Source organism: Miniopterus natalensis, chromosome 1, assembly GCF_054644295.1.
Source record: "Miniopterus natalensis isolate mMinNat1 chromosome 1, mMinNat1.hap1, whole genome shotgun sequence".
Lineage (NCBI taxonomy): Eukaryota > Metazoa > Chordata > Mammalia > Chiroptera > Miniopteridae > Miniopterus > Miniopterus natalensis.
The window spans coordinates 69,697,845-69,769,431 of record NC_142081.1 but is presented as its reverse complement, the minus strand read 5'-3'; the positions used below and the strand labels follow the sequence as shown (position 1 = coordinate 69,769,431).

At 43.9% G+C, this 71,587-nt stretch overlaps 3 protein-coding genes and 1 non-coding gene across 4 annotated transcripts; all 4 read left to right on the top strand.

Moving 5' to 3' along the window:
* Window positions 1–32,216: 32,216 nt before the first annotated feature.
* On the top strand, window positions 32,217–35,492 carry LOC107544835 (granzyme B-like). The gene is made up of 5 exons (XM_016222759.2): window positions 32,217–32,406; window positions 33,433–33,577; window positions 34,102–34,237; window positions 34,421–34,681; window positions 35,316–35,492. Exons 1-5 carry the CDS (start codon window positions 32,346–32,348, stop codon window positions 35,490–35,492), a joined length of 780 nt encoding a protein of 259 aa, XP_016078245.2. The 5' UTR covers window positions 32,217–32,345.
* Window positions 35,493–43,531: 8,039 nt separating this feature from the next.
* On the top strand, window positions 43,532–46,242 carry LOC107544836 (granzyme H-like). Its single transcript, XM_016222760.2, is given in 6 exon segments — window positions 43,532–43,586; window positions 44,523–44,670; window positions 45,140–45,269; window positions 45,444–45,701; window positions 46,065–46,205; window positions 46,207–46,242. Coding segments are annotated over 6 exon segments (768 nt in total).
* A 14,893-nt stretch (window positions 46,243–61,135) lies between these two features.
* Window positions 61,136–63,951, top strand: LOC107544834 (cathepsin G-like). Its single transcript, XM_087816673.1, has 5 exons — window positions 61,136–61,261; window positions 62,013–62,160; window positions 62,812–62,947; window positions 63,115–63,369; window positions 63,772–63,951. Exons 1-5 carry the CDS (start codon window positions 61,207–61,209, stop codon window positions 63,949–63,951), a joined length of 774 nt encoding a protein of 257 aa, XP_087672799.1. The 5' UTR covers window positions 61,136–61,206.
* Window positions 63,952–68,932: 4,981 nt separating this feature from the next.
* Window positions 68,933–69,096, top strand: LOC148094199 (U1 spliceosomal RNA). Its single transcript, XR_015716442.1, has one exon. It is a non-coding gene; the product is annotated as a U1 spliceosomal RNA (small nuclear RNA).
* The last annotated feature ends 2,491 nt before the right edge of the window (window positions 69,097–71,587 follow it).

Genomic DNA, 71,587 nt, shown 5'->3' with positions numbered 1-71,587 from the left:
GAGAGAGAATCTGTTTGAAGAAATAATGGCAGAAAACTTCCCTAACCTGATCAAGGAAAATGTCACAAAAGTTCAGCAGCCACAGAGAGTCCCAAGCAAGAAGAACCCAAAGAGGCCCACATCCAGACACATCATAATTAAAATGCCAAAAATTCAAGACAAAGAGAGAATCTTAAAGGCAGCAAGAGAAAAGCAAGCTGTTCCCTACAAAGGAGCTCCCATAAGGCTGTCAGCTGACTTCTCATCAGGAACTCTACAGGCCAGAAGGGAATGGCATGAAGTACTTAAGGTAATGCAGAACAAGGATCTGAAACCAAGACTACTCTATCCAGCAAGGCTATCATTCAAAATAGATGGTGAGCCTGGCCAGGCGTGGCCCAGAGGTTAAGCGTTGACCTAGAATCCAGGGGATCAGGGTTCGATGCCCGGGTTGCAGGCTCAATCAATGATTCTTTCATCATTGATGTTTCTCTTTCTCTCTCTCTCCCTCTCCTTTCCTCTCTCTGAAATCAATAAAGATATATTTAAAAAAAAAAAATGGTGAAATAAAGAGCTTCCCACATAAAAAAAAACAAAAAACAAAAGGCTAAAGGAATTTATCACCACCAAACCAGTATTGCAGGAAATGTTAAAGAGACTGCTGTAATAAGAAATTGAAATAGAGAGAATGAGAAACATATGCATAAAGAAATAAAATGGCAGTAGAGAAGTACCTATTAATAATAACCTTAAATATAGATGGATTAAACACACCAATCAAAGGGCATACAGTAGCTGAATGGATAAGAAAACAAGACCCAAATAAATGCTGTCTACAAGAGGCTCACCTCAGAACCAAAGACTCACACAGGCTGAAGGGAAAAGAACCAAACAACTTCTGAAGGACTTTAAAGGAAAGATTAACTTTACAGTTACAGTAAGGGACTTTAACACCTCACTGACTTTACTGGATAGATCTTCCAGACAAAAAAATGACAAGGAAACAGTGACTCTAAGTGACACTAGATCAGATAGATTTAATTGACATTTAGAGAACAATTCACCCAAAGCTGCAGAATATGCATTCTCTTCAAGTGCACATGGGACATTCTCAAAGATAAACCACATGTTAGGACACAAAACAAGTCTTTACAAGTTCAAGAAGATTGAAATCATATCAAGCATCTTCTCAGATGTTTACACTATGGAATACTATGCAGCTGTAAAAACAAAGGATTTGTTTGAGACAACATGGTAGGACTAGAGAGTATTATGTTAAGTGAAATAAGCCAGTCAGAGAAAGACAAGCATCACATGATATTACTCATATGTGTAATCTAATGAAAAAATAAACCAATGAACAAAATCTAGAAGCATAGAAGCATGGAACAGACTGATGAATCTCAGAGGGAAGGTAGGGGTGGGGGTTGGAGGTGGGGAGACATTAACCTAAGAACTTATATGTGTATATGCATAACTCCTGGACACAGACAATAGTGTGGTGAAGACCTAGGGAAAGGAGTGCAAGATGGAGGGGATCAATGGGGGGAAAAGCAGACATTTGTATTACCTTCAACAATAAAGATAAATTTTTTAAAAAGAATATATGCACCCCTATGTTCATTGCAGTGCTATTTACAGTAGCCAAGATTTGGAAGCAGCTCAAGTGCCCATAAATGGATGAGTGGATAAAAAAGCTGTGGTACATTTACACAATAGAATACCACTCAGCCATAAGAAAAAGGAAATCTTACCTTTGGGGACAACATAGATGGACCTAGAGGGTATTATGCTAAGTGAAATAAGCCAGTCAGAGAAAGACAAATGTCATATAATTTCATTTATAAGTGGCATCTAATAAACAAAATAGAAACAGACTCAGATACAGAGAACAGAGTGACAAAGGTCAGAGGGGAGGGGATGAAATATGTTCAGGGATTAAGGAAAAAAAAACATAGACACAGACAAGAGTACAGTGATTACCAGAGGGAATCGTGGGTAGGGTAGGTAGAAGAGGGTAAATGGGGGATAAATGGTGATAGAAAGAGACTAGACTTTGGATGATGAACACACAATACGTTATACAGATGATGCATTACTGATTTGTATACTTGAAACCTGTATAATTTTATTAACCAATGTAACCGCAATAAATTCAATTTTAAAAATATAAATAAACCAGGGTAAGCTAATAGAAAATGTGGAGGTGGCTATAGTTGACCAAGTGGTTGGGAGAATCTCCTTTGAAGAGGTGACATTTAAATAGAATCTTGAAGTAAGTAAGTAAAGGAAGGAAAAAGGTCTGAACATAGACCATTCTAGACAGAGCAGAGAGCAGGGCTAAGGCTCAAGGAACAGCAAGGAGGCCAGTATAGCTAGAAAGGACTGAGAGATGGGGAAAATGCTGGAAGGTAAGGTCAAAGAGTAGGCCATGGGTAGGACTTTTGTGTTTAATTCTTAATGACATGAGAAGTCATTAGAGAGTTTTGAACAGAGTCGTGATATGATCTGACCTGGATTTTTACAAGATGGCTCTGATGGTTTGAGAAGAAGATGGTGGGGTGTCAGTGGAGGAGGCAGGGTACAAGAGTAGAAGAAGGAAGAAAACCACTTAAGAAGTTACTGCTGTCACCAGCAGGGAGATAATGATGGTTCAGACTCAGTTAGCAGCCATGTCCATGATAAGAGGTGGTTATGTTTGAAACATATTTTGAAGGTGGGCCTGACAGGAATTAGCAGCGAATTGGAAATAAGATGTGGAAAAGAAAAAGGTCAAAACCTTCCTAGGCTTTGAGACTGTGCAAGAAAAAGAATGATTGTGCCAAAGAGGGAAGAGTGGAGGGAAGAAAATGTTGGGGAGGGAAAGGATGAATCTAAAGTTCTGTAATGTTCACTGGACATACATGGAGAATTTGGGCAGGCCATTTGGAGCATCAGGAAAGGTCAGGAATGAGATAAAGCACATGCATAGGTGTGGGGCTCTTTCAAGGGTTATGTAAGCATAAGAAATAAATGACTAGATACTTCCTCTCAATTTCTATATCATGCACTTGTTGATATTTTAGTAACTAAAACTCTCCTCCCATATTCTAATTGATCTATCAATGAATTGGACAGTCTAAGTTTTAAGAATGTACAGTTCTCTTGAAACTCAGTACAACTACTATTTCTTTAAAGTTAAAAAAAAATGTCTTGGGGCAGGGGTTAGAGGGAGAAGAATGCTCTGGCCAGCCTGGAGTAGGCAGCAAAACTCAGTTTGGACACGAGAGGGCGCCATGCAGACAGTCAGTGAGCTCAGGAACTAACAAGGTGGAGGTTTAGTTCCCAGATCCTTTGCCTTTCTTCCCTCCCTTGATTCATAAATCAGGGCTCCTGGGATAGTGAATCAAGGAGGGCTGCCCTCAGATGGCCAGCATGGGACCATTTTGGTCAGGATGTGAAAGATTCAGAGTTTTTCCACAGGGAGCCTCTGGCAGAAATAATGCATATTAGACAAGAAAAGGAAAATAGGAGAGTGGATGCATACAGGAGAAAAAGAGGAAAACAGGGAAGCAAGCAAAAACGAAGGAAACCAAGAATGCCTATTATGGGGAATGGGAGACTTCCAGAAAGTCAAGGCCAGCACGGACCTCAGAGACTGTCTTGTTGAACTTTCTGTCTCCCAGATAAAGGGGCTGGGGTGGCTTTCCTCTTTCTTTTCCCTCATAGGTATCAGATGTCATGCCTGGAGTAGCTGCAGCTATCTTGTGACATGGAAGCAATAAGCATAAGGATGAAAATTCAACATATACAAATAGATGTCAAAGACACGTATGAGTAATATTGTGCAGTCACGGCTGCAGCCCTGGACTGCTCACCTCCACACTGCTTGTCATATGGGAAACACAAACCCTTATTGTCTGCATTACTGTAAATCAGGTTTCTCTTACTTGAATCCCAAATATTGCTAAATGTTGCAGCTTGGAGCATTCAACATTTTAAAGATGACAATTAATTCTCCCAAACTAATTCATAAATTTAAGCAAACAGCGGCGGCAATCTTGATCTGGCTGATAAACATTGCTGCTCTGTGTGGAGCTGTGTGAAATGTGAAATAAGAAGCTACCACATCCGGTTGTGAGCTATCTGAGGTTTTCCCAGGACAACCCAGGCGCCTAGAGGCCGTTTGCTTTACTCGCTGCATCTGTCTCCCTCCTCCCACTCCAGTCACTCTATAAATTCCTACAAGCTCCTCATACCACAGGGACACCCCTCCTGAGCAGCCGCCTCTGCCCCAGGTTCCCCTCCCACCTGCTTCCGCACCCTGATTGGGCGTGTTGTGGGATGCTGAGCGCACTTCATTAGAGCCGATTCAAAATCAAGGGCAAGTATCCACCCTCCGTGCCAGCAGTGGGAATGGGGGTGGAGGGGAAAACTGGCTTCCCTTGCTCACCTCAAAATGAGAAAAGAGGCTGAGTTTTCTTAGAAATAATTTCTAGATTCCGGCTACTAGGGGGTACTTCTGTGATTCAGCCCACCCCACTGCTGTGATCACACACACCACACAGAGGTGAGCAATCCTTTCCAGGCACACTCCGGCCCACAGCCTTGTAGTTGAGCCTTGCCCTATAGCTCTGGTCTATGAGTTACCTGTATTTTACTTCTAACATAGAACTCTCAGGTTCCAAGTACCTCATTTACTTCCTTACTCTTCCCCTCCTACCACATAATTCCCTGAAAGTCTCCAAAAGAAAGTGCCTCGCACATGCTCACAAACAAATCCTTTGCCGGTCCATGGAGCTCTGATTGCCCTCCCTGGCCTCGCTTCCTCTTCTCTGCCCAGTCTGACGCAGACTTTGAAGCTATATTGAAGCACCACCATACTATCTGTTGTGTCACCACTGAGCCATCACCTTCTCTGATGTCCCATGAACAAATGGGCCACAGAGACCAAAAGGACACTGTGTTTTCTTTAAGGGTCTAAAGCCCACAAACTGCACTGCATCACATGCCACAGTGAAGTCAACACCTCTTTTTCCCTTCCCTTGGTAAAGGACATCGGCATTCTAGCAGCAAAGCAATTCTGCTTGTGCCTTCCTCAGAAAGTCTTAGGGGGGAAAAATGCTTTCATTTTTTGCTCATGCCCTCTCTGGCCCTCAGCGGAACTCCCTGTCCTTCTTTCTCTCTCTTTGCAATACCCCTTCTCCTTTGACAGGGGCTGACACTCCACTTTGAAGTTCTCAATAACAGGAGTGGCTTTAGAATCCCAACAAGGTGGCAGTGCCCAGGGCAGTTCCAGGGGGAGGAGTGGTTGAGGTCAAGTGGGTGTGGCCACTCCTCTGGAGTTGAATTTCCAGGCGGTACCTGTAGAGGCTGTGGATGCCAGTGACTGTGCCATCTACTAAGAAGACCTGGACAATCTCTGAACCTCCTCAGGCAGGACACCTCAGATCTCGCTGCCGTGTCCAACCCGGGCCCCACTTGGATCTTGGCAGAGATGCTACCCAACTGAGAGTTTCTGGGGGCTGAGTGGACCCAGAGCCTGAAGTCGGGGCTGGAGGAACAATATTAGGACACAGCCAGCCCCATCCCTGCCTAGTCATGGCCCCTCCTTATCCAGCTGGATCTCAGCGAGGCTGTGTTGAGAGTCTGACAGTTTTCCCTACTTCTGGCTTCCAGTTGGGCTCACTCATCTTGGGAGTTGGGATGGGGAGGTGGCACTAGAAGGTCAGAGGGACAGATTGCAGGTGGTCCCCACCTCAGGGGTGCCCTGGCTGGCTGCACCCTGGGCTGAAGGTCACAGCTTCTGTCATCCTGTGGGACAGCCCTCCCACACGCTCCTCTCCTTCCACTTCCTGCCTCTTCAGGCCTGGGGCAGGTAAGGGCTCTGGCTGCAAGGAGCCCCAGGGAGCCGCACCCTTCCTTGTGGCCTCCCCACCTGGCCCACTACAGTGTCAGGCTCTTCTCAAGCTGTCCTCCCTTAGGCGTGCTGCCGTTTCCTGACAACAGGGGGTGCTACTGGCATTCCAATAGGGATGGTTATTCCCCATGCAGGACTAGTCAGCCCTGGCCCACACTCACTAAATGCCAGTGGCACCCCAGGTGCTATGGTGTCCCGCTTATCAATTTGACTCAGGTCCACATTCAGCTTTCTTGTGAGCAATGTGAAAAGGAATCTGGGCCTTTGAAATATTTTTTCCTTTGCTAACTGGCATAAGCTTTGTCAGTGGAGGGCACTCGAGAGACCTTGCAGGAGGCAAGCCTTTTGCTTCCTGGCTGTTGTTCAGGTGGGCTTGCTCTGTGGGCTCCTGCAGCGGGTGCGGCTTCCCCAGCGCCTGGTGGTCTGCGCCCCCCACCCCTGCACCCCACCCCACTCACCCCACCCCACTGCACTCACCCCACCCCTGCGGTTTCCTTGAGGAGCGCCTCCACCGCGCCCCTCCCTGTGAGTGACTCCCCACCACACCCAGAAGCTGGATTTCTAGTGTTCACTATTGAAGTCAATAATTCTTTACATTAAACTTTCCCTGTTCAAAAAAAAAAAAAAAAGCTCCTGGAGAAGTTAAGACACCTCGCTGGCCAGGCCAAAGGATATAACTTCCCTTGGCCTCTAGCCTCCATTCTGTGGAATTTAAATCTCGCTGCCTCACACAGTCAGCTGCTTCCACTTTCATTTCTCCTCTGCGCCCCGGTCTTCCAACCCACACGTACAGGAGCAGTTATCCCGCACCGTCACTGTCACAGAGTGAGCCATGTGGGCACAAGCAGGAAAACATCGGTCATGCACGAGGGCAAATGTAGGACTGAGGATGTGTATAGCACATGTGTTAATAAAACAGTGAAAAGTGCAAATAATTTAACTGTCCCAGAATAAGAAGTTGGCTGAATAAATAATGGTATATCTATCTACACAATGGGAAATTAGGCAAAAGTTACAATTATTGGTGTAAAAAGGTGAGTCTCAAATTGTCAAAGAACAGCCTGCATTAGAATCAGCCAAGGCCTCCTTACAGGTTTCTGAACATGGGCGCAGATGACTGGATCTGGATCTCTGGGAGCAGGACTTGGAATGTTTATTTTAACAGGCTACTCCAGGGATATTTAATGCACATTATAGTTTAAAAACTTACAACCATGGAAATCTAGTTAATCATGAGGGGAAATAGGCATGATATATTGTTAAATGAAAATTGTGAGTTATTGAAAAGAATTGACAATATAACCCATTTTATTTTTTTAAAATAGTGTAGGTAGATAGAAAGATAGATTTTTATTTCACTTTCTTTATTTGCTGATTGTGTGCAATTTCTAAATTTCCAAAATATTTAAGTATTCATGAATAGTTAGCAAAACAATAAAAGTTGTTTTGTTTTTACAGAATTATATAGGAGTTAAACTCTCTAAGTCTTCTTTTTTACTTTTTTCTTTTGAGGTGATGAAATTGTCTTGGAACTAAATAGAAGTGCTGGTTGCACAACATGGTGCATTCACTAAATGCCACTGAATTGTACACTTTAAAATGATTAGTGGTTAATTTTATGTTATGTGAATTTTGCCTCAATAAAATAAGTCAGGGACTTTCAGGGTCACTTTGTGAAAGTTAAATTGAAGAATACTGGGGTTTTAAGAAGACTCTCTTTGGAGAGGAAGTGGAAATAATTAGTTCAGTTTTGGACACTTGAGTTTGACGGTCCATGGGACATCCAGGTGAAAGTGCTAGAAGTCAATTGAAACAGAGCTACCACACCAGGCTAGATCAGAGGAGAGAAGTCTGTACTGGAGCACTAGATTTGAGGTTTATCAGCCTGAAGGTAGAAATTTAATCTATACGTGTGGGTTCTCCCCAGAGCCCCCAGCACAAATGGAATGGAATATAGGCCCCAGGGTGTGGAGGGGAACCCTCATTGGCCCTGGATGGTTCTTCTTAAAAAGTTTCCTCATCAGTGCGGGCTTTAGATTCATTCAACATTTTTAATGAAGGTAAGCATTTGCCTTGCAGAAAATCCTTTGCTCTGATGTGGTTGGGTTTCTCTGGCATCCCTGAATAGTAACCTCTGGCATCCCAGAATAGTAAAATATCTGACCTATGTTTGTCACATTACTGAAAAAACTAACCACAGCCACCTCCTTCTCTGTACCCGATGACGTGTTAAGGAGGCCCCTCTTGCCTTTCCCAGAATCGGATCCCAGGTGTTTGTGGTGGGCTGATTGGAGAGCCCGCTGATGTGTCACAGAAGAGATGTGATGCTATGGCTGACAAAGCCAGGCCACACTTTTTTCCAAGTATTTTCTGATGGTCAAATTGGAACAAATTTCAGGACACTAATAATATTTAAGAGAAAAGATGGTAAACTTGATAACTGCTTAATCTGGATGAGGGGTATATGGGTATGCATTGCATTATTTTCTCCATGTTTTATATGTTGAAAATATTTATATAATTTCTTTTTTTATTTAATGATTCTCTTGTTTTATTATTTTTCTTTTAAATTTTATTTTTGTTTAAAATATTACAGATGTCCCTTTTTCTCCCCAATGACCCATTCCACCCTGTCCCCTCCCCCTCCCCAGTCCCTCTCCCACCATTGTCTGTGTCCTTGGGTTGTGCGTATATGCATATAAATTCTTTGGTTACTCTCTCGCCCTCTACCCACCCACCCTCCTCCATGCCTCTGACATTCGTCAGTCTCATCTATGTTTCCATGTCATTTATATAATTTCTTAATACTCTTGAACATTATAGTGACTTAGATCTCACACAAATGTATTAAGCATAAGTTTTGTTCTAGCCGCTAAGCTAAGAAGTTTCACACAGGACTATTGCCTGCATGACGGACCAGTCTGGTGACATTTCTTATTACTAAGCCTTAGATTACAATAAATAATGAGGTGGAGTAGGAAAGTGGGTCAGTATGAGGTGAAAATGAGTGACATGGATAACATTTGAAATAGAAGTCACTCCCTACCACAAATGGATAAACTTAACTTATCTATGTAACCCAGAATAACATGTTGAGGGATTCAATTACACAGCTACATTTTCATGTTGAGAAGAGTTGGTTTGCCCACCTACCAGTAGAACTTCCCAGAGCAAGCTGCTCTCTCTGCTTGTCCACTCTCAGCCTTGTGTCCCCAGGGCAGCCCCATCTGTTGGAGGCAGGTTCTGAGGCAGATCCTGCCTTTAGCATGTTGCACGTGGACTTCCTGACATTGCCTTTGACTTGGCAGGTGAAAGCTACATACCGTGGGCCATAGTGGCCATAAACCTGAGCAGGCGTCCTCCTTATGGTCTCTTTGGTGTGCAGATTTTTTTTTCACTTAAGCAAACATATTAGCTTTTTTTTTTATGGTATATGCTTTTTTTTCTTGTTAAAGAAACTTCTCTAAAGTCATACATATATTTTATATTTTATTTTAAACTTTGTAAAAAAAATTTTCTTACATTCAGGGTTCTAACAATCTTTGATTTCTTTTTGGTGATGGTGTGAATTAGGGTTGTAATTTAATTTTCTCCTCATGAATAACCATTTGTCCAGCACCACTGATCAGAGCCCATCTTTTCTCCACTCACTTTTCATGCCTTTGTCATCTCTGGAGTCTAAATGGGAGGATGTCTGTTATTGAACTTTCTACTCTCTTCCACTGGTCTTTTTTTCAAAATCCTGGTGTAAATACTGCATTGCCTTAATAACTACAGCCATGTAACAAATACTGATATTTGGTAAGATAAACCCCCATTTCATTCTTCTCTAATTTTTTCTTGGGTATTCTAGGCCTTTTGCTTTTCTATTTAAATTTTAAAAACAACTTATTAAGTCCCTTGAAAATTTCTATTGGGCTTTTGGTGAGAATGGTACTGCATCTGTGAGTTAATTTGGGGAAGAATTGACATCTTTAGAAATATTAAATCTTACCCAAGGACAAAGAATGTTTCACCATTTATTTTTCTTCCCTTTTTAAAAAAGAATTTTATTCTTAAAAGCTGCACACACACCTATTATTTATTCCTAGATACCTTAGAGACTTTATTCCTATTGTGAATAAAATTCTTTCTAAAAATTATATTTTAGAATTGTATGTTGTAGGTGTCTATCACCCAACTGATTTTTCTATATTCACCTTGTACCCAGCAACGTTGCTAAAGTCTATTGGTTTTGGATATTATAAGATTGTCCAATGACTTGTTTTCACTAATAAGAATTGCATTGATATAAAGCAAGCCTAAGCACTTGGAATTATTGATGTATAAGTATAAAGTTTAAAAACTCTAGAATTTGAAATACATCACATTTCATATTTTCTATAAATGGATGTAATTTTTACTTGAGCCTGCCATGCATTTGAGCTAGCAGGGAATTTAACTTTAGTTAGCCATTCTTGGGATTAATGTCACACTATGGTTATGTCATAGTTCCTGGATCTGAAACATGGCCAAGGCCCAGGGACCTGAGAAACCTCTCTCTCATCACATGTCATCAGTACATTTGATTTACTGCTGGCACATCTGTTTTCTCTGTGAGCCAGGCCTATTTAGTGACTTATTCTGGAAGGCTTAATGGGAGGGTGAACCCAATAGAGTACTTCACTGGAGCACCAGCAACTATTCCATGGGCAGAAAATGCAGACTGGAAATAACACATTGTAATGGGGAGAAAAGGAGGGAACAGACTAGTAAGAGTAAGAGAGTCATCTCACAGTCATAAGTAGTACTCCTCTAGGCATGAAAAGTCTAAAAGAGAAGACGACCTTTTAAAAATCTCTCTTAGAAACCCTGCTCAGTGACTTTCATGGGCTAAACTTGTGTCACATGTAACCCACTACGTGAAAAAGAGTGTGTATGAGGGTGAGTGTATTTCTCTGGATACATTACCACTCTGAGCAAAATTGGGGCTCTTCAGTGAAGAAGAAGGGGAAATGGATATAGGGTGGGCAACTAACAATGTCAGCCATGAATAATACTCTCCATTTAAAAATGGGCACACTAAGTCTTACAACCTTCTCCACAAATGTGAGCCAGAAAATCTTTGTGGCTGCTTGGAGGTATCATAATAAAACTCATCTCTTAAGGCAGACCAGTATGGAGTCTGTAATGAAATTGTGTATCTCAGATTTGCAACCTGTATACAATGGGACTCTGTTAGGGCTTGGAGCCTGGTTGCTTTGTCACAGGGAGGAGATATACAAGTAGGTTTGAGGTTGTGCACAGGAAGAAATCTTCCCACCCCACCCCACAAGGTCCTTGGGTGGCAGCAGCTGAAGAGTTAGTAGAAAAAGCCACAAGCCTGTCATTTTGCTTCTCCACCATACTGTCCTAAACATCTATGGTCTTATGGTGTCTCCCAGCCAGTGATAGGGAGCCTGCTCTGTGACAGCCAGGAGGTTTTTTACTGGGTTAAGGTCATGGACAGAGATCTCTTTGGACTACTTGCCTGGGCAGCCGGCTGTCCACACACAGACAGCAGCAGGAGGATTCTCTCTCAGAATCTCAGGAAGTAGGTCCAAGCACTGGCAAATTTCCATGACCTGCAGGCCCCACAACCTCAGCAAGTTCTCTTTTCATCCCCAATTTAACTCATAAAGCTGCTCAACCATACTCCTGACACACAAAAATTACTTAAGACTATGCCCCTTCACCACCAAATCAAGGAGGTACAAGAGATCCAAAGTTGTCTTAAAGATCAGGACAGCTCTTAGGGGACTAGGGGTCACTCACCATGTGAGTGGTACAGAGAAGGTTTGGGAGGACTTGTAATTCACAGAGATCCATGCAATATATTAGGTTTCCCAGAAGGAACTTTGACTTGGACAAAGATTTTCTGTGTAGTGGTTAAATGTACACTCCACAGCCAGGCTGCTGAAGTGTGAGTCCTGGTCCACCACTGCCCAAATACACAGCCTTGGAAAAGTTGCTTGACCTGTGTCTCAGTTTCTCAACTGTGAGCTAGTGATAAAACCACTGCAACCTCATGAGATTGTTTTAAGATTAAATGAATTCATACAAAGCACGTAAAACAGTACATGATGTACTCAGTAAATATTATCTGCCCATCATTACCCCATTTCTAGTGCATGGGGCTTACAATAGCTCATAGCTCACACCTCACTGAGCTGCTGGTCCCCACAAAGCTTCTCTAAGAGAAGGAAGCTGGGTTGGGCATAAAGCAAGAGGGAGATCTTTTTTGCTTCAGAAGGTAATGCTTTCAGGCAACCCACGTCTCTTCTTCACTCACTTACATGCTCATGCACAATCTCACATGTACAACCTAAATTTAGGTGTAAGAGAAAATGGAGGAAAAGGAAAAGACAAAGAGAAGACTCGGATGAGGCAGAGTAAGTTAATGTAAGTGAAAAACAGGAAAGAAAAGATGTCATTTTTCATTTATTCACACTCACATTCCAGGTATGGTGGTGGCTGTCTTCTTTTCTCTGTCCACCACGAAGACCATGAACTCCAAAAGTGACAGTTCAGAGCCACCCGAAGAGATGAGTTTGGGATATCTAAACTATGTCGGGTTCAAAATCACTAAAACTCTCAGGAAACAGGACCATCAACATAATTAGGAGGCACATAGGCCTTGAGAGAAGCAAGAGCAAGCTCCTGAGCAGGGAGAACTATGAGCAGGCCAAGGGGAACGTAAGACAATGCTCACCTGCCTGACCTGGGAGGTCATGACAGAGTGACCCCAGGCCTCAGGAATCACAAGATATCAGCAGGACACCCAACAGGCATTCATTGGGTTAAGAAAAGGAGTATTATCTTCCCTGTCTGCTTCTCCGAGAACTTTGAAGACTGGCTCAGCCTCCAATGAAAAAGAAAATCTAGACTAGTGGGAGGCAAAGAAAAGGGACCTAATAATGAGAGAAAAGACTGAGCTAGTGATCTGAGACCCTGTCAACTGAGCATTAAAGCTTAGACCTTAGCCTCCAGTTGGAGGGAACTAAGGTAAGGGTCAGCTCTCCCTCACTACAGAGCTGAACTCAGTCACCAGGACTTAGAGATCTGAGTGGGTTGCATTGTAGACATCAGCCAATTTATGTATTTATTCTGACAATGTATACAGTAGATTTCAGCAACATGCCTTGTTCTAACTCAGCCAGACCATTGTGATGATTTTCTGACAGAAAGAAGTCAACTATCTTGATGAAGGAAGAATAGCTGACAAGATCAGCCAGAGGAGCTGGGCTTCCCAGGAAGGCTGCTCAGGGCAGGGCCTGCTCTGCACACCACGAGTTTGCCCCCAAGATGTGGAAGGAAAGTAAGAACTCGGTGGCCCCAGCCTCTCCCAGCTTGTATAGATTCTGATATCTCACCGCTCCTTGCTGTATTTTTCTTCCCCTGCTGTCTTTTTTGTCAGAAGCAAATAATGGAAGGAAACAAGAGCTTTGGTTCCCAGGCAGTGGCTCAGGCTTAGAAACCATGGGAGGAGTCTGGACTTGATCTGAGTTAAACTGGGAGTTTGGTTGTATAAACGATGAGAGGGGCAGAAGTCAGCTGGTCGTTCTTTAGTTTGTCTGCATTAAAAGTTTTTAAAAATTCTATATCAGTCCTCTGCAAAGTTTTGATTACTCAACATTTTAAATATTAATTGTATTTTTTAAAAATATGTTTACTCCATGCAAAATTTAGGATCCAAAAGCATAAAAAAAAGAAAAATACACCTCTCACCTCTGACTCCCAGTCATCCTGTTTCCCTCCCTGGAAGAAATGAATCAATGATATATTTTTGAGATTTATCTATGTTGATACATGTAAATATAATTTATTCATTTTAGTGGGTGCATAGTAGTCCAATGTATGCAGATAACAAAATTTATTTATCCATTCTCAGGAAATGTAGGTCGTTTCCAATTTTTTATGATAAAGAACAATTGCAATGAGCACTCTCATGCCTCTACTTTTACACGTGCAAGAATTTCTGTAGGGTATATCCTTAAAGTAAAATAGCTAGGTTATAGGATATAGGTGCCTTGACTTGTCTTTGGTATTTTTCCAATTGCTTCACAAAGTTCTTGTTCCAATTAATACTCCCAACAATACTTAGTATTGTGAAGCTTAATAATTTTTGTCAGTCAACTTGGTGTGAAATGGTAAATCATGGTGGTTTTTATTACCACTTCCCTGTCTAGTGGTGAGGTTCATTATCATTTCAGGTAGTTATTAGCCATTTGAGTTTGCTCTTCCGAGAATTGCCTGTCACGTCCCATTTAGGTAATAGTTATTTTCCCTAAGATTTTAAAAGACTTCTTTATATATTTTAAATACCAATTTTTCAACTGGTTATTGTAAATATCATCTCCCAATCCAAGTTTTTTACATTGTTATGATACCTTTGGTTAAATTAAAGCTTTAAATTTTCAAAGATGCCAATTTATTATTTTCTGCCTATTGTCTTAGAATTCCACATATTTTCTGGAAAATGGAAGAAATAAATTTTGGGCAAAATTTCTCATTATTTCTCATAATGCTCAAGGCACTCCAGACCTCAAGGTGTGTGATTACCTTAAGATAAATACTTGAATATATCAGAGAACAGTGTCCATCTTCAACTGTGTGTTTGCATGACTAGCAAGTATTACTCCTCAGGAAAGTCTTTCCCAACCCCTATAAAAGGTCAAGTTAACCCGTTATATTCTCTTATGATTTTTTTCCTCCACAGTGCTCGTCACCATTCATAGTCATGTATACATTCTTTTACTTGGCTAATGTATGTCTCACTCCTCAAGATTGGAAACTAAATCTGTTCTTGCTCACCATCTGATTCCCAGTGTTTGGTAGAATGCCACACACAGAGAAAGTACTTAAAACACTTTTTTTGAATGAAACAATTGTCCAGGCATGGACATTCCATCTCCATCTCTATTACATGAAAACCTTTCCCTTGGGGACTATATTTCTAGTGTCCCTAGAATTTGGATTCTTTATCTCAGTTCAAACAATGCAAAGTCTCAAAATTAGCAAGACATAGCATCTCTGTCCTTGGTCTCAGGCCCACAGTGATCTCTCTATGAGGATCCCACCATGGTTACAATGACTAAGGAGTCAACGACTCTTGAGAAACAGTTGGTTTGTGATGACAGCAGTTAATTGCAAGTTTGTGGTTACTGACTAATCAAAATGAGATCTTGGCCTTAACTCACCAGCCCCCAAGCATTTTGCTTTTTTTCCTACGACACGTTTTCAGGGTAATATTTTATTTTTTATTCAATTTAAGGCAATGAAAAGACAGTCAAGGTTATCCTATGACTAAGTCAGGTTGGAATGTCTACTTTCCAGTGGAGGCCATGGCACAAGGGTATCAGACTGGACTTCAGGCATAGTACTCCCACTCTTTGCCTGTTGCAGGTGTCCTTGAGTATATCACATGTACCCTCCTTCCCTCAGCCTGGGTACAGTTTGGGTTGGAGGCAAGATGTCAGGTGATAATATTGGTATAGAACATCAGGCATGTGGTGTACCATCATTTTATATAATGAAGGAAAAACTAGGGTGCAAATCCTAGAGAGAGTCTAGTGAAATTCCTAAAGATAAAATTCATTCTTTATATAAGAATCAATGCTGAAAATACTCAATCGCTCTCCACCTTTAGAATGTCATGTTCCTAGAAAAGAAACTTAATGGGGGAAAAGTAGTGATTTGCAGGAAGCAGGTTGCACATCACACCACTTAAAAGTAATTTTAGAAAGGCAAGGGGGATGAGATCAAATACCAGAAATGAAATACAGAGACAGAAAAAGTAAGAGATAAAGCTTTTTGTTGGACTGACAAAAATGCAAAAATGTACTTGGTGACAACTAATCAGTTCTAAAAGATCCTTCCAGGCTTGATTCCTTGGAGATCCTCAGAAGCTCCAGAAAAGCCATTCTCTTTTCTATCACTGATTCTTCAACAGTCTTCTGTCTACTAAGTAATTTATGACTTGTCAGTTTATGTCTCACTACACTTCTTGCTCCAAGGTCATCCTTGCCCTAAGGGCCACGCTTTTTCTATTTGCACCATGTCATATCATCCTCATCATTCCCTGAGAGCATTAAATAAAGCTCTGCATGTGCATTGTCCCCAAGACTGTCATTGAGCACACTATAGTGCACATTCAATTATTCCTCGGGTGTGTCACCATCTGGAGAGGTAATCACACAACTGTAAAACTGGAAGAATGAAGCATGTGGAAGAGCGAAGGAAAATACCACCTCTTCTGAGGTCAGATATTTTTCTGGGGACTTTGTACAACTGAGCCCCAGCTCTTCCTTTGTCACTAAAGTATTTGCCGTATGCACACCTCAATTTTCCCATGAGATGCTTTTCCTTCAGAAGGCACAGGATAAGCTTCCTTCCCTCCATGGGGCTGAGAATCTCCGATTGTTCTTTATAAGGCTGCAATGCCAGCTTTACCAACAGAAAGTATTTAGGTGAAATGCCTGCTCAGTCCCCCAGAATCTTCTTGCAGAAAGCAATAAGAAGAGGCATCATAAAACCTTGATTAAACAGAGGGGAGAAATATCCAAAGACTGCCAGGAGGGGATACTATGAGAAGAAAATATTTTAATGGAAGGATATCCGGGCGGGGGGGGGGGGGGGTATCTTGTTTGTAATTTCTAAGAAGACTCTCTGAGCTTTAATTTCCAGCCTGAGGTACAAGGAGAAAAATATTCAAACTTGTACTTTCCTGCTTTGCCCTGTTCTGACTGAGAAGAAACAGAGCCTGAAGCAAGGATTAGAGTGGCAATGATTTATTCGGGAGGTGCAAACCCAAGGCAGTGACAGTAAGGAGAGTTGGGTCAAGTAAAAATGCAGTGCAATAAGATAGTGATGTTACCACAACTGGCCACTACGTCACAGCAAGTTGCTAAAAGACAAGGCAAGTTGCTCAGCAAGCTTGGTCACTCAGCATGTGGAACTTCTCCAGAGCAATTGCAGGGAGTGTCATAGGAAAAAAAAGAGGATTGGGTGTCTGAGACAAAAATCTGAATTTCTTGCTTACTAAGCAAGAGAGAGCTATACTTGTGAAGAACAGTGTCTCTGAACCCAGCAAGAGCTAATCTGATACAGGATTTGGGAAACATGAAATCCAGAAATTCGGGGACTTTCAGAAGCAGAATGTTATGACATTGGATAACTTTTAGCTGTGGGTTTATGGGAGATTGTAACTGGTTGGCTGATGTCATCTGACCTCTCAGGAAGCCTATGGAGGCGCAACTAGAATAGATGGAGCAGAGAGAGAGAGGGAGAAATAGCACAACTTGTTTAATAATGAAAAAGAGGCTTGGAGGCCTGGTAGAGTGGCTCAGTTGGTTAGAGCATCATCCCATGCGCCAAAAAAGTTGCAGGTTGTATTCCCCATCATGGCACATACCTAGGTTGTGGGTTCAGTCCAATTCAGGGCAGGTATGGGAGACAACTGGTCGATGTTTCTGTCTCACATCCACATTCTCTCCCTCTCTCTCTCTCTCAAATCTATAAATATATCCTTGGGTGAAAATTTTAAAAAAGGAATTGGAGGGATGAGTTGGAGGCCTGACTCTGGGCAGTAAGGACTAAGGCACAAGCTTTTCCTAGGAAGAGCTTATCCTAGAAGAAGTTATCCACAGGTAATAATACCCCAGGATAGCATCTTCTTTTTCAGTTTTTCTTCAAAAATAAATAGGTCCCTTGAGCCCAAACTGCTACCCACATGCTGTCCCCATAAATTTCTGATTCTGCTTGTCCAAGCATGGGGAAGAAATCAAACTTTTTCACCATGTCACTCAGTGAGGTCATCACAATGACCTCTCTGTCCCCTGGACCGACTCCCAAACAGTAATTTGCAGGTGTGTCTATCAAAGCAAAAATAGAGCTCACCCTCTGTGCCCTGATGATCTCCCCTGGACAAGAGAGTATCAGTTAGAGTATCAAGTCTAGGGAACTTGGGTTAAAGGTAGAAAAGGGCCTGTAGGGCTGCAAACCTTCTCCATCTCTGCCCAGCCCTGCGTTCCCCCTCAAATCTACTCCTCATAATCTCCCCCTTTCATCTCTATAGACTTCCCTGAAAGGATCCCATTTGAGATCCTTTCTAAACTCAAGCCTCCCAAGGAAGAGAGCTGGGAGGAAAATGCCACTGTGACACTCTGTGTGCAAAGCAGCCTGGCCAGGAGGCCTTTCTAACATTCTCGGGGAGAACATGGAAACCTTGGTTTTCTCTAGAAGAGGGCTTTGTTAAATGGTTTCTGTAGGTTTTACAGATACTGTTTATTACATTAGGGAAATTTCTTTCCCTTTTGATCTGCTAAAAGGTTATCTTTGTTATCACCTGTGAATGTAGAATTTTATCAATTGTTTATTGAGATAAGATTTCTCTCCTAGGTTTCTCTTATTGAGATAAGATTTTTCTCCAATTTGTGTAGCAAATTACATTACTTGACCTTTCTAAGGTTAAATGAGATCTGCATCCTTAGTGTAAACCTAACTTGCTTACATTGTATTAACTTTTTTATCTACTGATGGGCTAATTTTGACAGTTGGTACTTTGAGTAGGGTGTTTGTATCCATAAACTGTGATGAGATTGACCTGTAAATTCCCAGCCTTATAAAATGAGATAGTGTCTCTTCTTTTTCTCTTTGCTGCAAAATTTTGTAGCTGAAAAGTTTCCTTCCTGTAAACTTTAGTAGAAATTAAAGGTAAAGCCATCTAGGTCAGTTCCCTATGTGGAACATTATTGATTGCTGATGAAATTTCTTTGATAGTTTCAGTGTTACAGCAAACCCTCCATTTTGTGGGCCTTAATTTAAAGGACTTCCAACTTAACGAACAAAATTTCTGGTCGGTATGTCATATGTGAAAATTAACACCCTGTTAAATTTAAAATGCTTTTAACCAGGATTTGCTTATAATTAAATTAACAGGTTATTTTTGTTATTAATTCACTGTTGTGGTTTTTTAAATATTAGGGAACAGGCCAAAACCACTATAGTAATTTCACCAACATAAATAAATATTACATATCTACAACTATAGTCTACATATTTAAATCCAAGAGTCACTGGTCATAAACAATGCTCGGCTAATAATTACCATGTGATCACACTCCATTGTGCACTATGATTGGTTCTGTTGTCACCTGGCCTGACCTTCTGCAGCAATTTTGGTTTTTTTAAAATTTATCTTTATTGTTGAAAGTATTACAGCTGTCCCCGTTTTTCCTCATTGACCTCTTCTGCAGCAGTTTTAAGTCCAGCAGGCCAGTGTTCCCAGGAGCCCCAGCCGTGTGAATTTAACTTGAGGTGACTGGTGAAAGCCCTCATTTACTAGACCTATTCAGCATAAATTTAAAATTACTGTGATACATATAGAAAACATTTCTTTGAAATTAAGCTTTTCATCCATAGTTAATTTTAACTATACAAATGTATGTACATAAGTAAAAACAGGTAAACTAATGTGTCAATTTTTTAACATTCGCATTCAGAAAACCTACTTTATTATATGACATTTTAACTGGACACCCCCTCGCCCAAATCAGTCAGTTATTTCAAGGTTCTACTGTGCCTAAGTTTGCAATTTTTTTCTGAATAGGTGTTAGGCAGTGATGTTTCTGTTTGTCTAAATTTTAAATTTACTAGTGTAAGTTTTTTTAATAATATTTTGGGTCTGCAGCATTTATTTTTAAAAATTCCCTTTTTAGTTCCTAATAATAAATATTTGCACCTTCTCTCTTTTTTTCTTGATTAGAATCTCCAGAGGTTTGTCAGTTTTATTAACCTTTTCAAATACTTAATCTTTGCTTTATTAAACCTCTCTGTTGTATGTTTGTTTCATTAACTTCTGCTATCTCTTATCACTTCTTCCTCCTACTTCACTGAGTTTATTTCACTTATTAACTTCTAGCTTTTTGGGATATATGATCAGCTCAAAACTTCCAGTTTTTGTCATATATGAGTTTTAAGACTAAATTTTCCTCCACCTGCTTTAGGTGCATTCCAGTTTTTAAGTACTGTCATTGTTATTATTCAATTCAAAACATTTTCTATTTCTTTTTAAATTTTGTAGTGACTTGTGGATTATTTAAAAGTGTATTTCTTTCTTTTTTAATATTACTAGGATTTTTCTAATTACAATTTTATTGATTTCTCATATAGCTATGTTGTGGCCATAAAGCATTCCAAAGATTTACATAAATGATTGATTCACTTATAAAAATACATATTCTGCCCTGGACTGGTGCAATGTACTAGATATGTCTATTGGGACCAAAGCTGGGGCAAAGGAGGGGATGGAAACCCCTCACCCACCCCTTGAGCCTCACAAGGACAGGTTAAGCCACTTCTTTCTCCTCATAAATTGGTAGCACCTTACAGGAACCTTGGCCCCACCTACCTGTGTAGAGGGGTAGGTAGGTGTGAAATGGCATTGCACTCTAGTGATGACAGGGTAAGAACCAGAGAGTGCTCAGTGGGACAGAATCCTGGATGTCTTCTTTCCTTAGTAAGTTTCCCAGCAGCAAGAAGAAACAGTTAAATAATTCAATTTAAATGTTTGTATTATATGACACAGAACTACTACTGGGAGAATATTCTAAAAACAGGACTCAAAACAGACACACACATTTGCCTGCAATAAACAATAAACTGTGAGCATAAAGATGTTCGTCTCAACGTTATTTAAAGTCATCAAAAATTAAAAACAGCTTAAATAACAAAGGATGAAATATTAAATATGGTATATCCACACAATGGAGTATGATAACAATATGATTTTTAGAAACCCTACAGAAAACCAGGCTAAAAACATTAACTGGCTATTCGCATCCTCTCACTACCATAAAGAAAATCACTAACACATCAAGATAACACTTTAGCTTTTTGGACTGGCAATGACCTAAAAGAATGACAATATTCAGTATAGGCGCAGGTGTGGAGAAACTGCCATACAGATTTCCTGATATTGAATATATAAATTGGTACAATCTTTTCAGATAGCCATTGTTAATGTGTACAATAAGTTTTTAAAATCCAAGTACACTTTGAACTAGCAAACCCACGTTAAGTACTTATCCTCAGAAAATGAGACAAGTGCATTAAGGTTATTCAGTACAGTGCTGCATATACCAGCAAAACAAGTTGGAACAGTCTTGATATGAAGCCAAAGGAGAATCATTACGTAAACTGTTGTAAGTTCACATGTCACATACAAGTTAAGAAATAGCAGTGGCCATTAAGATGATGATTAATATTTCCTGATAGTCCTATATGACTAAGTAACAAAAGCAGGTTACAAAATCTTATGTGTAGAAGAGTGATATCACTAAGACAGCCACGTAAGTCATTCCCAACATTGCTCCACATCCCAAAAAGAACAACTAACAACTATTCATGAACAACACACCACTGAAAAAATCCTAACATTGGGGTGAGGCTGAAGCACCCTCAGCTCCTCAGAGAGCAAGACAAACTGCTGTAGAGGGATGATGGCTGCTAACTAAACTTACTGTGGTAATCATTTCACAGTACATGCAAGTCAAGTTACCACACTATACACCTTAAACTTATACAATGCTGCATGTCAATTATATCTCAATAAAATGAGGGGGTGATCCTATGTGTGTCATTCTCCTATTTTTATTTTGCTAAGTATACATATTTGCATAGGGAAAAGCCTATTAAAATACACACCAAATCATTGGTTGTAACTAGGTGGTGACTATCGGGTGATGTTAATTTTTGCCTTGGCTTATTTGTATTTCTTTTAATTATATTTTTGGTATATTTTGAAGATGAGGAAGGGGCCATGAGCCAAGGAATGCAGCTCCTGAAGCTGGAAGAGGCAAGAAACTGATTCTGCCTTGGAACCCCAAGAGGGGAGGCTCTCCTGCTGACACCTTGATTCCAGTCCCCTGAAACTGATGTCAGACTTCTGGCCTCCGGAACTGTGAGAGAAGAAATCTCTTTTTTAAGCCATCAAGTTGGTGATGATGTATTACAGTGGCCACAGGAAACAGATACACCGCCTTATCTGGAAGTTTGCACTTGAAAATTGTGTCCCCTGGGGTAGCTGCCTCAGAAAAAGCCACATCCTCTGAGAGGAGTAAAAAGAGATAGATACCCTCTCAGGACTGTCGCTAGTGTGGCTTCTGGTTATTGAACTAAGCCTTTGTGTGAAGAAAATCGGGCAAAGCCTGAATTCGCAGGGAGCGCCAAGTTCAGGCTCACACCTGTATGAGACCATGGCCTGCAAGTAGGCCATGGAGTTTCCGCCGTGCACAAGCTCTGTGTGCTGGGGCTAGGCCAGGGTGGAGCTGGGAGAACACTCAAGGCCAGGGCCCCAGGACTACCCCTGATCCCCACATAGCCCCCTAAAAGAGACCATCCACCTGGGGAGGCAGGGAGGGCAGGACCATAAAGAGGCCAGCTCAGTCTTTCCCCTCTCTGCCTCCAGGAGCCTCCAGAGGGCCCTTGCACCTATCGTTGTGGCCCAGGGCATTCCAGGTCTTCACCACAATCCTGAGCTTCCTGCCTTGGAGAAAGATCAGTCAGAGCCCTGGCTCCACTGTACCCCTCTGTGACTGACCATTTTCCTTAGGGAAGGGTGCAGACCTCCCTGTGTGGAGGCTGCCGTGGCCATTTCTAGATGGAAAAGACTGACTTCTCCTTTATTTATTGAGCAATAGTCACTGGGTACCAGCTGTGAGCCAGGCCTGCCTCTGTTCTCTCTGCTCACAGTTGTCCTGTTTTCTGTTTTCATCTCACCCGCACCTCCCACCCTCTCCCCACAACCCCTCGCTGTGTTATGACCCAGGTTGACCCTTCTTCACACCTCCTGTGGCTGAGCCCCTCACATCCAGCCCCACACCCTCCATGGGCTCAGAGTTCTCTGATAGGCTTTTCACTCCCAGTCGTAGCCAGGCTCCTGGTCATCCCTGGAAACCTAGCTTCTGGTCTGAGAACCTGCTGCCCACCTGGGCTATAGCTACCAGCTGAGTAAGGAAGGGAGTCTTTGCAGCAGGACTGGATGACACTAATTTGCCATCAATTAGCAAACAAATAGATATTGAACACCCACTATGTGCTAGGCACGGGAGGCTCAGAAGTGAACATGGCAGGCATCGCCCACACCCTCATGAGACTCACAGCCTAAAGGACTTCCAACAGAATTTCTTGTCTGGCTTGGTCAGAATGGCCTGAATCTGTGTGGGAAACCCACATGGTAAAAATCATCTTGTTAGAGGATACTATTCTTCTGTGTTATGACTTCTGGTTTCCATATGTGTTGTCACATTTGACTTCAGAACAGCAGTGTATGGGACTGGAAATAAGTTTCTAGTTCTATGGTCAGCGGATCTCCACCTCTGGATGAAGGAGAGATGTGGGGCATTAAAACACAACCAGGGCAGCCATTTCTTTATGGTCCACATAGGTGGTACCCTATGGGTATAAAATTCACTGTAAACTCTGACATGGAAGAAATGCCACATTTCTTCATCTTCCTCAAATCACATCAGACCAGGCTGGCTCACATGGTGCCAGAAAAAATGAAGAGCAGCCTCCAAATGCAGGCTATCGTGGCTACATCCATAGATTCCAAGCCCTCAGTGACCCTCTAAGAAGTCATCCAGCTCTCAGCTTGTAGGCCTCAGGTGTGGGATGGGACTCTTTGTTAACACTGGGTCTCCCTGTGGTTGGGTCAGTCCAGCCAGGGATGCCCAGCAGCCATCCCTTCCCAGGTCTTGATGCCAATCTGGGTGCTGCTTTGTCTGGAGTTAAGTTCAGAGACAGCTGTAGATGAATAACTCCCCAACAAAACACATACACAGAAGGCAAACTCATTTTCATAAAGGGGAAATATCTCCTGGGTTCCCATCACCCTCAAAAGTTCATTTTCTCACATCTTATTGCCCACAAAGACCTCTGGAACAGAATATCTTAATGATCTGGGCCACATTTACAATGAAGGGAGAACAGCTGACTTCACACAGCTTCTGTCTGAGTGCTTAAAATCCTGAAACAAAGATGTGCCAAGATCATGCGCAGAAAAGGGAAAATGAAGGGGTCAAAACAAACAAAACCATGCAACTATACACACAAGCACAAACAAATATATGCACACATATATAAATAGGTGCACATGCATTCATATAAAATGTGTGTATATGTATAAATATGTATGCATGTGCACATGTACATAGCTATAAATATAGGTATAAATATAGGCATATGATTTCAAAAAGCTACATTGACACAAATATAATCCATTCAAGGAAAGGTGTCTGTGGTTAGTAATGTTTTATTTTATTATTTTTTTGTTTTTTATCTTTATTGTTGAAAGTATTACAGATATCCCTCTTTTTTCTCCATTGATCCCCTCCACCAGGCATCTGCCACCCCCCTGCCAGGCCTTCACCACACTACTGTCTGTGTCCATGGGTTATGCATATATGCATATAAGTTCTTTGCTTAATCTCTCCCCACCCACTCCCCCAACCCTGGCTTCCCAATGAGATTCATCAGTCTGTTCCATGCTTCAGTGTCTCTAGATCTATTTTGTTCTTCAGTCTATTTTGTTTATTAGATTCCACATATGAATCAGATCATGTAAAACTGAATCAGGAAGAATCAGAAAACCTGAATAGGCTAATAACAACTGATGAAATCGAAGCAACAATAAAAAAAAAAATTCCCAGGAAACAAAAGCCCTGGTCCAGATGGCTTCACAGGGGAGCTTTCTAACTCTTTAAGTTGTAGGGTTAAATAGTTTACAAAAAATTTTCCTTGCTTCTTGAGGTAGGCCTGCAGTGCTATGAGCTTCCCTCTCAGGACCGCTTTCACTGTATCCCATAGCTTTTAGGTTTTTGTCTGTTCATTTTCATTTGTTTCCAGGAAGTTTTTTATTTCTTTCTTGATTTATTGGTAATCCATTCATTGTTTAATAACATGTTATTTAGCTTCCATGTGTTTGAATGTTTTTCAGTGTTTTTACTGTAGTTGATTTTTAATTTCATGCCCTTGTGATCTGATATGCTTGATATGATTTCAATCTTCTTAAACTTGTAGAGACTGGTTTTGTGTCCTAAAATGTGGTCTATCTTTGAGCACGACCCATGTGCACTTGAGAGGAATGTATATTCTGCAGCTTTGGCTTGAAATATTCAGTAAATATCAATTAAATCCATCTGATGTAGTGTGCCATTTATAGTCACTGTTTCTGTGTTGACTTTTTGTCTGGAAGATCTATCCAGTGAAGTCAGTGGAGTGTTCAAGTCTACAACTATTACTGTGTTGCTCTTGATCTCTCCCTTAAAGTCCTTAAGGTTATTATTGATAGGTCCTTATTTATTGCCATTTTAATTCTTTATGCCTATGTTTCTCTCTTTATTTCTTCTTCTTATTACATCAGTCCCTTTAACATTTCCTGCAATGTTGGTTTGGTGGTGATAAATTCCTTTAGCTTTTTTTTTTATGTGGGAAGCTCTTTATTTCACCATCTATTTTGAATCATAGCCTTGCTGGGGAAAGTAGTCTTGGTTCCAGATCCTTGTTTTGAATACATCATGCCTTTCCCTTCTGGCCTATAGAGTTGCTGATGAGAAGTCAGCTGACAGCTTTATGGGAGCTCCTTTGTAGGGAACAGATTGCTTTTCTCTTGCTGCCTTTAAGATTCTCTCTTTGTCTTGAATTTTTGGCATTTTAATTATGATGTGTCTGGGTGTTGGCTTCTTTGGGTTCTTCTTGTTTGGGACTGTCCGTGGCTCCTGAATTTTGTGACTTTTTCCTTGACCAGGTTAGGGAAGTTTTCTGCCACTGTTTCTTCAAACAGGTTCTCTAACCCTTGCTTACTTTTGACCTCTTCTGACACTCCTATGATGTGAATATTGTTACCTTCCATGTTGTCCCACAGCTCCCTTAGTCTGTCCTCCTGTTTTTTAATTGTTTTTTCTGTTTGGATCTCTGATTGAGTGATTTTTCTACCCTGTCTTCTAATTTGCTGATCCGATCCTCAGCTTCCTCTAATCTGCTATTTATTCCTTCCAATATATTCTTTATTTCTGCTATGTCATTCTTCATTTCCTTCATAGTTTCCAATTTTTTTTTCATGTTGTTGAGCATCCTTATAATCAGTATTCTGAACTCTAGATCTGATAGATTGCTTGTCTCCATTTCATTTAGCTCTTTTTCTGGAGACTTCTCTTGTTCTTTCATTTGGAGCTTGTTTTTTTGTCTCCCCATTTTGGCTGCCTATTTGGGTTTGTTTCTATGTTTTAGGTGGGCCTGCTAGGACTCTCAGTCTTTTTGGAAGGTCTCTGGTGCAGGCCAATCAATATCAGATGCTGTTTGTGTCTGGCCTGGAGTACCCTGTTTGGAACTATCAACAACCCATGACTTGAGGTCTCTTCTGTTGGGGCTGGGTAGGTTTGGACAGGACCAAGATGCACACCAAAGCCTGCTTTTCCAAGGCCCAGGTCCAGAAGCAGATCAGCAAAGAGTCAAAACACTCTGAGGTCTGCCTCTGCCTGTAGACTGATTATTCTGATTCTCTCAATGAGCCTCAGGTTGTAGAAACTCCACGGGGTGGGGTTTGAGGTTTTCAAGCAGGGTGGAGCAATTGCTTCTCCCTCAGGCAAAAGCTGCTTGGAAAGTAAATGTCTGCCTCTGCACTATGGGGGAATGACTCAGCACAAGAATCCAGAAGAGTGCCCTCTGAGCTCTATCTCCAGATCCCACAATCTTAGATTCTCCTCCCATAGCTCCAGTCCACTCTGCCTTCCCTCTGCTGGAGCCCAAGGTGAGTGGCTGCACATGAGACTTTGTGTGTTGGCTCTTTAAGAGGGTGCCTGCATTTCCAGCCATCTCTCCCTGGCAGACAGAAATCTGGCTGCTTTTCACAGCCAAATGTTATATGGGTACTTTTCCCAGTTCTGCTTCTCTTGGCTGGGAAGCCCAGATTGGAGTTGAGGCCCCAGAGTTCTTAGTGGGAACCTCCCATAGCTGAGCTATCCCTCTGGACCTTCAGCTGCTGCCTGTGGGAGCTCAGCCAACCCTTTTGGACGTCCTACCAGTCTCTATGTGGTCTCCACTTTTATTCCTTGGTTATTGGAGTGCTCTCCAGCTCATCTTCAGTTGCAGTTGATTATTCAGGATGGTTTTTCTATACTTTAGTTGTAAGTCCAGTTTGGTTCTGGGAGAGTGTCAGTGTAGCTTCTACTCAGTCCGCCACCACCTTTTGGTTATTAATGTTTTAAAAGCCTCTGCATAGCCCAATCTTTTTTTGTTAGATGAAGATAATGAGATCCAAAAACTAGCAATTGAGCCACATAACTGAACAGGAGCCCAAGGCTCCTAACTCCCAGGTCAGGTCTCTTCCAACTGAGAAATAAAGGCTCAGAACTGCAAGGGGTCTTAAAAGTGATTTTATGCCTACACCCACAAGAACCTTTCAGGGCCCCTGACTAAGGTTTTCCAACCTCTGTTGCAACAATTCCCTGGAGAGAAAGCACTCAGGCTACCTGAACAGCCATTCTAAGAAACCTTCTTTTTGCTGAGCTACAATCTGCCTGCTGTGGCTCCACCACTTCTTAGAGTAGTATCAATAACCATTTACAATTTGGCAAGCATGTGGGCTCTACGTGCATGTGTGTGTGTGTGTGTACACACTTTAAGTAATCTCCTGACCTTGGGCACATGATTTAATATCTCTGAGTCTGTTTCATTTGAAAATGTGGTTGATAATGATGCCCATGCAGAAGGTGGAGACTTCAGTGAGATAACATATATAAGTTTTATATGTTCAGGAACATAGTAAGGTACAGATTCAATTTAATGCCCTTTGCCTTCCCTCTTTCCTGATTCCCCCCATGCTATACTTGTGTTAACAAGGACAAAAACAAACAAACAAAAGGCAACAACAACAAAAAACAGCTTCCAAATACAGACTCAAATTATTTAAAAATAGCTAGGTCTTCTCCCTACATGAGTCAGCTGGGAATTAATTTGTCAGTGGGAATCCTCTCTTTTGGGACACTCAGCAGAGCACGGGGTGGATCCTCTTGAGACAAGACTTTCTTCCCTTTGTCTGTTATATTCTCTATGAGGTCAAGAAAAATCCTGACCTTCTACCCCTGTGAGACTGGGACAAAAATGAAATTTCTTGGAGAAAAGGGCCAAGTTATAGACAAAAACCAATGCTAATCCCATTGTTCCCAGTCCCTATTATCTCCTCAGGAATTATCAGATACCACTTATGAGTAGGTATTTATGTGTAGATATTTAAAATGCTTGTAGCTGTATAGCCAAAGTCTTAGCATATGATGCCAAAGGGGGCCAGAAAGCTGACCCTTAAAAGCCTTAGTGAACTAATCGTGGTCCAGTAACAGGTGGATCCTTAGTCTTCCAGGCTTAACAACCTGAGACAAGGGAACTTAAAAAATGTCTAGAGTTTTGCAATCACATACTGGAAAATGATTAAGCATAAAGAATACAGGCAGAATAATATAGTCATTGGTATCACAGTAAATCACCCTGCCACAGTTCCACTGGTAAACTGCTCTCAGAGACCCCACAGGTTACTGTTATAGCTGATTTCTCCTGGGCAGGCTTTTTAAAATATATATATATATATATATATATATATATCTTTATTGATTTCAGAGAGAGGAAGGGAGAGGGAGAAAAAAAGATAGAAACATCACTGATGTGTCATTGATCTGCTGCCTCTTGCACATCCCCCATGGGGATCGAGACCACAACTCGGGCATCTGCCCGGACCAGGAATTGAGCTGCATTCTCCTGGATCATAGGTTGATGCTCAACCACTGAGTCACTCTGGCCAGGCATCTCCCAGTCAGACTTCGAAGGGCTGGCTGGGATGGTCCAGATCCTTGTTCACATATGGCTTTAGTGTGGCTTCCCAGTATTTGGTCAGAAACAGAAGAAGTTAATAGCAGGGGGGTACCTACAACTAGGAGATGTCATACCATTTGGTGGACAGATAGGGATGTGATGTGGCAAAAGCATCCTTCGGTGTTAATTAGATTTTCCAAACTAAATGCTTTGGGAAAAAGAAATGGCCTCACTGGGCAAAGATCTTAGAGAGATAAACATCTTCTCGTGGGGAGTGGTGTTTGATGGGGGTGTTGAGTGTGATCCAAGGTCACATCAAAGCCAACATCACAACCCAGAACATGGCTCCATTCCAACTCTCTCCCACCCAGAAGTGCAATCAACACCAATTGATTTGGGGGGTCCTATTGTTACACTTATCCCCAGTTGGTGGAGGTGGGCACACTGTCTTCACCCAAGCTCACTTCTCCTCTCCCTTTCTGTATAGTCCTCTCTCCACTCATCACCCAGGACGTTTACCCACTCCAGAGTTTTACTGAATTATCCCCAACCCATTATCCCAACCTTGCTCTCTGTCGGTGGCTGGGCAATAGGAAAAATTAAAGGGTGTTCTAGTGGATGTTAAAACTCTGGAAACTCATAGGTATACATCTGTCCTATAGATATTTTTTCTCCCCTTCCCAGCCCTCTGTCCCCCATCCTTACTACTACAGAGGCCAAATGGAAGCACAGCCTTCCACACTCCAACACATAACCCAGGTTCTCTCTGACTGACAGGTCCATCCCTCAAAACTGTTTTTGATGTCATGTAAACACTTCAGAAATTCTGACTGTCATCACTTCTTCTTTCTGAAATCAATAAAGATGTATTTTTTTTAAATAAACAAAATGTAAATCCAAACCACAATGAGATGCCATTCCATACTCACCAAGATGGCTATAATAAGTAATAATAATAACAACAAATGTTGGCAAGATATGAAGAAATAGAAGAACTTGTATGTTGCTGGTAGGAATGTAAAATGGTGCAACCACTGCAATAAACAATTTATTCGTTTCTCGAAAACTTAAACACAGGATTCCCATATGACCCAGCATTTCCACTCCTAGGTATATAGCCAAGAGAAATGAAAACACATGGTCAACACTGAAGTTTTTACACAAATATTTATAGCAGCATTAGTCATAATAGCCAAAGGTGGAAACAACCCAAGTGGAAGAAATCTTACATCATAGGGTTAAGTGAAGATAAAAGAAAATTGTATTCTATAGGTAACATGACCCCAAGTATTTCAAATGCACTTCCTATGGTAACACTGTGGGAGGTGGGCAAATGAGTGACATTTTCCTTTCTACTTTCAAATTTTCTTTTTTTTAATCAAAGTACTGCTTTATGAAATGAAACATTTCATACAATATGAACATCAATATAATTATAATTGTAAAAAAATTAATAACAAGGATAGACTGATTTTCAGATTTCCAAATTAGATTCAACTGTACATTTACACAGGATTGTCTTTGCATGAAGCCCAAAGGGAACAGCATAAAAATGAGTGTTCTTGTAGCCCCTTGATTTGTGATGATCAACAGTTTGTTAGAAAAGCAGCTGCAGGTTTGTCACCTAAGGTCTGAGACAGTAGAAGCAGAAGATTCAGTATCAGCAGAAAAATGCCACCAAGCGAGCTGGACAAAAGAAACAAGGATATGACCAAAGGCTGCTGCCAATGCTGCCTTAATGTATACCTCTTCTCTCTGCAGGACACAGGCCAAAGTTTCTTAATGAGCACATTTACCACTGTAATCAGAAAGATAATTTATTTTTAAAATATCTACTACGAGGCAAGCTGAGTTCAAAAAAGTAGAGGTTTGGAATATTGTGTTAAGACAAAGCGGACACTTACACTGAAATTATGTATTTGGATACATAATATCCCTCATAGGAAAACTGTAAAATACAGAAAACATAAAGGTGGAAATTTAAATTACCACCCTCTAACCACTCAGAAATACCTAGTTGATCTTTGAACAGAATTGGGCATAGGCTGTTTAGAGCAACGGTCCTCACAGTACAGTGAGTTCGTCAGCATAATTTGCTTAGCAAGTGCGAGCCTATTATGTGCCAAGCCTGCTATATGAGAAGTGTGGCTCTCTGAACAGAGGACAGAGAATACTAAAAGGACAATTATTGGTCTTTGGTTGCCAAGCATGCTTTCTCACTTCACATATGGATAATTTAGTAACCTGAACTTCCTTTGGGAAACAGCCCTTTCCAGCCCCAGCTCATGTGGTTTTGGTGGGACTGATCCCAGCCAACCTAAAGTCAGGATGACCTAGGCTTCAGTCAATCAGTGAGTTCAACTTCAGGAGCCACAAGGATTCCTTAGTCTAGATGAATACATGTCAAGGGCAGTACTTTTGTTAAAAATGTTGACAAGAGAAGTGGACTCTACTTCTTTTGTCAACATTTTGTAAATTAAAATCCCCTTAGAAGGAGGCTGCGATGATGAATGGGTTGTGATGTCAGTTTAGCAGATGGTGGCCATGCTCAGTTACTAGCTTGTGCATTCTTCTAATATGGCCCTTCCCATTCACTACTCTGCTCCCTGATGGTTCTGTCTCCCCAACCAGATGGTCAACTTTCTCTAAAGCAGCGATTTTCAAACAGTGTGCTACCAGAATTTTTAAACCATGCAATACCTGACTATTTAGTCAGGGGCACTGAACTATTTTCTCTTATGTCGTCAAATAAAAAAAATCGCAACAGCCAACACAACAATAGTCAGCTGGTCTGAATGCCCTGTCTTGAACCATAAATATAAAGGTCATTTAAGAGTCGCATCTTATTGGTCACGTTGCAAAATACAGATATGTCTGATTAGTTAATTCTCGGTACCAGAAATTCTTATATACAAGTATAGGCATTTGATTTTTTTAAGTCACTTTGGAGCAAAAAAGTAAGTAAAAACTATTTTTTTGTAAATCAATAAAACATACCTATTCTTTTTGTCAGATTGGCAAAAATATATATTTTTGGTGTGCCACAGAATTTTAGTAATCAGTTTATATATGCCACGAGATAAAAAAAAGTTCAAAATCCTGCTCTAAAGGAAGGAGACACATCTCCACTATGTTTAGCATAGGACAGAGAAGGGCCTAAACACACGTGTGAAAGAACTTACCCTGATGATCTTAGTAGCATGGAAATGAGGTATTGGTGGTTCTATCACTGGGGACTCAGGTTTCTGGGCTCCAGTACCTCCCCTGGTCGATACCACATCTTACAGTCCCCACGCTTTACCCTTGGGTTCCTGCTCTGGCTGAAGTCTGCTCTGGTGTCTGCTCTGAGTCATCACCTGTGGGTACTGATGCGGTTGCTGCATATTTCTCACACCCAGAGAGCACCATCAGACAGGAGGCCTGGGGGCGGGGAAGCTTTCATAGAAAGCCTTTTAGGATGAAGCACTACAAAACCGGAGGGGAACTCAGGTCACTAAGCTCACTTGTACCTCCTTCCTTTTCTGGGCACTAAAAGAGAGCACAGAGAAACACCAGCAGCTCCGGCCTGGGCAGCCTTCCTGGAAAGATGCAGCCACCCCTGCTCCTGCTCCTGCTAGCCTTTTTCCTACTCCTCGGGACAGAAGCAGGTGAGTGACCATCCCCACCCTCACAAGCCCAATCCATCATCCAGTGGGCACAGACCAGGTCCTCTCCCTTCTGAACATCCTTGATCTATCTATTACCAGGAATGTCCTGAACCCCAACTCGCCTCCCCCGGCCCCCATCTCAGACCCCAGGCATGATGCTGGGTAAGCTACAAGCAGAAATGACAAGGCAGAATGCTATTTTCAAGAAAAGCCAGTGGGCACAATGCCCTCCCCAGGCCATGTGGAGCGTGGAACTTTCCTAGAAGTGCTTGGAGAGGCTGGGAAACTGCAGGGAGCAGAGCAGTCCCAGCTTCCATGTCTGTGATATCCTCAGGATCTGCTTAGGAGAGAAGCCCAGAGCTCAGCAGACAAAACAGTTGGTCTGGTCACTGTCCCCAGAAGACTACTCTTGCCTTTGCTCCATTCCAAAGCCCCTCAGTCCCTTTCTCCAACTCTGCTTTTCTTCAGAGGCCTTTAGCAGTTCCTTTCTTTAAAGGATGAGCCAGTGTGGTTGGCAACCTCAAACGACCATTTTCCAGAATCCTACAGCACTGGCCTTACCAACCCTCCTCCAAAGGCCCGTTAGGGGCCATCCCTCAGGCAGCCAACAAACACTTACAGGGCACACACCACACGTCAGGCCCTAGAACAGCTCTGCAACTTTGAGATTTCTAAACATAAGCCCTGAGCACTGCAAAGAGCACTGCTCTGTTCTGAGCACCACAGGGGCCTCAGAAGGTCACCCCAAACCAAGCGAAGTCAGGAGAAGAATTTTCAGGAGCCTCTAGGCCTTTGTCGTCCCTAAGACAGGTATTCTCACCTGCAATTTTGTGGCAGGCAAAGTCACAGGCCGAGCCTGTTGCTCATCCCTTTTCCAGATGAGAAAGTTGAGGCCCCTCCTGACCCCTCTCAGCTCCAGGCCAGCCCATCCTCCCAAGTGCCCAGCCAGCCACCCTGAGTCATCAAGTCAATGCCTGCCTGGTGGACTCAGTGGGGACACAAAGGCACAATGGACTTTTCCTACAGGGGAGATCATCGGGGGACATGAAACCAAGCCCCACTCTCGCCCCTACATGGCCTACCTTCACATTAAAAATGAGAAGGAGTCCAGGTGTGGCGGTGTCCTTGTGAGAAGGAACTTTGTCCTGACAGCTGCTCACTGCAATGGAAGGTGAGAGGCAGCAGCCAGCCTGCACCTCCTGGACCCCTACAGGGACCCTGTACTTTATCCCAGGAGCTGCAGCCCAGGGCAGCTCCCCAGGTTCCTGGCAACCCAAGCCCAGGAGAGCTCACAGAGGAGCCCTCTGAGATCATGACTGGGGCAGTGAGAGGCTGAGAAATAGGACAGGTAATCTTTGGGCTCAGAGGGTCAGTGGTTACAGCAAGTTACACAGTTGAGAAGAGAGAAACCTTCTGGCCAAATAAAGCAGTAGTGGATGATGAACACATGCATTAGTGTAAAAATGCAAATGCAAGCAGATTCATCATATTGCCTGAGGGCAAAAGAGGGCTCCAAAAAGCCCTGTACTCTGTCATTGAGAAGTAGAGTCATTCAGCCCCTGCCTTCCTGTGGCCTCAATTTCCCCTTGCTGCAGCCCTGCCCTGCCCCAGCTGTCACCTGCCCTTCATATCTCCTGGGCTGCGTCTCCTGTGATTCTAACTCCCCCCCACTCACCCACTCTGTTCTCTGTACAGGTCAATCAGTGTCACCCTGGGGGCCCACAACCTCAAAAAGGAGGAGAAGACCCAGCAGGTCATCCTAGTGAAAAGAACCATCCCCCACCCAGACTATAATCCTAGGAACTTCTCCAATGACATCATGTTACTGCAGGTAGGAAACCTCCTGATCCTCTTGCCTTTCTGAGTCCACATTGTTTCCCCTTCAACTGAGACCTGTTCATTCCTTTCTTCCCATCCGGGTCACCTGACCAGTCCCTGTGACTCTGGTGACCCCTCAGTGTCCAGACCCAGAGACACCTGGCTGACCGAGGCTCCCTTTCCTCTTCCCCATCAGCTGGAGAGAAACATCAAGGAAACTAACACCGTGAGGCCCCTCCACCTGCCCAGCAGCAAGGACTGGCCAAGGCCGGGACAGAAGTGCACTGTGGCTGGCTGGGGGCTGGTTGCCCCCATGGGCACATACCCAGACACTCTGCAGGAAGTAGAGTTGACTGTGCAGGAGGATTGGGAATGCCAATGTCGCTTACAGCGTTATTACAACAACAACACTCAGCTGTGCCTGGGGAACCCGACAGAAAAGAAGGCTTCCTTTCAGGTGATACTGGACATCTGCCTACCTTGGCTCTGGGGACAGGGATGTTTGGTTAAGAACTGGGACCTGGGGACACAGGCAGGGGTGGACTCCTTCACCCTCTAGGCTGTGATCTTTCTCTCTGGGAAGAAAAGAGGGAGCAGCCAGAGCTGGGAGAAATAGGGCCTGTAAGAGCCTTCAAGGACCTAGAGTCAATCTAAACACGACGCTCCTCCAGAAGGGTGCATCTGCAACACTCTGGCCCAAGCTGAGGCACAGCAGGTAGAAAACTGTTTCCTGTGTGCGCAGTAGTTAAAACATAGTGGCTCCTCAGAGCTGACGCCCACCTTGGTTAATGGGCTCCTCCTCCAAGCAATGTGTCAGCCCCACCTGCCTGCTTTCAGGCCCTTACCCAGGAGACTGCAACCACAGTATAGAAGCACCTTCAGAGGGACAGGATCCCGGATCTAGGGCAGCAGAGGGAGCTGCCACCTGCAGTGAAGTGAAGCAGTGACAAAGTACAGGCTGAGGGGCCTGCACAACCACTTATCTCCCAGTGCAGTCCAAGCACAGCAGCCTTCTCTGAGAGGGGGCTTGGGATGGCAGGAAGGGCAGGGCCAGGAGAACTGGCTCAGTCCTTCCCTCTCTCTGTCCACAGGGAGACTCCGGGGGACCTCTCCTGTGTGAAAATGGGATCCAGGGCATTGTCTCCTATGGACGCTCTGATGGATCAGCACCACGGGTCTTCACCAAAGTCTCAAGCTTCCTGCCCTGGATAAAGAAAATCATAAAAAACACCCAACTGCAGGAACCAGACTCTCTTCCTTGGAGCTAACCCAGGATCATACTGGGGGGGGGGGGGGGGAGCACCCGAATAAATGTCTATTAGCTGAGTGGGAAGAGCTGGGTTTTGCTTATTCTTTGACCTCACTCTCAGGCACCAGTTCTGCGCTCAGAAGGCCGATGGCACAATCCTGCTGCATCTTCCTCCTTTTTCCCTTCCCCCACCACCTCCCCAAAACCCCATAAAAGCTCTTACCAGGCTCCTTCTTGGACATACCTGTACCTGCAGGGCCTGCCCTTCTGCCAAGGTAGAGCTGACCACCGTTAGAAGAAAACATGAACCTCTCAGGTCCTAGGCTCAGCAGGAATGTCTTACTTCTTTCTCTGTGTTATGTAGTGGAGAGAAAGGGAATAACACCGTGGGTGCTGGACACCAAGCAGGCACAGCCTGGGCTGCAGCTCCAGGGTGCAGCCTCACCGCACTGGGGAGAGGAGGGCCTTCTTGAGCAGGGCATTTTACTCCCACAACCAGGGAGGGGCAGAGGTGGGGGGCAGGAGGAAGCAAAGTCCTGAGAAGCTCCTCATTTTCTTTGAAGTGAATTTCTCTCCTTGCCCTTTTCTGCCCTTCTCTGAGCTCAGGGCCCAGCTTGGCCTCCAGTCTCCTGGGCCTCCCCTTCTTCTTTATCTCTGCTGACCACTGAGAGTTCTGAGAGTCCACCAGCTCCTGTGCCTTCCAGACCACACTGATCTGAGCTCCCCACTTCTGCGTTTCCCCCCCACACCTAGGACACCCAGAGGTCCCAGGTCCCAGCAGGGCCTCCTTACTGAGTTGCCACCCAGCTTACGCTCTAGCAGAGGGTTATCGTGGGAACAGGCCTGTGCTGGCCCCATGCAGGGCCCTGGAGGACAGGGGGCAGGGTGTCACTTGCCCCATCTTTCACTGATCAGAGTCAGCTCAGCCCTCACATCCAGCCCAATGTCCCCACCATGTGCTCCGAGTCTACTCACTAGGTCACTCAGGAGCCTTAGCCCCCTTCAGCCTGTTCCTCTGCATCACTACTGGCCTCTCGGCTCAGACTCCCTGTTGGCCACCACGGGCTATATCAGCCCTTTGAGTTAGAAAGGGCTCATTTTCTCAGTAAGACTAAAAAGCACAATTTTTCCATCAATCAATGAACAAACGCTGCTTCAGCACCCACTAAGTGCCAGGCAGTGGGAATGCCCAGTGAAAATAATACAGGTTCTGACACCAAACCCAACAGAAACTGAGTGTTGGCTTTCACCCAAATCTAATTCCCTCTCCCTCCTTCGCATGAGTAGATAGGGCCTGGATCTCTGTGGGAAGCCCACAGGAGTCAAGTATTTGTGTTTTACTTTTACTCTTGGTTACACTCAGTTTGAATTTTATCACTTGTGACTCTGGAACAGCAGCATGTGGGGTTTGGAAATGACTTTACTACTTTTGTTTCTAGACATGCAGCTGCTGGATGTCTGTTCACTGGAGCATCCTCTGCACCTCAGGGATAGGGCAACACGGGGGGGAGGGGGGAAGAGGGTGAACAGGCAGGGCAACAGCCTCATTCCCATGTGCCATAAAAGTAGCAGATAGAATTGGTGACAGCATGGATGGACCTAAAGGGTATTACACTCAGTGAAATAAGTCAGCCTGAGAAAGATCAATAGCATATGAGTTCACTTGTATGTAGAATGTAAAGAACAAAACAAATGAGCAAACAAAATTGAAACAGACTCATAAACACAGAGAACAGGCTGATGGTTGCCAGAGGGGAAGGGGTGTGGGGGACTGGGTAGAAAAAATGAAAAGTGGTTAGAAAAAAGTGACAAAGACGTAAATTATAGCATAGGGAATATACTCAATAATATGGTAATAACTATGGATGGTGCCAGGTGGGTACTGGGAATATCAGGGGGAACACTTTGTAAAGTATATGATTGTCTGATCACTGTGCTATACACCTGAAACTAATACAAAATAATATTGAAAGTGAACTGTAATTGTAAAATAAAATTTTAAATGAAGTAAAAGTAGCAGGTGTGAATGTCATTGTGATACCGTATAATTAACCTAGTAATTAATTAACGGGAAAGGAGCAGATAATTAAAGGGAAGGCCAGATAATGTAGGCATGCCATTTGTGCCAGAAAGGTGTAGTTTAACACTCTCCAAGTCTGTTCCCCACAGATCCTGGGGGAAGGGACTGGACAAAGAAAGAATGGAAGCATACCCAATAAGGTCTGAATTACATAGGAAAGGTGATTAACTGTCAGTCACATCTGGGAGCAGGTCATTGTCTAGAACAGGCATGGCCACTGCAAGGCTCCAAATCTGAGATGCATAAGCTCCTTGAGCAAAGAGAGTTGCCTCTCTCGGCCCTCTTGTGCTCCTGGCTCCCTTGTGGCAAGGGGTGTGTTCCCAAGCATTCGTCCACATGGCCCACAGCCATGCGAACCCCACACACAATGGACTAATGGATCACAACTAGCCTGATGCTCTGCTGGACTTAACTCCACCATGGAAAGGAAACTCTGAACACTGGCATTACTTCTAGCTCTGCTGAATTCCCAGCTGCACTTTTCCTAGGACTGGCTTAAGGGAAATGGCACTTTTAAAACTGAGGGATATAACTTTATGAAAATAAAAATCACCCCTTCTCCTGGGCCAGTCTAAGAAAATTCTTTTTCTCAAGATATCGTAAGGACCCGACTCCCAGCACCCAGTGGGGAAAGGGATCCCCCACTTCCACCAGTGGACACCCCACTTCCACCAACAACAACTGTACAGAATCAAACTGTAGGAAAATCCATATAACATATCTTCTAGAAGGCAGTTAGAGTCTGACTCTAAACACCCATCCAATTGGACAGGCGACAACATCATCCTGGTCATTACCAAAAGCTCCTGCCTGTGCACAATCAAACTCGAATTAGGGAGGGTCACATGGTCAGGACAATGGAGAAATGCCTCTTCTCTTTAGGTCATCATGGTTGCTGCTCCACTGATACCTTCTTTTCTTTTTTTTATATCTCTTTATTGATTTCAGAGAGAGGAAGGGAGAGGGAGAGAGAGAGAGAGAGAAACATCGATGATGAGAGAGTCATTGATCGGCTGCAGCCTGCAACCCGGGCATCTGCCCAGACCGGAAATCGAACCCCGATCACCTGGATCCTAGGTCAATGCTCAGCTGCTGAGCCACGCCTGGCCGGGCTTCCACTGGTATTTTCTAAGATGACCTAGACTTTTTTTTCTCTCTCTTTTTAATATCTTTTTATTGATTTCAGAGAGTGGAAGGGACAGGGAGAGTGAGATAGAAACATCAATGATGAGAGTCATTGATCAGCTGCCTCCTGCATGCCCCCTGCTTGGGATCGAACTCACAACCCGGACATGTGAACTGACCGGAAATCAAACTTCAGTCTCCTGGATCATAGGTAGATGCTCAACCTCTGAGCCACGCCAATCAGGCAACCTAGACTTTTTAACATTAGAAAGTTCTTGTCTAGAAGGCCACACATAGAGGATGTGATATTTTGCTGAGCGAAGATCTCCCTGTGTTGGGCTCACCTCAGCAGACACTCGCAGCTGTCATCCCTCCACATCTTCCCAACAATAAGGGTCCTGCCTGGTAGCTGAGCATAAGCTCCAGCTCTGGGCTAATGCCCTAGTGCTCCAAATATACACAGCACTCTCTTGTGTCATGGGGCAAATGCTCTGGCTCAGGTAAAGTTCAAAGCCCTGCCTTTTCCCATCTAGTTGCACACAAAGCACACAGCAACACATATCTCAATGACCTGGAGGACATTTACCAAGAAAGAGCAGTCCTGTCACCCTGTTACTGATTTGGAGCTGGAAAAAAGAACCCCTGTATCTAACATTTATAAAGACCTATTTAAAAATACCAAGCAAGCAAGCAAGCAAGCAAGCAAGCAAGCAAGCAAGCAAGAAAGAAAGAAAGAAAGAAAGAAAGAAAGAAAGAAAGAAAGAAAGAAAGAAAGAAAGAAAGAAAGAAAGAAAGAAAGAAAGAAGAGAAGAGAAGAGAAGAGAAGAGAAGAGAAGAGAAGAGAAGAGAAGAGAAGAGAAGAGAAGAGAAGAGAAGAGAAGAAAAGAAAAGAAAAGAAAAGAAAAGAAAAGAAAAGAAAAGAAAAGAAAAGAAAAGAAAAGAAAAGAAAAGAGAAAATGTGGGAAGCAAAATAAAAATAATATTTTGAAAGTTGCAAAAAAGACAAAAAAGAAGTTTCCCAGCCACATACTCTTTCAGGTACAACATTTACTTTGCTCCAGACCCACAAGAAGAGTCCATTCGCAGCATGGCTATGGAGAGAACCACACAGCCAGCTCCTAAGATGGGGCCAATAGGCCCAAAGGAATGTAAGATCTTGAAAATTTGTTCCAGGAACATGTACTGAATTGGCTCTGCCTTTCCTACCTATCACCATACTTCTGCCAGTACCACTCTCTGTAGACTTGCAAAACTCAACAGGGTTTAGTCCCAGTCTTGGTATCCCACACAACACTGTGTCTGAACAATAAATATATTTCACCATGAAAGGAGTTCAGCAACTGGTTTCTTTTTTTCATAGCCTATTGCTACGCTACATTTCTCATCCACAGATTTGGGAAGCCCAGGGAATCTCAGGTAGAACTAAAAGAGTCACATCTAAGCACATAACAGTCAAATTGATGAACATCAAAGAGAAAGAGAAAATGGTGAAAGTAGACAGGAGAGATAAGAAGATACATTACTTTAAAGGAAGCAACAATGTCAATAAAAATAAGCTTTTCTTCAGAAATATTGGAAGTCAGAGACAGTGAAAGGACATTTTTAAACAGTTGAAAGAAAGGAAAAATAGGCAATTGATTTCTGGAATTGAACTTGGAGTTCTATATCCAGTGAAAATATTGTTCAAAAATGAAAATGAAATAAAGACATTTTCACAAAAGCAAAGGTAAGAGAACTTGTTGCCATCACGCCTGTACTGCAAAAAGTATACTAAACTAAGTTCTTTAGGCTGAAAGGAAATGATTCTTATTGTAAGCAGGAAGGAAGAAAGGGAAACAAAAGTATAGAATGTGACTAAATATAAAAAGTAGGGGAGGATACATAGAAATGCATGATTACAAGGTTTCTATATGAAATGGTATAACATGAATTCATACTAGATGGTAGTTTGTGAAGGAGGCATATTGTAATCCTAGAATGAACACTAGAGTAATGTATAGAGATATAACTAAAGGCCAATAAAGAAGACAACATGAGATACAACCAAAGAAGTCAGAAAGAAAATGACAAAGGAACAAGGAATAAATTACTCTCATTGAAATCGAATAGTAATATGATATTCTTCAACCCAACACTAGCTGCAATTGCATTAAATGTAAATAGATCAAGGACTCCAATTAAAAGGCAGAGATTGTCAGTCTGGATAAAAAATGCAAGGCCAAATTTTGTGCTGTTTGCAAGAGACACAACTTAAATATAAAGACATGAATAGGATGAAAGTAAAACTATAAGGAAAAAAGGATATATCCTGCAACACTGATTAAATAAAACAAAACAAAACGCCCACTTGTTATGACTCAGTGGTTGAGCGTTGACCTATGAACCAGGAGGTCTCAGTTCGATTCCTAGTCCTGACATAAGTCCTGGTTTTGGGCTCGATCCGCAGTAGGGGGCGTGCAGGAGGTGGCCCATCCATGATTCTCTCTCATCATTGATGTTTCTATCTCTCTCTCCCTCTCCCTTCCTCTCTGAAATCAATAAAAACATACGTAAAAAAAAAACCACACACAAAAAAACAAACAAAAACACCCCCACAGCCATGCCCATGAAGTGTGCTGCTTAACTTTTGAATTTTTGTCACCTATGAGATGAGATAAAGTATCTCTGGAATTTTTATTTCCTTTCTTTTAATTTTTGTTTTGGTTTCTCTTAATGTGACTGAAGTGGGGATACTTTTCAATATTTTCTAAAATAGAATATATTTTATTGAGATCTGTGCAGGTCTTTGTCCATTACTCTATCAGATTTTTTGTCTTTTTCTTCTGGATTTTCAGAGTTGTTTACATATTAGATAGATTAACTCTTCAACTGAGTTTATTTCCAAGTTTGATGTCTGCATTTTGAATTTCTCTATGGTGCTTTTTGACATACAGATTTGCAAGAATTATTTCTTTACATATCAAAAATTATTTATCAATCATTTATTTTAACGTTTTTGTATTCAGAGTGCTAAAAAGTCTTTACACTTTCTAAGTTCATAAAGAAATTCACCCATGTTTATTTCTAGGGCATGTATGGTTTTATTTTATATATGATCTATTTGTAGTTTATTTTGGTGGTTTTTATGAAATAGGACTCCAACTTACTTTCTTTAATAAATGACTAAGTCAATTGTGATTGAAAAATAAAACAAAGAAAAAAATTACTATCTAGTTTTTCCAATATCATTTATTAGAAAGTTTCTCTTCTCCCAGTTATTTGAAATGCCATTTTATTATAAGCTACAAAGCTTTATGTACTTGGGGATGCTTCTGGGTTTCCTATTCTGTTTCATGGCCCCCTCTGTCTATTCTTGAGCCAGCACCACACTGTTCTCAGAAAAGAAGTTTTACAGGGTGTTTTTAATATCTGATAAGGCTTACCCTCTCCCTTACTGTCCTTTTTTCTTTTGCTCATAATGTTCTGAGCTATTCTTGCAGGAGTATTTTCCACATACATTTCAGAAATTATCTAGAACTTGTGCAACACTGGAAGAAAAAAATGATAATTTTATTAGAATCAAATTAAATGTATGTATTAGCTTAATACTAAAGATATGCAAAATGTAGTAGTTCTTTGGGCAGTGCTGTAAGAATACTATTGGGCTTCCTGATATTCATTCCCACTTCATAAGAGAGTAACTACTGGGAGAGCCAACCCTCTCCAAATCTTAGTACACACGGTTGGGACAGAGCAGACCCCAACCTGTCCAAAGACTGTCACTGAGGCTTACAGGGATCAGTGGTTTCAATTTCTCTGAACAACTCTACATATACCTGAAGCAGGGACCAGATTGGTCTTTGCTTTGACTGCCACCGTGTATCTCCCATCCTACAGGCTCTTCTTATATGACTGCAAACTTCTTTCCTTTTGAAATCTGGGTGAAGGCTTTTGATTGCCCCAAGAAGGGGAATATGGTAGAATGGATACCATGTGACTTCAAAGTCTAGGAAAGAAAGAATACTTCTGCCAGGGTTGATTTGGAAGACAGGCTCACTCTGGGGAAGCCACAGTAATGTTGCAAAGAAGACCAAACATTCCTATGCAGAGACTATATGAGAGACCATCCCAGAGAGGAAGTGACATGTCCAGCAGACAGCAGGCATCCACGCTGGGCATGTGGGAGTCAGCCTTCAGCCAATCCCAGACTCCAGGCTTCAAGATTCCCCTGACATCAAGGGAAGCAAAGGGGTGCTAGCCACACAAAACCCTGACCCAAAGGCTGATTCCTAAGCAAAATAAATGTTTTTGTTAGTGTTTTAAACCACTCAGTTCTTTAGTAACTAGAACGAGCCCTCTTCAGCATCACTGCCACACAATTCTGTCTGTCCATCCCTCTAAACACAGCCCTCACTATCTTTACCTGAGTACCGATGGTTGTCTCTCCTCCACGAGAAACAAGAAACCTCATCCTCCAATACCCCTGAGTCTCACAAAAAGGGGACCTCAATAAACAATCATTCTAACTGTCAAGAGAGATCCAAGGAAATAAGTGTTCTTTGCATGTTTTGTCATGAGACTTGGGTACCTAGGGCTCAGGGCTCTGCTATTGGCCGATGCAGCATCATGAGCAGCCTCTCTGCAGCTTGTGGTTCCTGTTTGCAGCTGGTATAGTCACGACTGAGTCAAGAGCTCCGGATGCTGATGTGGTTACTGATAACTTCTTAGTCCTCTCAGGTCCAAGGACTTAACCAAACAGCTGTGATGCACTCAGAGTGACATACTTGACAAAGGACACAATACCAGAGAGCCCTGGGCTCAGAAGACCAGGAGGAAGCACCAGTAACTCTGACCTGGGCAGCCTTCCTGAGGACATGCAGCCACTTCTGCTTCTGATGGCCTTCATTCTGGCCTCCAAGGCACAGGCAGGTGAGTGACTGTCCCCCCACCAGAAGCCCAATGCCATGCCACACTGGCCCAGCCATGCTCAGATGCTACACTCAGACACATCCTGGCCCTGGTGTATCTCCAGGAGCTTTTTCAACTCTAGATTCCATCTCCCTCACAGACTAGCAAATCTGATGCTGAATGAAAACAGCAGGTATGGCAGGGCAGAGGACTGCTTTCTAGGAGAGCCAGGGGTTGCTCTCCCCTCCCTTTGTCACCTGGGAAGGGGCTCTTTTACAAAGGCATCTGGAAGAAGGTTGGAAGCTGGAAATGAGAAATAATTCCTCAGGAAATGGCAACTTGGAAAGGGTGGCTGGCTTCTGTAATCAAAGTAAAGCCCACTAATGTTCTAATTCAATGTCTTAAAATCTGCCCTCAATCTCCACCCCTTTCTCCAAGCTTTGTAAAGAAGATGAGGACCCAGTTGATCCCTGAGTTGGTGGCATCCTGGTTCCCTTAACACTTATGTTTGGCTGGTTTGGTCTCAAGTTCTCTCTGGTAATTTTTCAGTCACAGTCTTCTGAATATTACAATCCAGTGGTAGCTGGGTGAGTCTGGGAACAAGCAGGGAGAGAGAACCAGGGAGCGTGGGGGAAGGATTTTCCAGGACCTACAGGCACTTCACTGCTTATTCCAAACACAAATCCTGTCTACCCACATGTGTGACTGCAACAGAAATGAAGGAATCAGGATTGCTCTCCTCTTTGTCAGAGGGAGGACCTGAGTCTTGCAGGTCACCTAGCAAGCCAGGAATGTTGTCTAAGGAACCTGCGGGACCTCTCCTTGGCTGTGTCTGATGACTAAATACACCACTATCTGCCACCCAATTCTTCTCGTATGGTCTTATCTGTCCCAGTCTCCTCCTCTCCAGACTTTGGCTCCATGAGCACAGCAGAAAGAGTAGAATTTTTCTTTCAGAGACAATCATCGGGGGGCATGAGGTCAAGCCTCACTCTCGTCCCTACATGGCATATCTTCATCGGATCACAACTTCAGGCAGAAAAACCTGTGGGGGTTTCCTTGTGCGTAAGGACTTTGTGCTGACAGCTGCTCACTGTTCTGGAAGGTGAGAAGCACAGCCTGGGCCCCCGTGCTTCTGCAGATACCTCACAGGAAACCCTCTTCTCAGGGGCTTCACACCTAGGGGCACAGAGGAGCTCTTCAGGGCACAAGCCAGTGTTGGGGAGAGAGGGACATTTCAATGCAAGTGGCCTGTTGAAGACAGGAGGGACTGATGAAAGGGGCATAGGAAGGAGGCCAAGATTGTGCCCTGGAGCCCAGGGTACAAGTGTGAGAAATTTGTGGTTTTGCTTAGAGACAAGCAAGCTCAGTTTGTGACTGAGCACCCTAAATCTGCTCCCAGAATTGACACCTAGACCTAGCTGCCTACAAGCAAAGGGCACAAACATGCTCAGTCCCAGGCCCCATCCCCTAGAATTCCTCTCCACTTCAGCCCTGCCCTGGCCCCAGCTGTCCTCTTTTCCCCCCCCACTATATCCTCTGTGCCTCCATATCCCTGTCTGCTCTCCGTGCAGCTCCATCACAGTAACCCTAGGAGCCCACGACGTCAGGCAGCACGAGGGGACCCAGCAGGTCATACCGGTGAAAAAAATCATCCCCCACCCAAACTATCATCCCAAGTTCAATGACATCATGTTACTGAAGGTAGGGTTCATTGCTCCACTGGTTCTCACATACCTTAAAGCTGGGTTTTGCATCTCCCATGACCTCCTTCCTGTCCTCCTTCCCAGTGTGACCCCTTTACTTGTCCCAGGGCAGTGACTGTTCCTGGGGTCTGTGGGCCCTTACTGGATGAAAATTCCTGTCCCCTGCCTTCAGCTGCAGAGGAAGGCCAAACTGACTGCAGCCGTGAGCCCCCTCAGGCTGCCCAGGAGAGAAGAGCAGGTGAACCCAGGGATGGTGTGCAGTGTGGCCGGCTGGGGACGTCTTGACCTGTACACCACCACAGCCAGATTGCATGAGGTAGAGCTGGAAATCCAAAGGAATGAGCAGTGTATTTCTCTCTACAGAAGTCATTACAACACAACCACACAGATCTGTGTCGGGAATCCAGAAAAAAAACAGTCTACTTTTCTGGTGAGATCCCCAGCATTGTCCAGGCCCAGCCCTGGGCACACTCAAGCTTGGAGGGGACCTGGAGCAGTGGAAACTAGTCATAGCCCCATGTCCTCAGCCTTTCCATCAATCCATTCTCTGGTCTTGTCTTCCCAGGGGAGATGAGAGGCTGTCCCACAGCCACTGATGGGCAAAGGCTTCCTGAGGGAAAGAAAAGAAGACTATTAGGGTCAGGTTGGAAACCCAAGACCTCGGGAAGTGGGAAGACCTTCCCTTTCCCTGATCTCCCACCCAGCCCCTAATAGAGACCACCCACCCCCAGGACAGAGAGGAGGGCAGTGCCAGGAGAAGACCCAGCTCAGTCCTTTCTTCCTCTGTCCACAGGGTGACTCTGGAGGCCCCCTGGTGTGTGACAACACAGCCCAGGGCATTGTTGCCTTTGGGAAAAAGAATGGAAAACTTCCACGTGTTGAAACCAGGATCTCCAGCTTTCTGCCCTGGATAAAAAGAACAATGAGGCGTTTCTGACTGCAGAGACCAGGCTGAGGCACCCCAGCATTGATCCATCCATCTCCTCTGAGGCATAGGCCAGAACTGCATTGTGCAGACAGGGTGGAAGGGAAGCTGCCAGACACATAATAAACTTGTATCTCTAGAATGGAAGTCACTGATTCCTCCTTTATTCACCAAAACATGTGTTAGTTCCCTACTGTGTGTCCGACGACCATCTCTTCACATTTCTCCTCTGTTTGAGCATCCCCCTTCAGCAAACTGCTGCTTTGATACCCAGCTCCTTCCCAATATGCCTCCCAGTGCCAGCTCCCCTGCCAGGCAGAACAAAAGCTCTACCAGGAAAGGAGAGACATCCCCCAGAAAAGGTGGCTGTCTTCTAGAGGACCCTCTTGTCTCATCCATATTGCCCTCCTTAAAGCTACATCTACACCCCTACCCCATGCAGCCCCAATGCCAATATGCAACATAAAAGAATTCAGAAATTGGATAGAGAGTCTCATAAGAAGCTCTGGAGTAAGGAGCTACTTCTTCACCCTAATAGAAATGGGTGGAAAGACTTTGGAAAGGTGTAACTCACACCATGCAGCACTCGCCCCACAAATCGGACGACAGTGAAAGCCTGAGAAGTCAGGATACCCTTCCATACTCCTGGGCCCAGCCCAAGTGCCTGGCACAGCCCTGTTTAGATCCCAGAGCCCAGTGCAGCCCCTGGTGTCCTGGCAGCCCATCCACCTGCAGCCAAAACTGAACTTGAAGGTGCTCTTTCATCTGGATCTCAGCCAGCCTCTCCCCACCTCCCATGTTTGTGTGTCTGCGAGCGTGTGTGTGTTTCCAAAGGAAATCCAAATCTTTTTTATATGACTGGATTACGGAATCTCATTTGAAAACATACAACTTCAAGAAGGACAATCAAAAAAGAAGCAATTTGCTGAATGTCTGCCATTGATGAGTGTGCTTTGACTATGGGAAAGCGTATTTGGGGTATAAAAGTTCTACGTAGTCATCACAGAAAAGTAGTTAAACAAGGAGCATGTGAATAAGAAAATGGAAATTCCCTAGAATCCCACCATCCAAAAATCATCATCATTGATCTTTCAGCATGTTTTTCCCCTACTCTTTCTCTATGTATTCATAGGATGCCGTTCCTTAAACAAAATTGGGGTTGGACTGTTTAGAACTCATCATGCCTTCCTTTCCATTACTCTTTTTTCTGCCATCACATGGGTGGGAGTGTTGGGATAATCTGTTTGCAATTATTTATGATTGCTCAACCCAGGGACATCAGAGACAGGGTTCTCTGGACATTGGATGCAATGAACAAAAGCCCAGGACTTTTCTTCAAAACTGTGGCATAAGAGAAGCCCTCTGTGTCACAGAATATTTGCCTTTAAAGGGGAGGTTCCAATTATTCCAAAAATATTAGGTTGGAATGGTGGTAAGAGAGGAAACAGAGCTATTATATCAGGTATTTGTATGTGTCCAGGCCACCTAGTCCACAGGCAAGTCCAACCTCTACTTCACACCACCAATTAGACCCCTGGCCGTGGCCCTTCCTTCCTTGTACCTTAACCACAGAGTCTCAGTAGACTCCAGCCAACTGTCAGCTTCTTCTCAAGAGCGGGAGCCATGTCTCGCATATCCTTGGACCTGGCTTGTTAAATAATTATTCATGATTTCATCAGAATGGAAAAAGATCAGGAGCCAAGACATGGAAACTTGCTTGGTTTAGTCCCTGAAGGGTTCCTGAGGTCCCAGCCCTCTGCTGGCTGCAACCACGACCTTCACCTTCTTGTTCCTTCTTGCCTTCACTTTGTCGCTTAGCAGAGGGAGCGCAAATGTGGTGACAGTGCCATTGTTACCTAACCAAGCAGAGAGCTTCGACAAACACCTGGTATGATGACACCCAGCAAAACTAGAGGGGGGTGGTTGAGGAAGTGTATGAGGCCACTGAGCCTCACGCCCCTGCTCCTCTCAGGGGTTTTGTGTCTGGAAAAAAGAAAGATCAGCAGCTTGGACCCCGGCAGACCATTGGGGAAGATGCAGTCACCCCTGCTCTTGTTGGTCTTTCTTTTGCCCCCCACATCCCAGGCTGGGACTGGTAAGTGACCATCCTCATTCCAGAGGCCTAAGCCCATCTCACAAAATCCCCTCTACTCCTGACTTTTCATCCCAGCACAGGCAGGGACTTTTCCGCCATTTGAGCTCAGGAATTTCCTGAACCCCAGCTCCCATCCCCACCCAGGGCTGACAAGTTTGGTGCTGGATAGACACTCAACAAGGATGGCCCAGAGGAAGGGGTGCACCAAAAGGTTTAGCAGCTTCTAGCCTTTCTCTTATCACCTAGAAAATGAGTTGTTCAGAGAAAGGCATCTGGCAAAAGATGTGAGGCTACAAAAGACAGGTTATGAAAATCACTCACTCAGACCCAGGAAAGGGCACCTCAGACAAGCTAGCTACAGTAGTGCAAGCTGTCACTGGACCCAGCTTAAGAACTAGTTAAATTTCTCGGGAGGTGCAGGGTGGCTGTGGCCTCTCACCTCCTACTGCAGTGAGTAGGTGTCAGAATCTCACAAAAGGACACACCACAGCTGGTCTCCTCCTCATCTTTAAAGTGAACGTTGGCCATGCCCAGGAGAGGAGCCCAGGGAGTGAATGATCTGAGAAGTGGCTGAATGGCTGCACACAAGCTTCCCAGCTGCCTTGGCTCTGACCCAGACTGAGCACCCATTTCCAGCCCCACCTCCCCTGCTTCCCAGGCCCCTGGCTGCTCCGCTGTCCCTGGCTGTGTCCTCTCCCCATCCCTGTGGCCTTGAATCCCACAAACATAGGCCAAAAGTTAATTGTGGTCCATGCATTCATACAGGCAAAAAATGTCTACTGAGAACCTAGGATGTATTAGGTTGTAGGACAAGAGGGTTTTAGAAAATCCAACTCCGTAAGCTCATGGATAGATTATTAGAAACAGCAGCGATCAGGGTGTTAACACAGGCTCAGAGTGTCAGGGAGACTCACTGAGTCCTGTTCACATCCCTTGGGCTCCACCATCTTCAACATAGGCCTTGTCTCCATCATACATGTGTCTGAGTAGTCCTTGGAGAGCAAGCATTGTCCCCCCTTTCTTAGAGGGGGATTCTGAGGCTTGAAGTTCAGAAAAGGTTTCTTAGCTATAGGAGGACTTAAGAGACCCTCCCCAGTGTCTTTAGGGCACCTGGACCACCCATCTCAATCATCACCTTGCTAAGCCTTCCCTCCTGAACATGGACACTGCCAGTCACCCACCTTCATCTTTATCCTTCAAGGGAGATCATCAGGGGACATGAAGCCTAGCCCCACTCCCACCCCTACATGGCCTACCTTCGCATTAAAAATGAGAAGGAGTCCAGGTGTGGCGGTGTCCTTGTGAGAGAACTTTCTCCTGACAGCTGCTCACTGCAGTGGAAGTTGAGTGGCAGCAGCCAGCCTGCACCTCCTTAGACCCATACAGGGTCCCTATCCTTTCCTCACAGGCTGCAGCCCAGGGCAGCTCCCCAGGCTCCAGGTAACTCAAGCTCAAGAGAGCTCATCAGAGGAGCCCTCTGAGATCATGACTGGGGCAGTGAGAGGCTGAGAAATAAGAGAGGTAATCTTTGGGCTGAGAGGGTCAGAAGTGAGAGCAAGTAACGCTGCTGGGAGGAAATGGACCACACTTTTCAAATAAAGCAGCAGTAGAACCCATACATTAGGGTCAAAATGAAAACTCAAGCAATTAAATTATATTTTCTGAGGGCAAGAAAAAGTTCCAAAAAGTCCTGCACTCAGTGTCATTGAGAAGCAGAGTCACTCAGCACCCTGCCCCCTGTGGCCTCGATTTCCCCTAGCTGCAGCCCTGCCTTGCCCTGGCTATCACCTGCCCTTTACGGCTCCTGGGTTGTATCTCCTGTGATTACACACACACAGACCCGCTCACCCGCTCTGCTCTCTATACAGGTCAAGCAGTGTCACTTGAGGGCCCACAACATCAAGGAGCAGAAGAGCCAACTCCCACCGAGACTATAATCCTAGGAACTTCTCCAGTGACATCATGTTATTGCAGGTAGGAAACCTCCTGCTGCTTTTGGAGTTCTGGGTTTTATTGTTTCTCCTCTCACTGTGACCTGTTTCTTCGTTTCTTTCCATCCTGTCAGACTGACTTGTCCCAGTGGTTCAGGGGTGACAGAAGACACTGCAGCCTCATCTCAGTGCCCAGGCCCAGAGGCCACGGGCTGACCTGGGCTCTCTTGCTTCTTCCCCATCAGCTGGAGAGAAACAGAAATTGTCTAAAGCTCTGAAGCCCCTCTGCCTGCCCAGGGGAGAGGGCTGGTGAGGCTGGACAGAAGGGCACTGTGGCTGGCCAAAAGCCCATGGAGATGGGCACTTTAGCAACCACTCTGCAGGAGGGGGAGCTGACCTCTCAGAAAAACCAAGAATGCAAATTTCGCATACCCAGATGCTGCAGCAGAGAAGAGGAAGGCCAGCTTCCAGGTCAGGTTTCCAGCATTTACCTTGACAGGTCCCAGGAAATAGAACTTGGGGAGCTCTGGGGTATGGGCATGCCCATCTTTTCATGCCACAGCCTAAGAGTTTGGACAGCCTGGTACTCAAACCCAGTCTTCAGTGTTTTCCCTTGGGTGGATAAGGGGTAGAGGGTGAGGAAGTATCAGTCATCCCACAGCAGTTATCACCAGAGTGTCCCCGGGAATTGGAGAGAAAGGCCTGGAAGGAGGACACAAGGCCTGCCCTGGCCCTGACCCCCCACCCCTGCCCCCCATCCTGCACCACACACACACACACACACAGCCCCAAACACAGACCACCCACCCCTGGGTGGCCAGGAGGACAAGACCAAAAGGAGTCCAGTTCAGTCTTTCCCCTTCCTACTCACAGGGAGACTCCAAGGCCCCTCATGTGTAACAACATGGCCCAGGGTCTTTTCTCCTATGGAGAAAAGAAACCTCCAGTTTTCATGAACATCTCATACTTCCTCCCCTGGATAGTTAGGACAATGAAGTTCCTCTAACATGAGGCTGACCTTCCTCTTGGCCTGACCATCCTTCTGGGAGCAGAGGCAAGAATTCCATGGGGGAGAGCAGTGGAGAGTCCAGGGACATAATAACTACTTCTCTAGAGCCAATACCCCTGAAGTCTTATTCAGTGAACCCCTTTCAACAAGCAACAGCACTGCTCCCGGTGCCCCTGCTGGCAGCACTGGATTTGCTTCCTCCTTTCCCCCCCAGCCTCCACCCTCTCTAAACCCCATGCAGTACAGGTTCTCATCCATTTTGCAAGCACACTTTTTTGATGTTTAGCCCTCTGGAAGGCCTGAGTCTAAACCCCACTAGAGAGAAGGTGAAGGTGGGTAGGTGGGTGGGCAGGGAGAGATTAACCAAAGAATTTATAACCCATGAACACAGACAATAGTGTGGTGAAGGCCTGGGGAGGGGAGTGGGTTCAGGGTGGAAGGGCTCAATGGGGAAAAAAGGGAACATCTGTAATATTTTGAAAAATAAAATAATAATAATAATAATAAATAGTTTGTCTCCCTAGAAATGGTCCTAACTGGGCCTCAGAAATTCCTTACCTTCTCTAAGCCAAATACCATCACCAACCCCCCAACAATTTGGCAGAGGGAGGAGTAGGTCAATGGAAGGAGAATAACTCCAGGGTCCCAGAGGTCAGGGGGTCATACCATGGGCACCATTTTCGGTTTCCAAGGTCTCCCTCTCCAGCATGGACTGTCTGCTTAGAAGGCTGAGATGCTCCTCTGATGGCCCTCAGCCTCACTCAGGTCCCAGTTCCCTGCCATGTCCTGCCTGGGCCAGCACTGAGCTCAGTCAGTCTCCTTCCTCCCTGGCTGCCCTTCGCACACCAGCCCCTGCTTTCCATCCAAGTGCCCTGACCCCCCGTTTCTTCCCTCCTAGCCCATCCTGTTTTGAGCCAGCCTCTCTCTCTCACCTACCTAACAGAGTCCAATGTCCAGTATGAATTCTCCTGTTGCTCGCTCACCAGACCTGAACTGCCAGCCCACCTGATGCCTATCAGAAGAGCAGAATCCACCTCCCACCTGGGCAGGGCCAGCTCAGTCCCTTCCAGCCCTGCATCCCCCAGGACCTCAGCCACTCAGCTACCTCAGCCCCTTTTAGCCTGGCCTGGCTGCAGGTTCTGGCTCCCCCCTGCTGGCAACCTGGGTTGTGGCATCTTTGTCAGCCAGAGGGCTACAAGCTACAGGGCTGGGGCAAACACTTTGCCATCCATCAATATATCAACTGTTGTTCTATCTTTGTGTCAGGCACATAACAAGCTCTGATCCTGCCATTGGGAAATTTACCATGAGGAAAAATTTTCTCCAAATTTTTCTGGTTCCTCTCCTTCCACCAGGCAGATAAGTTTAGCACAGATAGATCTGTATTTGGAATTTACAAGAAATCTTGTGTGGAAAATAATTAAATTCTTAGTATTTAGTCTTTATTGCACATTGCAGTTTCACACGTATGATTGTGTTTGATTCCATAATGGCAGTGTGAAATTGACACCCACATGTACTGAGTTTTTCAATCCACTCAGTGGAGTCGGTGTCCAGAGGTGTGGGAGCAGTGACGAGGCAGCCTTATCTTTACTCATATTACATGTAGAAGGCATTATCTTCAGTCCACAAACTTACAAAATGCTATGTTTTATGTACAAGACAGTTCATTGTGATCAAGATTTCCTTATTTCAGAATCCTGTATCCTTCAGACAGCACCAACAGTGGCTGGATGTGATAGAACACAACGAATTCACAACAGCTGGACAAACAAGGAACCAAGTGGGACATACATAGAAAAGAGAAGCAACTCCTTTGAAAAACAAACAACAGCAACAAAGCAAATAAATCACAGGGATAGGAGAAGCAAAACCCAGCACATTTAAACATAAGACGAAAAGCAAATGAAAGTGTATTTTTCACACTAGACCGTTCCTATATCCATGGGCCACGTGTTCCCTGGGGCTCACAGCCCTGGCAGAAGCACAGGTGAGAGAAGAGCTGAATGCTTGTGTGAGATGAGCAGGTGAACAGTAGAATGGGCACAAGCCAAGGGGCAACTTCAGGTCCCAGCGGTAAAACACCACCCTTAGGAGAATCCATCACACAACAGAAATAGAGACCTCAGATGGTCGGCCATGAGGAGCTTCACGGAGCCCCAGGGTGTAAGCCAGAGCCAGCAGCAGAGAAGCCAAGAGTATCTGCTACCAAGGGTAAGGGTGTGTGGCTTAGAAGGACAGCACCAGAAGCGTCAGACTTTCCCTGACACCCGATAGCAGCACTTGACACGGAATGATGTGCCTTAAGAATAATTATTATATGGCTGAGCATCATGAGGACAGTGCTGCTCTTGATGGTACATGTTTCCTTAAAATGATTTCTAATATGTTTACATTTATTGCTCCCTCTTTTGATCTAGTGATTTTTATTTCTAGGACCTTTATCTTATGTAAGGTTTAAAGTATGTTTGTGTAAGGGGGCGGGATTATTCATAAGGTACTTATCACACCCTTATTTAATAATAGACTCCAAATTGGAATCTAATATAAGAAAATGGTAAAATATGCCACATCACATTATAGATGTATTATGCAAGGCATTCACACCTATATTATCCACTGCTCTAGAGAACTAGGCTAAGGAAATTTTAAAAAGAAAGAAAACTAGGTGAAGAACATTAGCAGGCAACTTATAACAAAACTAAATAAACATTTGGAAAAAGTCAAAGCTCATGAACTAATCAAAGCAAATTAAAATAGTAATAGTTGTTTACTTTTTGGTTAGGAAGAATTTACAAAAATAATGACACTCAAATTCAGTTGGACATTGAGAAAATGGCATTTTCACAACTTGTACATAAATCTTTAAAAAAGTATAAAAGGAGTATTTTACCTACCCATCAACCACACCAGGAAATCTGGAAAAGCTTATTTTTTATAAATTTGTAAAAAAGTCAAATCTTAGAGCCCACCGGTGTGGCTCAGTGGTTGAGAGTCAGCCCATGAGCAAGGAGATTGAGGATCAATTCCCAGTCGGGCACATGCCCAGGGTTGCAGGCTCGATCCCCAGTAGGGGGCATGCAAGAGGCAGCCAATCAATGATTCTTTCATCATTGATGTTTCTAGCTCTCCCTCTCCCTTCCTCTCTCTGAAATCAATTAAAAAAAACGTATCTTAAAAAATCAAATATTAGAAACAATGCCACTGTTCTAGCACTAATTTGGGGATTAACTTAAAAAGTTACATATAATTGAACACTACGGAACCTATAAAGTTATGACATGGCCCAGCCAAGCATGGCTCAGCGGTAGAGCATCAACCTAGGATCCAGGCGATCGGGGTTCGATTCCCAGTCAGGGTACATGCCCGGGTTGCAGGCTCGCTCTCTCATCATTGATGTTTCTATCTCTCTCTCCCTCTCCTTTCCTCTCTCTGAAATCAATAAAGATACATTTTTTTCAAAAAAAGTTATGACATTAATTACATTTTGCCACACAGAAGAATGTATATTTAAGTCAAAACCAGGCTAGAGAGCAGCATACAATTGTGCGCCGCTTAACAACCGGGATACTCTCTCAGAAATGTGTTGTTACGTGATTTTGTCAACATCATAGGTGCACTTACACAAACCTAGATAGTATAGCTTACTACACACCTCACAAAACACAAGATTTAATCAAGCATACGAGAAGGATTCAATCAAGAGGCAAATGTGAGATGTATAAGGCTGCGGGCCTAACACTCACACTGTTTTATAGCAAGCTTTTTTTTTAATAGGTAGAAAAAGCACACTCTAACATAATGACTTTCCAAGGAGCTTCCCAAACATCCTTAAGGCAGCCCTGAGGATGTCCGGGCTCCCTCAGCAGTCCATGGCCTCCCATAGAGAGAGCAGCAGCAAAGGGGAAGTGACCCAGCATCAGCTGGCAACTGCTTTCCCAGAAGAGCTGCATTGTTGGTGGCATTTGGCCCCAGGGAGGAGGTGGGAAACGGCCTACGTTAATGTCCCAACATCCCAGAGGAGAAAAAATGTTTAACTGACGGAAATGTAATAAAGCAGCCCAAAGTAGATGTAACCAGCTATGGGTATTGTGAAACATGATCTTATTAGCACAAATATTACAATTTTATTAAAATAAAAACTAAAAACATTAAAAACTTTCATGCCCCATCTACTCTTGTAATATTCCCTTCTCCACCCAAATATTTTCTCTATCTCTACCCTTTGAGAAATAGATTTTTAAAATACATTTTATTGCAAAATATACAGATATGAAAAGTGCACAAAACATAAAAGTACAGTTTATAGGATAATTATAAGGCAAGTACTACAATTTATGTCACATAGATCATGGGCAACATTTCAGAAACCCCCTGTATGTCTCCTCCTGGTCAAAATGCCCTCTCTGCTCTCCAACCACAGAGTTAACTACCATCATGACTTTTGTGATAACTACTTCCTTACTTTTCATCCTAATTGTCCACCTATGTATGCATTTCTATCCAGTGATGTTTGCTACTCTTCAAGTTTATATAAGGCAATCATACTGAAGGCAGTCTTCTTGGGTTCTTTATCTCAACATCATGTTTGTGAGTTTCATTTGTGTAGCTGTATGTGCAATAGTCATTCATCTTTATTACTACACAATATCCCATTATATGAAATGCCACAGTTTGATGATCTGTGCTGCTGGTGATGGGCCTTCCAAGTGCCCCCAGTTTGGGGCTATCATGAATAATGCTGCTATGACCTTCTTGGACATGTGTCTGATGGAAATTTGAACGTGTCTCTCTAGGGTATATACCTCCGAATGGGGAAAGGACCAATCTGGTGACTATAACTGGTGTCTGACTGTGATTTAAGGGGTGGTTCTAAGTACTGAGAGTAACACCTTTCACATGTAATTGACCACTTGGATTTTCTCTTTGGCACTGAGGCTGTTCAAGCCTTTTGACCATTATTCTATTGACTTGATTATCTTTTTCATAATTTGAATAGAAGTTTTTCATTAGTTATGTGTATTACAAGCATCTTTGCCTCCTCTACAATTAGCTTTTGTTTATCTTGATTTTTAAGGGGTCAAATTCATCCGTTCTTTTCCTTATGATTATTACTTTTATGTATAGTATTTAACATCTCTACCTATCATGAAGATATTCTTACATTATATTTTCCAATCTACATCCACACTCGGATTCATAACCTGCCTAAAACGGTTGTTGAATAGGATGTGAGATAAAGGCCAAGTTTGTGTGTTTTTTTCCACATAGAAAATGTGTGTTCCTGTAGGCCACCATAAAGATGACTATTGTCCTAAATTGGGGACAAATAAGAAAATAGCCTTTTCTCCTCTCTCTGCCATGAAACTCCATCAAAATCAAGGGCCTACCAGACCAGAACAGAGGTTGCTTTTTGCAACCATACCCTCCCCACAGAGAGGCTGTCTGATCTTAATTGATTTTCATCCTAACATAAATCAGCAGCCCTCCCTTGCCTCCTGCTGTGTGATGGTTCCTGGCCCAGGTGGTTGTTCCGACCTGATCACACATGGAAAGTGATTTTCCATACCTAGCAGCATTCAGGTACTAGTTCCCATAACTATTTCCCACTCCCCCTCCCATTTACCTTATATAATTCTTTGGCATCTACCAAGCAGTGTGGGGATCCGCTTCATCTTGCAGCTGCCCAAGACACCCTGTGTGTAAGTTGCCCTCAATAAACTCTATTAATTACCAGATATATATACCCATGCATGTGTGTCTGAATGGCAGTGGAATCTCTATTCCTGGTTCATTTGCCTATGCCTCTATGCCCCCATCAGTACCACACTGTCTCATTATTATGTCTTTAGTTGCTATAGCAAGAACCCATTTTATTCACATTCTTCAAGAGTCCCTTGGCTAGTGTTGGCCTTTGTTTTTCTACATATATTTAGAATCGGTTAAGTTCTATTAAATATCTCGTGGGTGCAATGAATTTATACATTGCTTTTTGAAGAACTGACGTTTTTTAAATGTTTTGTCTTCCAATCCACAAACTGAATATCTTTTTCTTCCCATCGCCATTTATCTACCCTATACCCTCTTCCACCTCCACCCACCCCTTCCACCCCCCACAATCAAGACACTGTTGTCTGTATCCATTCATTCTTTTCTCTTTTTTCTTCTTTTTTGCTCAATCCCTCCACCTTCCACCCTCAAAACTCCCACAACTACCAGAGCTGTCTGCCTGTTCTCCACCTATGAGTCTGTATCTATTTTACTGGGTAGTTCAGTTTGTTCATTAAATTCCACATATGAATGAGATCATATGGTATTTGTCTTTCTCTGAGTGATTTACTCCACTTAGCATAATGCTCTCCAGGCTCATCCATGCTGTCTCAAAGGGTAAGATTTCATTCCTCTTTATGGCCAAGTAGTATTCCATTATGTAAATGTACCATAGCTGTTTTACCCACTCATCTACACTTTGGCTGCTTCCAAGTGTGGGCGATTGAAAATAATGCTGCAGTGAACATAAGGGTGCATATATTCTTTCAAATTAGTGTTTTGGGTTTCTTTGGATAAATTCCCAGAAGTGAAATTACTGGGTAAAAAGGCAGCTCCATTTTTAATTTTTTGAGTCAACTCCATACTGTTTTCCACAGTGGCTGCACCAATCTACATTCCCACCAACAGTCTATAACGGTTCCCTTTTCTCCCCTCCATGCAGCATCAGCCTGGGGGGAAGCAGAATATCTTTATATTTAGGTCTTCTTAAGTGTCTCAATAAAATTTTATAATTTTCACCAAAGAGGTCTTGCACATCTCCTTTTAGCTTTATGTTTAGTTATTTCATAATTTTTCTACCATTTAAATATCTCTCAAAATTCATATAGAAATATGATTAAATTTTAAATTCATTTTGTCTCAAATTTGTTAATCTTATTAATTATAATAATTTACCGTGGATTCCTTGGCATTCTCTGTGTACATATTATATATCAATTCTATTCCTTATTCTTTCACTACTTCTACTTCCTGCCTAACTGCAATAGCCAAAATCTCTAGCACAATGTTCAAGAGAAATCATGACTATAGCTACCCATCCAGGTGTACTTGTGTTGTTTCACTCTCAAATAAAAAGCATTCAACATTTCGCCACTAAGTATGATAGCTGTGACATTTTTGTGGATTCCTTTTATCCTATTAATGACATCCTTTTCTAGTCCTAGTCAGCTAAGAATTTTTTTTAATGAATGAGGGTGAATTTTAGCAAGTGCTTTTTTTGTTTTGCTTCAATTAAATAATCACATGGTGTTTCTTCTTTCATCCATCAATGTGATGTGCTATAGCAACTGAGTGTAGAATGAAGGTCACCCATACCTAAGGTGAACCCATATTAGTCATGACATAGTATCTTCTTGCTAATTAACTGATTGGTTTGCATCAATATTCAAGTGATAGTGGCCTATAAAGTTTCTTCCCCATATTGTCTTCATTAGATTTGGCATAGAAATTTTGCTAGTCTCATAAAGGAGATGGGTAACATCTACTCTCCAGAAGAAATTCTATAGTATTCTTTGAATAGTTTGTAGAGACTTCCAGTGAAGCCATATGAGCTTCTGGATGTCCTTGGTGAAATATTTTGGATAGCCCGGCCGGGCATGGCTCAGCGGTTGAGAGTCGACCTAGGATCCAGGCGATCGGGGTTCGATTCCCGGTCAGGGCACATGCCCGGGTTGCGGGCTCGATCAATGACTCTCTCATCATTGATGTTTCTATCTCTCTCTCTCTCCCTCGCCTTTCCTCTCTCTGAAATCAATAAAGATATATATTAAAAAAAAAAAAAAGAAGAAATATTTTGGATAACTGAATCGATTTAATTTTTATAGGAAAACTCAAACTTCTTGAGCATGTTTCATCAGTTATATTTTCTAGGAATTTGTCAATTTTATGTCGACTTTCAAAATTATTGGCTTTCTAGTGATTTATAAGGTAGCATAGATAAGAATTATATATATATATATACATATATCTCCCAAATACAAACCATTTCTCAGTTGTTGCAAATATCTTCACCCACACATAGCTTTACTTTTCACTATCTTAATACTATCTTTGATAATCAGAATTTCTGAATTTTTAAGTAGATCAATTTATTAATTTTTTCTTTTAAAATTATATTGTCTTGGCTGTTTTTGCTCAGTGGTTAGAGCATCAGCCCATAAACTAAAGGGTCCACTGTTCAATTCCAGCCAAGGGCACATACCTTGGTTGCAGGCTCAATCCCCGGGCCCAGTCAGGGCTCATGCAGGAGGCAGTGTGAGTCTCTGTCACATCGATGTTTCTCTCTCTCCCTTTCACTCTCCCCGAAAAAAGAATGAAAAAATGTCTTCCAGTGAGAATTAAAAAAATAATAATAAAAATAAATAAAAGTTATAAGTCCTTAGTGTTTTGTATGTCTTCTTTAAAAAAAAATTTCCCTACCTTATGTTTATAAAGAAATTCTCCTATCTTATCTTGAAATTTTTTATTTTTACCATTACATTAATTGGAGGTACACTGTTAAACAGTCAGTTTCATCTTTATCCAAATATACACAACAAATTTTGCTATAAATTCTTTTCATCATTATTAACTCTTTTGAACTTATTTTGTATTTCCATTATGATTTTAACTTTGACTCTTGATTTATTTAACAGTATATTTCTTAACTTTTAAAAATATACAGATTTTCTGCATGTTTAAAGTCTTAGATTCCATGAAAAATTCAAGTAATTCCAGTTTTTCATCAATTACTTGCAAGGACTAGCCCCTTACTCTTCTTTGTTACTTTGAGGGTACTGACTTTTCAGTTCCTGGCTTCCTGTGAGGAGGACCTCTGATTGGACCTAGTTGGGTGAATTTGGTCTTTGCTTTCTTCCCCTCTAAATCTATATGGTCATCAAACCAGAAGCTCAAATCTTGTGGGTTCAGCAAATGCCCACAGAAAAACTGCTACCTAACTCTACAAGGTTGTAATGTTTTTCTGAGCATGCTCAGAATCTTCTACATAGTTTTAAGGGCCTCACAGCCCACTGAGTTATTCTGCAATATTCCACTTGGTCTCATTCTAATGTTGAAGGAATAGTTTCAGTTCTTTAAATTTATGTATTATAAGTAGCACCGCAAGGATGTACTTCTTTCTTAATAGCTCCAGTCCTGGGCAGAGAATGGGGATTTGGATCCTGGATGAAATATGATCTTATATGTTCTCAAGCCAGGCTCTGACAGCTGTCAACAAAATCAACTCATTAAGCCTTTACTGCAGACAGAGAACCTTCTGAAGCACAAAGGTTTTCACCATGAGGAGGAAGCAGGCAAATAGAAGACTTCAACTGTGTCATAAGTTTTTCTGAGAGTTTCTCCAGGTCCAAGAGACCTAAGAAAGTTGCCATCAGTGGCACAGCCTTGTTCTTTCATTTTCCTTCTCTGCCAGTGGCCTCTGCCCACTCAGGAGAGAGAGCTACTCAATCTTCCTTGATAGCTTCTAGAGAGAGGTGGGAGCAGCCAGGGTTTCAGCAGGTGGCCAGGGCCCAAAGAGTGAGAACAGACAGGCTTGAATCCCAGAGGGGTAGGAAATGGAGGTAGTAGGCAGGTAGCAGCTTTTGTGCCTTGCTGGGATCGTATTGAATTGGGTGGGTTTACGCTTCTGGGACACCATGCCCAAAGCCTGCCTCCTTGGTCCTACTTCACATTTCTGTTGACAACATGACTCAGCAGCTGTGGGAGATCCTTTGTTGGTTGATTTTACTCTCTCTTCCCCCAGGTTGCTGGCAGTTTTGGTGGACAAACTTCCTGGCCAGCCAGGGGTGATGAAACCTATCACCCCAGTAGAAGAATGGGAATGGGAACTCTCAAGTCCCCACCCTGCCCTTCCTTCCTCTCTCAGGGGCTAAAACTGTGGCAGGAGGAAGCACCAACAGCAATTGACTGAGCAACCTTCCTGGGAAGATGAAGCTACTCCTGCTCCTGGTGGCCTTTCTCCTACCCTCCAAGGCTGGAGCAGGTAAGTGACCATCCAAACCCTCAGAGGCTCAATCCCATCCCACAGCCTCTGGACCCAGACTGCCTAGGCATGTCCTAGCTCTGTGTCATTGGATAGCACACTATTTGAGTTCACATTCCCAGGTCCTTCATCTATAAGTAGGAATAATAGCTATACCTACCTCATAGAGCTGCTATGACAGTTACATTACTGGGTGTCCATGAACCTCTTGGCATGGCCCCTGGCATATAAACACACTCTGTAACTCTGCTCTATTCACTTTTCTTCAGCCCATGTGTCAAAGCCTAGGAGACAAGGATAGAGCAATAACAGTCCCATCACCTCATATGTAGATTCTTGAAAAACACTCCTTGCTGCTCATGAGCTGGTCATGAGGTGGTCTTAGAGGGATCAGGAAGAGAACGTACCAGGAACTTCAAGGAAAAGCCACTCCAGAGGGCTCTGGAATTTCCAACAGGACAATAGAGCTCTCCCCCACTTGAGAGGCCTAACTGGACCAGGGATTGTTTTTATTTTGGAGAGGAGGGGACCTGACTTCTGGGATCGGGATACAGCAGTGTTTCCTGCTGAACCCTGGAGCCCTCTCCCATAATGTGGTACCCTGCAGACCCCAATTCTCACCACTAAACCCTCCTTTCCCTGCATCATCTCTGTAGCTTCCCCATCCTCTAGCCTTTCAAGAGTCACCAAGCTAGTGCCCTCACCCCAGGTTCGGTGAGTGCAGAGATAAATGCTGAATACTTTCTTCCAGGGGAGATCATCGGAGGCCAAGAGGCCAGGCCCCATTCCCACCCCTACATGGCATTTCTTCTAATACAAACTTCAGATGGACAGGGCGCTTGTGGGGGCTTCCTGGTGCGAGAAGATTTTGTGATGACAGCAGCTCACTGCTGGGGAAGGTGAGAAACTAAGGAGGTTTCCAGTAACCAGTAAACAGGCCCAGTGGTTTCATGAGAACATGAGGCTGAAAGCGGGGTTCTAACATTGGGGGGGTGAAAAGAGACTGGGTATGCCCTGGCTGGCAGGGAACAAGATAGTGTAAATCCTTGAGGAGAAGGAGATAAAAAACGTGCATTAAAACTCAAACTACAAATTTGAGCTATTAATTTATCCTATTTATCTCTTTATCCTTAAGTTCACTGTGTCCCCCACCATCCGAGCTCAAGGCTTTGGAGAAAGAGAGGGCTACCCGGCCAGGCGTAGCTCAGCGGTTGAGCATCAACTTAGGATCCAGGCAATCAGGGTTCGATTCCCGGTCAGGGCACATGCCCAGGTTGTGGACTCGATCAATGACTCTCTCTGCATTGATGTTTCTATCTCTCTCTCCCCTTCCTTTCCTCTCTCTAAAATCAATAAAGATATGTTTTTTAAAAAAACAAAAGAGAGAGAGAGAGAAAGAGAGGGCACAGAGATCTCAGCCCAGAGCCTTCCTGCTCCCTCATTTCCCTCAGCTGCAGTTTTGCTGCCCTGGGCTCTCACCTGCCCTGCAGAGCTGGCAGATTTTAGCTCATGCAGCTCATACCTACCTCTAAGCCACCATTCCTTTGCAGCACTATAAATGTCATCTTGGGGGCCCACAACATCAGGATGCAGGAAAGGACCCAACAACGCATACCTGTGCGCAGAGCTATCCGCCACCCTGGATATAGCGAGCAGAACCTCCTGAATGACATCATGTTACTGCAGGTACCACCAGCCTGACCCTCTGGTTCTCCACTTGAGCTGGCTCTGTCCCAGCATGGGGGCTTCACCTTGTCCTGGGACCCTGTTGGAGGAGGCAGGGGCAGAGTCCCAGGGGGTGGTGGGTGAGAGCTTCACAGACATTCCCTGAGTTCCTGCACTCTTCCTGCCAGCTGGAAAACAGAGCCAGACGGAATCAGTTTGTGAGGCCAGTGGCTCTGCCTCAGTCCCAGGCCAATCTGCGTCCTGGGGCCTTGTGCACTGTGGCTGGCTGGGGCCGGGTCAGCCAGACCAGGAGAACAGACACACTTCAAGATGTGCAGCTGAGAGTGCAGAGGGATCAGGAGTGCAGCAATATCTTTCGTGTCTACAATGGCCAAACGGAAATTTGTGTAGGCAACCCGAGGGAGATGAAGACTACCTTCCTGGTAAGGCCACAGGCATCTGACTACTCAAACTGAGACAGAAGGGTCTGGGCAGAATTGGGCAATGGGAACACACTGCATTCCACATCCTCAGTCTCGGAGCCAGAGTAAAGAGGGGTCTTTTCCCCATCAATCTAGTCTCTGAGGGAAGGGGAGGAGCACTGGACACACAACACATACACATGCAGTATTTTCATGGGAAAGGGAAAGGTACCTTGACTTGGGTTGAGCCAGAGACAGTAACCACAGCCAGGGTTGAAGCCCAACCAATGAAGGATCCAGGAGCTTGGCTTCTGCACTCCCACCATCCTTCTTCCTCTGAGGGTCCAATCTTAGGGCACCAAGCATGGAGAGGTATAGAGTATGGAGGCCTGGCTTAGTGACCCTTCCTCTCACCACACACAGGGGGACTCCGGAGGCCCACTTGTGTGTAACAACGTGGTCCAGGGCATTGTCTCCTATGGAAGGAGTAACCCAACTCCTCCCGGAGTCTTCACCAAGGTTTCCAGCTTCCTGCCCTGGATAAAAAGAACAATGAGACGCTTCGAACAGCAGGGGAATCACACTGAGACCCCTTGGGACTGACACTTCTTCTCTGGTGCAGATGGGGTTCTCAGACCCTTAATAAATGGCCATGTCTAGAGTGAAAATAACTTATTTCTCATGTTATTAAACATCATTCTGTACAAAACAAATGTATCCAAGACTGAGTTTGAGCTCCTAAGGAAAATGGAGTCTTTTCCCCAGGACAAACGAACCTCCCACAGTCTCTCCTGAGGGGTGGGATGAGCTACTTCCCTCCTCCAAGCCATCCATTCTCCATCTCCCCTCCCCACACAGCTTTGGGGAATGTGTTCAGATGGGGTAGAGAGGCTGGAACATTTCCTCCTTTCCCTTTTCTACAAAACTCATTGTCCTGAGAAGATGGTGGATGCAGTGGAAATATAAGGGACATTGGTGATGGTTGCAAAACAGTGGGAGTGTATATAATGCCACTGAACTGTACATCTAAAAGATGGTTAATAGGTATATTGTTGTCATATATATTTTACCACAATTTTAAAAGTAAAATTTTAAGCTTCTCTTGTGATACAAAAGGAACAAATCTCTAATGATAGTAGACTTCTTTGAAAAAAGTGGGCACAACCACTTCTGCCCATGTCCAGCATTGTTGGAGCTGCTTTTCCCTTCTGAGCTCTCAGGTTTCTGAGTCAAGGAAAAGAGGCATCACATCTGGCTAACATCACAGGCCCCAGAAACAGCTCCACCCCAGCATTTCCCTCCTGTGAACATGACGCTAAGAACAATAACAAATTACAAACTCATTAAAAATGACCTCACAAGAGCGACCAAGCTTCTCTCCCAACACAATGGCTAAGCTGAGGCACAGATGCCTCCAGTCCTTGGTCAGAGAAGCAGGGTGGTGATGAGCCAGGGGTTGGGTCAGGTGAGATAGGGGTAAAGTGGAGAGGAAGGAGAGCAGAGAGGCAACTGTCTGACAATGTTATCTGGATCCATGAGGAACCCTGGGAGAATCGAGGCCTAAGCTGTGTGTGGAGGGGAAGTGTAGCCCAAGGAAGCATCCCAATAGCTCAGAGGAAATGATCTATCAGAAAAATGTGATCGCATGGGCAAATGTAACAGAAATTAGCTCTGGAACATGTGAGAACTCATGGTTCCATGTGACAAGATGCGCTCAAATACACATTGGCTTTGGGCCAAAGTTATATTCTCTCATCTTTGAATTTCTATGCTTCCAAAACTTCATAAATATTATGTCATAGGTACTTAATAACCCAATGTGTTAACCCATGTTTATTTAATAAATCACTACAACACTGCAGAACATACTTGTGGTTTCCAAACTGAGGGTGGGGAAGAGGCATAAATCATCAAAGGTGAGAGGGCAATGACAGACCCTATAAGGAACTGTCATGCCTGGGATAAACAATGAAAATGAGAAGACACTCTACATGTCCCACCTCTGGGGAATGACTGTGCAACAGATGCAGAAACAGCAGAAGGATTATGTCCAGTTGGAGACATGATTCAGAAGTCATATCCATATTCAATCATAAATGAAAAAAGAGAAGTCACCCAAACTCTCACGCTGATTGTTTGTATTCTAAGTAGAATCAGTCCTTGAAACCTTACCCTCCAAAAGCTGACAGCCCTCAACTACCTCTGGGAGGGAAATTGTGAGCAACTTCACCCAGTTCTTCACCAGCGGTAGGGAGCCTTGGGAGACAGAAGCTTAGCCTGCAATATAGTCATCACTGGGAACCAGATTGCGTGGGCCAGAGGGACAAGTGTGACCTGGGAAACTCAAGGTGAGGGACAAAGCATTGTTTTCCTGCTTTCAGTCTCTACCTGCATGCCCCTCAGCTACTTTAATAGTGGGGCCTTTTAAACCTTTGCAATATCAGCAACTTGAGAATAACATTGGCTTTATGAAGATAACCAGGGACCACACAGTGAACTCAAGTACATTTGTCTGTCAAACTCCTCCCCTCAAGATCTTGTTCTGTCATGTCATCTTTCTAGTACTCTCATCAACATGCCCACTCACTTCATCCCCAATCTCTGATCCTCACCCCCATCTCCAACAGTTTGCAGCTGCCTGAAACCACCAAGAAGCTGATGGGTGACTGGGCTCTTGGCTAGTGTGTTTTAGGAGAGATCGGTGCTTGGCACTTTTGCTCTTATAACCCCCCACCCCCTACCCCCAGAATGAGGGCTATCAAAAAAATGAAGTTCTACAAAGAGTAATATTGGATAACTATAAATAATTACCTAATTACAAATTCAAGGCATGGTGAGGTCATATTCACACTCTTGGAAAATCTGACTTAGGAGAAGGGGACAACCTTTTCTGGCTAATGCCATGCCCCACCCCCCAAAGCCAGTTCCTCCATTCACAGGGTCCATGTTTCCCTCTTGGTGAATTCGTCGTGCTGACTCTCAACGGCATAAGAATGTGGTTCTTGCAACACACAGACCTCTGTGACAGGAAGAGAGATATGGCAAAAGCTCAGATCTTGAGAATCAAGAGACCCAGGAGGAAACTGGTGGTCAACAAGCCTGCTCCTCCTTATTTCGCCTCTAGGATTGAAAAGCCTGGGGGAGAAAACACACACCTACCTCTCCAGGCCTGATCAGTCTTTCAGAGAAGACGCTGCTGCTCCTGCTCTCATTGGCCAGCTGCTACCCTCCGTGGCTGAAGGAGGTAAATGGCCTGGCTTATCCCATCAGTGGCACTACCACAGTGCCCCAGTGAGGTTATCACTATGATCCTTTCTTGCCTCAGTCTGTAACCAGAAACTTGCTAAACTGCGTATTTGTCACTGGATATATATTGGGCAGGGCAAAAATAGGTTTACAATTGTAAGTAAGTGAAACACAGTTTATTCTTGTATTGTCACAAGAATTATCATGTATTAATTATTGTATTGTTTTCCATAGGAAAAACTGTAAGCCTACCTTTGCCGCACCCTTTCGTGTGCAGAAATCACAGGAAAGAAAATTACTTCCTGTGAGACCTGTGGGGCCCTCTCCCTTTCACAGTTCACGCCCCTGACATCTGGAATGTGTCCTATTAGGATGGCACAGAATCCCGGTGAAGGGAGAAAGCTGAAATGAGGGCTGTGACTTACCATTCTCCAAGCTAAGAGTCGTTATCCACCCCAGTTGCTATGGTCTGAACCAAGAATGAAAGAGCTCGTTTCCGAGATGTCACCTTCGCCCTGTCCCCACTCTCACCAGCCTCTCAGCTCCACCAGGGCAGGTACCCACAACCTAACCAAGCCATTAAAATGTTGCCTCACCACTGTTCCCATGGCCCTACTGGAGACTGGCTCCCACCCAGCTTTCCTCCAGTCCATTTCTCTATCTCACTCTGATTTCTAGTCCTTTGTACTCTTTCCTCTTTATCCTGATGGTAAATGCCTGTAGGATAATAAATCCATGGGTGCCAGGGTTCTGAGTGCATTACGCCGGCTCCTCCTCAGCTGATAGCCAAAGCAAATTTGAGGACTTCTCATTCATGTCTTCAACATGCATTTGTGGGCAATTTACTACATGCCTGACTCAGGGTGGGGGGGAAAGAAGCCAGAGTGCTCTGCTTCCTGAACTCAGATCCTTCAGAACTTAGATCAGACCCATCGTGGGTGTAAGCAGGACACAGGGAGTCTGAGAAGCTTGGGAACAAAGAAGCAACCTGGGTAGGTCACAGAGCAGAATTTCCAGGTCTCTCAGGATGGTCTATCCTAAAGACAGACCCTTTCCCCTGAACGTATACTGGAAGTGTGTTTGATTCAGAACAAGGGCGGAGCTCCTCCTCTCTACAGGAAGAAACTGAGGCTAAGCAAAAAAATAAGTAATGCTGCAAGCCTGCCTTGCTGCCCACAGAAGCCTGCAGCTCCCTCATTGTGTTGGGCCCCTGAAGTCTACTACAGACCACCCCCACCTCTGATCCCCCGATTGTTTCACGCCACCAGACAGTGCCTATGAGCACAGAGATCCAGGGCAACTTTCTCTTTCAGGGGAGATTAAATGGGCCAGAAAGGCGAGCCTGCACTCCACTCCTACAAAGTATCTGCATGTTTCTATCAAGACAAATAAGGCTGGAGCAGATCTGGGGGTTTCCTGATAGGAGACGACTTCATGCTGACCACGGCTCACTACAAAGGAAGGTGAGGAGCACCAAGAATCCTTGTCTTCCTGGGGACCCTGAGTACCATCCAAGGGCCTGTAAATCAGGAGGGTCTTTCAATACATAGAGCTGATGACTAGTCAGAGGAGCCATTTGATCTGTTTGGGCCAGGGCAAAGAGAGTGTGGATACAGGGGTGGAGCATGTGGAGAGAGGCCTGGGTGGCAAGACAAACTGCTGAAGAACTAGGTCTGGGTCACCACTGCAAAGCAAATGGGGCCACACTGCCCTCTTTTCCCTTCTCCCAGTCCTACTCACTGCCACTCTGCCTTAGGCTGGAACTTCAACCTGACTTTCAGAGTCTGAGTTGAAGCTGCCTTGATTTATCCTATCCACCTCTCCTTTACAGCAAGCATGGGAAACCTCCACATGTCTACATTAAGATCTCAAGCTTTCTGCACTGAATAAAAGGGAAAAAATTTTCAAACTGCAGAGACCAACTGAGGCACCCCCAGGATTGACCCATCCATCATCAGTCTGGGGCAGAGGCCAGAACGACATTGGGGGGGAGGGGCAGGGTTCACCAGACACTTAGTAAACTCCATTCCTAGAGTGGGAATCACTGGTTCCTTCTTTGTTCATCAAAATGGCCTATAGCTTATTGAGTGAATTTTTCTTTAATTTTTCAACAGTCTCTAAGTCTATTTTGTAAGAATGGATGCAGGAAAGTAACCTCATTTTTAAAACACCCACCATGGAGAAGGCTACGCTGAAAAGGGGTGGTTTGCTGAAAGTCTGCCATTGATGAGTATGCTCAGACTATGTGAAAGTACATTTTGGATTTAAAAGTAACACACATTCATCATAGAGAGGTGTTTAAACACAGGACACGTAAGTAATAAAATAAAAGTTACCGATACTTACCTGGCTGGGGAGATACCATGATCACGAAGGTGGTTTTCCCAGGGCGAGGCTTATCCATTGCACTCTGGATGTGCTGACCCCTGCGATTTCCCCAAATGTGGGAAACTCAAGTGCATAATTTGTGGTAGTGGGGGACTGGGTTCGCGCTCTCCCCTAAAGAAAAAAAAAAAAGTTACTGAGAATTTCACCACCCAGAGATGACGGTCACTGATGCTTAAGCGTTTTTGCCCCACTCTCTCACTGTGTATTCACAGCATGTCGTTCCTTGAGCAGGAGTGGGACTGGGCTGTTTAGAACTCATCGCGCCTCCCTGTCCATTACTCTTTCTTGTGCCATCACACTGCTGGGAGTGTTGGGATAACCTGTCTGCAAATGTATATAACTGCTATGCCCAGGGACATCAGGGACAGGGCTCTCTGGACACTGCACCAGCAAAATAAGTGTCACCCACAATATTAAAAAAGAAAAGCAGCCAGCAGGTCAGCTGTGCTCAGAGCCTTCCCTCACAAGAGTTAAACTCCAAGTGCAGCAACATCCTACTACTGAAGGTACCGTCTTGCTGTGTCAGGTGCACTTGCACAAGACCAGAGAACTTCTCCAGCACATAAGGAAACCTCGTGCCGCTCTGGCTCTCCTGAGTTTTCATTTCTCTTCCTGCTGAGACCTGTCCCTTCCCTCCTACCCATCCTGGTCACATGACCAGTCCCAGTAATTCAGGGGGAAGGGAAGACAGTGCAGCCCCATTTTGGTGGCCAGGCCCCGAGGCCACTGGCAGATCTGGGCTCTCTTTCATCTTCCCCATTAGCAGTTGAGAAAGGCCACACAGACCAAAGCCATGATGCCCCTCTGCCTGCCCAGGGGGAAGATCCCGGTCAGGCCAAGGCAGGAGTACGGCCAGCTGGTGGTGGGTCACAGTAGGCACTTCAGACACTCGACAGGAGGTGGAGCTGACCGAGTGGGAGACCTGAGTGTAAATCCTGCTTCCCCAGCTACTACAGATTTGTGTATGAGACACAAGGAAGATGAAGACCAGCTTCAAGGTCAGGTCAGGTTTCCAGTGTTTACCTAGACAGGTCCCAAGAGAGAGGAACTTGGGGAGCTCTAGGGAATGTGAGTGACCATATCTTCATGCCTCAGCCTGGGTCCAAGAATATAGTCTTTAGTGATTTCCTTTGATGCTTAGGATCAGTCACCCACAGCACAGTGAAATTGAAAGAGACGTGGAGATCTGAAGTCCTATGGTTTCCAATCCACTCAGTAGACTCCATGTCCAGAAGTGAGGGAGCAGGGAAAAGCAACCAGGGCAGCCTTATCTTTACTCATATTTCATGCAGAAGGCATTACCCTCAGTCCACAAACCCACAAAACACCACATTTTATGTGCAAGGCAGTTCATTGTGACCCAGATGACCTCATTTTAGAGCCCTGTATCCTTCAGACAGCACCACCAGTGGCTGGATGTGATAAAACACAACGAATTCACAACAGCTGGACACAATGAATCATGTGGGACACACATAGAAAAGAAAAAAACTTCTTAAAAAGAATAGCAAATAAATCACAAAGCCAGGAGAAGCAAAAATCCAGCACATTTATACATAAGTTGAAAAGTAAATAAAGGCTTATTTTTCACACTAAACCGTCCCTACATCCATGGGCCAAGTGTTCCCTGGGGCTCACAGCCCTGGCAGAAGCACAGGTGAGAGAAGAGCTGAATGCTTGTGTGAGATGAGCAGGTGAACAGTAGAATGGGCACAAGCCAAGGGGCAACTTCAGGTCCCAGCAGTAAAGCACGACTCTTAGGAGAAATCATCACACAACAGAAATAGAGACCTCAGATGGTCGGCCATGAGGAGCTCCATAGACCCCCAGGGTGTAAGCCAGAGCCAGCAGCAGAGAGGTCAAAGGTATCCTCCACCAAGGGCAAGGGTGTGTGTCCTGGAAGGACAGTGCCTGTTGGGTCGGTCTTCCCCCGACACCTGATAGGAACACTTGACAAGGGATGATGTACCTTAGGAAGAATAACTATTGTAATGACTGAACATCATGAGAACAAGGCTGCTCTTGATGGTATGTGTTTCCTTAAAATGATTTCTAAGTATGTTTACATGAATTTCTCCCTCTTTGGATCTAGTGATTTTTATTTCTAGGACTTTTATCTTATGTAAGATCTAAAGTGTGTGTGAAGTTGGCAGGGGGTGGAGGCTTATTCATAAAAATGTTCATCACACTCTTACTTAATAATAGACTCCAAATTGGGATCATATTAATATCCAAAATAAGGAAATGGTAAAATATGGCATATCCCACTATGTATTTATTATGCAAAACTTCACGCCTATATTATCCACTGCTCTAGACAGCTAAGCTAAGGAAATGGAAGAAAGAAAGGAAACTAGACTAAAAATATTAGTAGACAAGTTATAAGAAAAATTAGCATTTGGAAAAAATTCAGAGCTTATTAATTAATGCAATTTAGTATAGCAATAATTTTTTGCTCATCTGATTAGGAAGGATTTATTTTTAAAAATACTCAGATTCACTATGGTCACTGAGAAAATGGCATTTTCACACGTTGAACACAAAGGCCCTAAAAAATAAATAAGTGAATAAATAAATAAATAAATAATTAAAAAGTATTCTTTTA

What these genes read in the sequence shown, in the direction of transcription:
- LOC107544835 (XM_016222759.2), top strand. Translation starts at nt 32,346, where the DNA reads ATGCAGCCACCCCTGCTCCTGCTCCTGCTAGCCTTTTTCCTACTCCTC. An exon ending in ATGACATCATGTTACTGCAG is followed by an intron (nt 34,238 to 34,420) that starts GTAGGAAACCTC and finishes CTTCCCCATCAG; the next exon opens with CTGGAGAGAAACATCAAGGA. An exon ending in AAAAGAAGGCTTCCTTTCAG is followed by an intron (nt 34,682 to 35,315) that starts GTGATACTGGAC and finishes CTCTGTCCACAG; the next exon opens with GGAGACTCCGGGGGACCTCT.
- LOC107544834 (XM_087816673.1), top strand. Translation starts at nt 61,207, where the DNA reads ATGAAGCTACTCCTGCTCCTGGTGGCCTTTCTCCTACCCTCCAAGGCT. An exon ending in GCAGCTCACTGCTGGGGAAG is followed by an intron (nt 62,161 to 62,811) that starts GTGAGAAACTAA and finishes ATTCCTTTGCAG; the next exon opens with CACTATAAATGTCATCTTGG. An exon ending in AGATGAAGACTACCTTCCTG is followed by an intron (nt 63,370 to 63,771) that starts GTAAGGCCACAG and finishes CACCACACACAG; the next exon opens with GGGGACTCCGGAGGCCCACT.